This window comes from Lolium rigidum, chromosome 7 (assembly GCF_022539505.1).
Source record: "Lolium rigidum isolate FL_2022 chromosome 7, APGP_CSIRO_Lrig_0.1, whole genome shotgun sequence".
Lineage (NCBI taxonomy): Eukaryota > Viridiplantae > Streptophyta > Magnoliopsida > Poales > Poaceae > Lolium > Lolium rigidum.
Genome location: NC_061514.1, coordinates 110923609 through 110995697, shown reverse-complemented (window position 1 = coordinate 110995697; position 72089 = coordinate 110923609). Strand labels below are relative to the sequence as shown.

Below are 72089 nucleotides of genomic sequence, written 5' to 3'. Positions count from 1 at the left end.
GAAAATATTCTAACAGTGATGTGGTGCATTGGGCCACACCACTAGCTGCTGACCAACTAAGGAACGACCACGAAGAAACAATAACTCGTGAGTGTCGCGACCCCCATCCTCTGCGCCCCATCGATCTATTCCCCACACATCACGCCACCTCGCCCCTCGGCTCCACCACCCGTGTCTCCCCTCTTAGCTCCCCATGCGCCTACGCCGCCACTGGTATGTGCCATAGCCGCCACCATCTCCACTTTGTGTCCATGCCGCCGTCGCCACCCCATGTTCGTGCCGCCACCACCAACCGCGCACCTGTGTCGTCGTTGCCTCCTCCGCCACCCAACGTTTGTGCCGTCTCGGTGAGTCACGCCACCCGCACCCCCTACATTGAACTAATTTTGTCGCCGCCGATTCGAGGCCGCCTCCACTTGTTAGTCGTAAATTATTAATGGTAATTTTTTATTGTATAAACTATTAGTGTATATTATGAGATGCGAATTGTGCACAGTAGATTCTTAATTTGCAAAATGTTCTGTATAATGCAAATGTTCTAGTCTTAAATAATAAATTTTAGAAAATGTAGTGTATGTTAGTGATTGAAATGTTTAGTTTTTCATCTTAATAGACATGGCTTCGGCTTGCTATGTATACCGCACTAGATGCGCGTCGGGCGAGTCCTTTAGTGTTTATATTTTAGTAGTTTTGCAAATGAAGTGGTACATAACAAACTATTATGCATGTAGTTTCACACTTTCTACGGAGCACATGAAATGTGAATTATTCTTGCTTTATCTAAATTTTTTTCTAACTGGTGCTTAGATTGTTTCGTGCAATGTAAGGTCACCTTCAATGATCTTGTTGGAGGGAGTGTGTCCTTCCAGGATCATGGAGGCACATACAACATCACAGTGAAGAAAGAGTCGGTAAAAACCCTTCTGCGTGGCCAAGGATGGATGTCAGGACGTGGTTCATTAAATAGAAGAATCTCAATGGACGAGAGATGATACACTTAAACTTGTAAGCTCAAGTGACAAAGATAACAATTATCTATCTCAACTTTGGTGTGTATATGGTTCTTGCTTTATCTAATGTTTGTTTTGTTTTTCTGATTGGTGCATAGATAGTTCCATGCAATGTACGGTCCTAGTTCAGTGATCTTGTTGGAGGGAGTGTGTCCTTTCAGGATCATGGAGACACATATTACATCATAGTGAAGAAAGAGTCGGCAAAGATCCGTATGCGTGACCAAGGATGGAGACAGTCATTAGAGAGAAGAATCTAACTGGATGAGAGATGATACACTTTAACTTGGCAGCTCAAGTTCCAAAGATAACCGTTATATATCTCAACTTTTGTGATATACTAGATGAGCATAAGCAAGAGGAGGAGGATGACGAGGAGGAGGAGGAGGTGGTGGAGGATGCAATGGAAGTTACCATGTTAAGATGCAACCTTACCGAGCATGAGGAAAAACATCTCTTGGAAATTTTACCACCACTCAATACATGCATCGGAGTGCCATTTATGACCTGGGTGTCAAGCACAAATGTCAATATAAACACTATGGTATGTTTCTTTCAACTTATATGTTTTTCTTCTTTTTGTTGTTGTGTCCATGCATAAATATCTTGTGGTGCCGGTACTCGTTTGACATTGCTTTTTTTGTTGGTATACTAGAAATTATCCCCACTGTGAGTATCCTCCCTTGGTATCCCGGCTAAAGACGTAGTTGGAGTACATGTTGGAGCATCTGGTGCCATCACCAACATTGGTATAAAACGTAGCAAAATGGCCGTTTAATGTTCCACATCGACAGATGGAGGGACTTTATGAGGAGCGTACATCTACAAACAACTGGACAAGCTCTTCTCTTGACTGCTAGACCAACAACGCGTAGGAACCTCAATGTGGTGTTTGTCATCGACGCCATCAACGAATATTAGTTGTTCAAGTGGCGATCACAATGTTATGAATGCTCTATGCATGTGAACTACTATTGAGATTTAGATGGGTGGTGAACTATATGTTAGGGCCTCTATATGTGAACTTTGTGAGATTTTTAAATTATATTTTACTATCAATTTCAATATTAGCGATGTAATTTTTTTATTCCAGATAATTACAGTAATGGCGTGGCTTACTAACCCACACGCATAAACTACTTGGTACTTATGGTATGAAATACCACTCACGGGATAGCACTAGGGTGTCAAATCGACGCCACCAAGGGTGGTGTTGTCATGCCTCTACCAGGCTTTTCTCTACTATAGTCTATCAAGATTGCTACTATGAAGTCGCCGAATAATCCCTAATAACCATACTCCATTTGTCCTGAATTATTTGTTATAGATTTGTCTAGATATACATATATGTCGACAAATTTTAATGTATAAATATATACTAATCTAGATAAATATATGTCATCACTGGCCTGTAGCTTATTTTAATGAAAAATTGATAATTTTTTTGAAAAAAGATGACCGGTCTTACAATATGCCCAGGCTTCGTAAAAATCTTGAATCCGCTAATGTAATACTAACATCTAATTTGCAACATAGGTACACCTTCTTGTTGTCTGATTCGACAGTGAACTCCTTGTTTCCAAGCTAATGACATCTTGCAATCTTGCTGCCAGGTTTTGTAGTAGCTGGCGAGATGACGAAAGTTAAACATAACTCTGAGGGCGACATGAACGAGGCACACGGTTAAGTTTTGCTTGTCATGTCAAGTGGCAGCGGGTCGACATTCGCAATTTCACGCAATACAGAGGTGATGGATGCACAAAAGGCGGGAGGTCGCGCATTGAAGAGAAAGGAAACAAAAAGCCTATCGAGCTTTGTGATATCTCTCGTCCTGCAAGGCTGCAACACACCACCCTCCGCCGTGGAGCCAACCACGCAGAAACGCCATCACCCCTGCAGCAGGCCCGAGGCAGAACCCAGCTCAGTGTCCCACACCACACCCATGGCTACGGACACCATCACAGTCACCACTGCGACGGACCGTTTCTTTAACCTGAGCTTTTCTTACCCACGTGACCATGCTCTCACTCTCTCTCACTCTCAGCTGAGCCAAAGCGATTGTACGCGCAGTCCACCAGAGGAGCTCACTCACTCACTCAACCCGCATCGATTCTTCTTCAACTTGCCGTGCGGGCGCGGTCACCGCCGCCGCCGCCGCTCTCCGTGTCCGTGATCTCATTTCCGGCCGTGCATGCCACCCCGTGGTGAGAAGCCATTACCACCCCCTTTCCTTTTCTTGCTCTGGCCAGCCTCCCAGCTCCTTGCTTGTTGCCTCCCTTCCCTTTCTTCTTCCGTCTCCTTCTGGATCTCGTGCTTCTTCTCGCAATGTGGCTATGGGGGAAACGCAATACATGTCTGTCGTGGTCTTGAGCTCGGCCTGTATACATCTTGCGCGGTTTCTTCTTAAGAGGTGATGATTCGGACGATGTACTTCTACTTGGTTGTATTTATGCGACGCCAAATAAATCAGGTGTTTGTTGGGTGGGGAATGGGTCCTATGGGACCAAGATTTGGCCCATTTTTGTACTCCCAGATGGCTCCATTTGGTTCTCGGATAGGGGTTTTGGATTGATTTTGGAGCTATTTTTGATTGAGATATCCTCTGCTGATTGATGACTGGTGCTCGCACAGACAGCTGGGTGTCGAACTCGGCCAAGATTTGACTTTTTTTTTGGTTTCTTGTCACACTTTCTGCGGGGTCGCGTCTGTTAGAAAAGCAGAGAATGTGTGGATTATTCATACTGTTTTCTCTTTACTTTATGTTGTTTCAGTGGAAAGGAGAAGTGACTGCTGATTCTTCGGCTCCATTTTACTTCTTCCTGTGAATGCTCTTCTTTGACCATCATAATATCTTATCTTTCATCCTCAGTAATTTTTACATCGATTTCAAATTGGGGCAAGGAGCCCAGGATTTAGTTTTGCCATGTTTTTGTTCTTGTGTATGTAAATGCTCCTGGATTTAACTATATGGCGTTGTAAATGTCTCCGAGTCTACCTGAAACGAAAAGGATGACCCGTTTGAAGCTGTGTTTCTGATGTGTATTCTTGAGCTATGATTAAGGCATCTCATCATTTGCTATGCACTAATTTCAGCGTTTTGATGGTTGTTATTTCTGATTTATTTCAGGTTCCAGTGATTTGGATACAGTGGGAGCAGCCATGTTCAAGGAAATAGGCAGTGTTGAATCATAATCATCTACTCTTTGTTGCTGCATAAGGCAGACCCAAAATGACGGACACGAGGCGCCACTCTGTGGATGTGCCACTGTCAAGAACCTTGGTGCAGCTGAAGCGGGTGAGGTCGTTGCGCGATCCATCAACAAATTCTTTGACCAAGTATGCGTCTCCTTCTGACAATATGATCTGGGAGACTGCTTCAAGCAACGGAGCCACAATGGAGCTAAGCAGGTCAGCACACCATCACTTAATCGAAGAAGACGTAGATTTGGAAGCTGAAGCTACTATGGGGTCAGAGCGAAGCTTTCGGGCACCCAATGCAAGAACTGCATCTTACAGGAAATCTTCCGTTGTCAAGATCAGAGGCTTGAACCCGCCGAGAAACAAGCAAGGTCATCGTGTCCGTGTGGATGGTCACCGCAAATCGGTGGATTCTAACCACTCTAATCATAGCTCTCTCCGACAGTTAGCAAACAATATAGTAACAAACGTGCCGGAGGAGAAGGAAGAGGAGGAGGTGAATTCTTATGAACAGGCAGATCTTGCTTTGCCGGAGAAGACTGACGAAGAAGTAGAAATGCATTCCAAATTCAGGAACAGGTCTTCTGCAGCAATGAGCCGTGTCGGCAGCCCTTGTATGTCTGCCAGTGAAGCGCGCTCAGTTGGGTCGAGAAGAAGCACGTTAGGGCATGGAACCGAAGACACACGAATGAGGTCGAATGATGTTGTTGGATCAAATTTTAGTGGATGTGGTATAAGCTACTGCTGGTCAGGAGCATCGAAGTACCGCGATCTTTACTCCGATAGTGATGGTCCAGAGCAACCTCTCTTATCCCCGGAGGGGACTGAAGCAGCATTCCAAGACAGTGTGCCATACACTGAGACACCGAGGTGTTTAAGCCAAAAGTTCCGCCCTCGATCCTTCAGTGAACTGATTGGCCTCAATGCAGTTGCTCAGTCTCTCTTATATTCCTCTTGCAAAGGAAAAGTTGCTCCAATGTACTTGTTTCATGGCCCCCGTGGTACAGGCAAGACATCGACCGCACGGATTTTTGCTGCTGCTCTAAATTGCCTCTCCCTCGAAGAGCAAAGGCCATGTGGGTTCTGTAAAGAGTGTGTCATTCTCTTCTCTGGGAGGAGTAGAGATGTAAAAGAACTTGATGCGGCAAAAATGGACCGTTTGGGTCGAGTAAAGGCACTACTCAAGAGCGCATCTCTTGTCCCATACTCCTCACGCTTCAAGGTTTTCATAGTTGATGAATGCCATCTGTTGCAAGAAGATGCCTGGTCTGCAATAGTGAAGAGTCTTGATGACCCATACCGGCATACTGTGTACATTATGATTACTTCTGATTTAGATAGCTTGCCTCGCACTTCCGTAACACATTGCCAGAAGTTCCATTTTCCAAAGATAAAGGTTGCAGATATTGTATACAGGTTGGAGAAAATATGCATAGATGAAGGATTAGAATTTGACCATGATGGGTTGTACTTCATTGCTGCAAAGTCTAATGGTTCTCTTAGAGATGCTGAGATAATGCTGGATCAGCTTAGTTTGCTCGGGAAGAGGGTCACGATTTCTCTTGTGCATGAACTTGTGAGTAGTGTACCATGATTTTCAATAGGAAATAATAGGCAGTCACACAGTATAATCATGTTTCCACCTTTGTTATTTGCAGGTAGGATTGGTGTCTGATGATGAGTTGATTGAGTTGCTTGATCTAGCATTGTCATCGGACACCACCAATACTGTCAGGCGAGCTCGGGAACTTATGGCGTCGTCAATTGACCCTCTGCAGCTGGTCTCTCAGTTGGCAAACCTTATTATGGACATCCTCTCGGGACGATGTCAATCTGCAGTCACTGAAGTCAGCAAAAGTTTCTTAGGAAGATATGCGTGTATGTATGCTTTCCTATAATGAGTTTCTATGTTTCCACATGTATATTATGCACTAGAACTTCATTGTATCAATGATAAAACAAAAAAAATTGTGCTCTCAATTTTTGAAGTCTAGTCAAATCACTAATATGTATGGTCTGTTCTGATAACAGGTGCATTTTGAACTATGAAAGTTTGCTATCCACAATCCCACATACCTTTTTGGTTCCACCAATTCTTTTACCCTTACTATTTTCTGATGATCTTGCAGTGACAGAAGTTGGTATAAGGAAACTCAGACATGCACTGAAAGTACTGTCAGAAACTGAAAAGCAATTGAGGACATCAAGAAATAAGGCTACCTGGGTTACTGTTGCGCTTTTGCAGTTTGGCACCAATGAATCTGATCTAGTGGCAGAAACAAATGACATCCATGCACATTCAGCAACAGGATATACAGGTAAATACAATCAAATATATTATTTGTACTGGTACCCAACAGAATGATATAACATTTATGATATTATGTGCAGATGACTGGGTTTCCAAGGTAAATTCAAGCTCCAATTTCTGTGATGCGTGTAACAGCAACAAGTCTAACTGTTCCGAAAGACACTGTAGACGGCTTAAGCTTGAAAACATCTGGAGGAGAGCCATTGGGAAATGTCAATCCAGGTCAGCCAAAAGTTTTCTCAAAAAAGAAGGAATCCTATTATCAGTCCATGTTACTGAAGGTAAATCATGTCTACCATGTTTTATTGATTTTATTTTTAGCCTTCTTATAGGTTTATGCTGATTATGACGCAACAAATGTAAAATTCTCAGAGGTGGCTATAGCAGAAGTTGGATTCAGTCACCCGGATCATCTATCAAGGGCAGAGAAAATGCAAAGCCTGATAGAAGGAGTATTACAGCATGTTCTTGGGTTCAATGTGGAGATCAGATTCAAACTTGTACCATGCACAGCGAGGAAAGATCCAAGGCTGAAGAGAAATTCATTCAGCCTACTCGGCTGCTCAGGACGAAAGCAAGAGCTGTCAGATTCATCTGTGACTGAAGAAGACGAAGCTGTGAGGCATGGAGCAAGGGAAACACCGCTCAAAGGCTACTCCTCTAGTCAGCAGCGATCACCATTCATTGTGCAACGCGTTGATTCTAAACCAAAAGTTCATGGCAGTGAGGATGATGCCCGAAGCACCTTGACGTCAAACAGATCGATGACCGATGACCTAACAAGGACATGTAGGTCTGAGACTAACTGCTCCAAGGGTGCTAGTGAGCAGGGTCGTTTTGATAGCATCCAGGAGCCTGACCTTCAGCCAAATTGCTTCTCACGAACATTGAAGCTTCAAAAGAGGTTCTTCTCATCAGATGCAGCTCACACAATCTGTTTCAGGATCCAGCCACACAACAAAATGAGTTTCCTACCTAAGAAAGAATTTGATACTTATTTCTGCGCATACGAGCCCTACGAGCAGTGTCCAAGATCAAATTCACGAGCTACTTACGGTTCAAGAGATGAGGACTTGTAAGTGATCTGAATGCCATTGATATTACTTAACAATGTTTTGACTTATTCTTCATTTTTACATTACTGTCTGCAAATTTTTGTAGGCAGTGCCATACTCATTGTTTCTCCTGCAGGTCCATCAAAACTTCGCTATTTGGTTCTAATCTGCTCTGCTGGAGGGGGCCTAAACAGTCAATCTAACAGGTACATTACCCTATATTTACGCATCATTTCATCAGGCAGCCTTGCGAACACTGCTCTTGCTGTTCTGTTGCTAGTGATCGTCTCTTGACCCCATTAGCTGGTGCTTTGTTGCATACAATCACTGCAATGCAACGGCCAGCACAAACATTACTTCTTGGAAATGTGAAGGATCATATCATTGGAGGAAATTGTGCCACAAGAATAAATAAAATTGAAAAAAAAAACTTACATTGTCAAAATGTAATAACGTAGAATATAAACCATGTATTACATGTTTTAGTATTATGTTTTTGAGTTCACTTATTTGATTGTCTTGCTTTTGGACTGCAGAAATGGATGCTCAAATTAGATGGACCAAAATCACATAAATTTTGCAAAGCCTAATTTTTGCCTGAAGCTGGAGATATGGTCACCCTTTGGCAGCAGTTATTAGGGAAGTTAGCGAACAGGATTAAATCTAGATAACTGCGGCATTTGCACCAAGCGGGGTTCTTATTTGTAAAACAACCGACGAAAACCGTTGTTCGTACGCTAGATTTAGTCAGATGTTTTAGCTATGCAGATTTGACAAGAGACCTGAAGCGGTGGTTTCCAGTTCTTCCAAGAAAGAATCAAATAATGCCAGTAAGCGTTTGTGTTTGTACAGCATGCCGATGATAAATCCAAGTGAATAGTCCTGCTATCCTGCTATTTCTAAATTTTGAAACCTTCTGTGGCAGAACCGGAAAATCTATTTCTCAAATGCCTTGCGTATTATTGTCCCTCCTCGCCAAGCGACTACAACTAGTTTAGGAAGTGCCTCAAACACCAAGCGACACAACAAGGTGGAGAGTGCCTCTGTAACAATAAAGGGCTTCGCCTAGTGTGGCCTCTAGCCATGAATGGTGAGGCAACAGGGCCGCGCCACAGCTAATGCCAGATGCCTCCAAGGACAAATGCAGCTGCAGCACTGCCTAGGCCAACGTACTCGCACCCATGTGTCTAGGGAGTCGGCTGTTGGAAGACACGGCTCGGCTGGGACTAGTGTAGCAGTTGGGGAGGTGTCATCGATGGTGTAATGTGCCACCTTGGAGGTCAGCGCCTAGTGTGGCAGTCGCGTAGTGCGCCCTGGTGACCAGCGCCACCATCTCTTGCTACTCCACCTGCAACCCAAGCAACGCCTTCAAGAAGGGAACGGTGCGAGGATTGCCACGCCACGTACTACATGTGCAACCCAAGTAGCGCCTTCAAGAAGGAAACGAGCGAAGACGTTGTCCCTACCTAGTTCGGCAAGCCGAACCTAGGGTTTCCCCTAGTACTCGGGGAGGATGTCTAGTCAGAGTTATGTCAACACAGGGAGAACGCCAACACAGGGAGAGAAGCCGAGTAGTGTTGTCGTCGAAGTAGGGAGGCACCGACCAGCCAATAGTGACTGGCGGGCAAAGGGACCAACCATCTACATAAGACCGTCATAGACCATGGCCATCTTCCGCGTCGGCCCATATCCTCCGCTGCCAGGAACCTTCATGTCACAACAGCCTCCACCGATAGAGGCTAGGAGGGGTGGGAGGAGGGAGAGGGGTTGGATGGAGGGCGGAGGAGAGCCGCGGGTTAGGCAGGCCCAAGCGGTCCAGATGCCATTACCACGCAAGCCACATTTCAACCCTATCCTTAGGAACATTTCATGAAGAATAAAGCACTGGCATTTGAACAAGCAGCCATTCCGATTTAGGTTCAGTTTAAAAACCATAAGTCATGGCATCATCTGTCCACTACTCAAAGGAACCAAGAAGTCCAAAGTTCAAACTCTAGAATGACCTAAATGTTCTTTTACAGCTTAAAGATAGGTTTCTTTTCTCCCTGTACAGTATGAAGGTGCTTTCCCACAGTCAGAATTAACCATGGGAAGAGACATTATTCGCAGATGCTGGAGAACTAGATGAGATTAACGGCAACTTGGAACGGGGGCATGGCTTCTTTGCCCTCGGCAAGCTTGACACCAAGCTGACCCTGGCTACCTCCTCCAAAGGCGTACATCTTACCGGAGTTGGTGAGAGCAACTGTATGAGCATAGACTAGTTTGTCGTCGATCCAATCCCCGGCATTTGTTGAGCTAATCTGCACAAAACTTTCCTCTAGCCCGGCGAGTGAGGTGACTAGTTTGGGAGCCAGGATATCTCCACTCTCATTGTCTTCACCATCCTGAAACCCAGAGCGGCCAAATTCATTAATTTGAGAAAATTAGCAGTTGACTACTCCCTCCGTTCCATATTAGTTGCCGCAGACTAATATGAAACGCAGGGAGTACAAGTTTATCCAGTTTGGTCAAGATTCTAAGCATTTTAAGATCAAACCTGGAGGCCTACTCCCTTCTGCCCAAAGGTGTAGACTTCACCATTATCGGTGATGACAAATGTGGTGTAGTAGCCAGCTGAAACGTGGACGGCCTTCAAGGTTTCCACCGCCGTTGGGAGGGTCATGTATTCTTCGGCTCCACGTCCCAGACAGCCATGGACACCCCAACCCCAGGTGAAAATGCGCCCGTCACTGCTCAGGACCGCGACGTGAAAAGCACCAGCTGAAATTGACATTGGCCTTATGTTGAATGTCTGAAAATGTTCGATCTGCAGAGGGGTGCCCTCGTTGCGCGTGTTCCCATGCCCAAGCTTGCCTCCTAAACCACAACCCACAGAGTACACTGACCTGCATATTCACAAATAAAATCAAGGGAGAGAACAATTTATGCAATTAAGCGTGAATTCAATGATCCTGGATTCTTTCAGTTAAAGGTTGTTTTCAGTTATGTGAATGGAAATGGAAATGCTATTGGATAGCAAAGCAAAGAAGGCAGTCATGAATAATGCACATAAGGGAGAAATGCTTACATTCCATTGGGATGATATGCTAACATAAGGAGGTAACAGTTTCCAGCAGCAATCTGCACGACTAGAACATCCTCAAGGGGTCCGGAGAGAAGACGAGGCTCGAGATCAGCGATTTCTGTACCATGACCAACCCTTTGAGCATGGCCCCAAGAGAAAGTATAAACCCGACCCTCTCTAGACAGAACCGCGGAGAAGAATCCTCCTATAGATGCTTGCACTACAAAGATGCCCTTCAGTGATTCCACTAACTGCGGATTGGGACAGCTAATTTCGTTAGTAGGAGCTGTTCCATAGTAATCAAACGGCCCAAAGGCACTGTGTCCAAATTTGTACACGCTTCCCGTGTCGCTCACAAGCATGGTTCGCCTCGATCCAACTGCGACTTGGGTGATTCTGATGCCTTGGAGAGACCTACAATGAGAAAACAGTTTGTGACATTGGCACACTGTTGTAAATTCGTTCATATCAACATACTACCTGATAAGGCATGGCTTGAACTTGTGTTCCGTATCCCCAAGGCCAAGCTGGCCCCAGGAATTCGCGCCAAATGAGTACACGTCTCCCTTTGCTGTCACAACAATGCTGTAGCCTGGTCCAGCAATAACTTGAGATTTCCCACGGCGGTAATTCTTCTCACCGACTAAAATGTATCCAAGAACAAGCTTCCAAGAGCCCCCACACCGTTGCTTCAGCCACTCCTTCTCTTCTGCCCCCATTAGCTTAAACATGGCCCTATGCTGGCACATATCAAATGCGGCAAGTTCCGGAAGTGATAGTTCCAAGTCAGGTGGGAACTTTGCTGGATTCCTGAAGAATGTACACGTAGCCTGAAACAACAGACGGATCTCCACATCATTTGGTCATCATCATAATTCATAACCAGCATTTCAAAATTCATGCACCAACTGAAAGCATAACTATGGTAACTGTACAACTTGCCTCCAAAGCGGCAAGATCTTTAGGATCCAGCTCACAGGATGAGAGCAAATGCAGGAGAATGGATGGGTTAGCAGCCAGGGGAAACTGCCCTATGGCTTCTTCTCCGGAGAAATGGCGTTTTGTGTGCTCGTCTTCCGGATCCCGCTGGGGAGACTGTGAGGTGGCATCATGCACTATGTTGTGGAACTGTATAACCAGTGAGGGTTCGCTTGCTGTGGCATCCATTGGACACTCCATGCTCTAGCAGCTATTGAGAAAAATGATCATTCAGTAAATTATAAACCTATGAACTCAGGAGCTTAAGAAGGCAGCTGCATTTTTTATGTAGGGAAAGTAACTTGTCAAATCATGCATTGTATTTATTTATTTATTAATGCAAAACAGCAGCTAATTAGTCAAATCATGCATTGTACTACTATTCAAGGAAACAAAACAGCAACCAGTTATGTGGTTATGCAACTCATATGGCACTTCCCTGTTGAATATATAAATACATAATGAGCATACACCATCGTAGAGTAAGATTTGTTCCCAAGTTCAGCAATCTGAAGATGACAATTTGTTTTACAGCAAACCCACACCCTTAATCATTAAATAGTCCTAACTACTATAATCTGAAGATGACATTAGTTCCCAAGTACATTAGGTGTATAGTCGAAGCATGTCATACTAGCACCATTATCCAATGTACAAGAAAGAAACTGCAAGCAAATATTACAACTCCTGCAAGCAAATATTACAACTCCTATACACAGTCCTAAGGATCCCCAGAAATTTTAACAAGATGAACTGATTAGACAGAATTCCCCGTACATGATCATCGCCGGTCAGTCAACATCAACACAGTAGACTAGACACTCAGCCAAAGAAATAAAAAAAGTACAGGAAAGAGACGGTCCGGTCGCCAAGAGAGAAAGAAACCACTGCTATCCGATCAAGGTCCAGGATCATGAAGTCAAGGCATCAGCCCAGCATCGCAAGTTCCGATTCGATTTCCATCACCTAAAAGGCTAAAACCCTTACTACTCCCAGCCTCCCTAGTTCTACTACACACTGCGCAGCCACCAGAAGGAGAAGAAACTAGTAGAGGATTTCGTGGAGAAGAAGAGCGAAAGATCCTCCCTTCTTCCTCAGAGAAGAAACCGGAACAGATCAGATATCCAACCGCCCCCTATCATCTATGCTAACTATCGATCAGCCTACGAGACCATCCCCATCGATCCCACGAATTCTACACCGGAACACCACCAGCAGAGACGGGGAGGAAGAAGAAGAACCTGAGTAGATTAGGGTGCCAGTGATGCTGGATCACATGGAATCGCGGTCGGCGGGGCGGTGATCGAACTGCCGCAGTCTATCTATCTGATCCTGGCAATGTCGCGGGGTGAGTTTGGGGGTAGGGATGGCAATGGGTACCCATGACCCGCGTACCCGTCGGGTAAAAACCCAATAGAAGCACGGGTATGGGACAAAATATTACCCATGGGTTTGTAAATGGAAAAATATCATACCCATCGGGTAGGACGGGTACGGGTATGGGATTGTAGAACCCATACCCATGTACCCATCTACCCATCTAAATTTGACAAGTAGACCGCTGTAATATTCTAAACTACTTAATTTCCCCCTAATTATGCCTTCACATAGCTACGTTGAACCTCACGCTTTCTGGTCTCACAATTACTCGGTAGGTTGGTGAGGATTAGTCCCCTATTTAGGATTGCTTCAGCTCATGTCATATTTTTTGATCGATTTGATGTGTTATAAGCGCGGGTATTTTTACCCGCGGGTACTCATTACCCTGCCGGGTGACGGGTATGGGAAAAACTTGTACCCGTTGACGGGTATGGGTATGGGTGATGGGTAAGATTGAAGGTGACGGGTACGGGTATGGGATGGCTCTACCCGCACCCATACCCTGCGGGTGCCATCCCTATTTGGGGGGTGTGAGAGAGAGAAACCACCCTCAGCCCTATATATATGGAGGCAACTGGACGCCACATCAGCATTGCGGGCCTCCTCGTCGCCACGGATTCTATGGGGTAGTTGGCCTCGATCCTAACGAACCAACCTCTTTTGTCTTGCGATGGAGAGCAGTAGATAAAACCTTGCTCGCACGGTACCGCATTGCTTCGGAAATGGTTAGACGCAAAGCGAAACACCAATGCTCGGAAGCGATTCTATCGCGTCACCATGGCCATGGAGATACATTCGTGTTCATCTGCTATACATGCCTGATGTTGCTATTTTATGTAAGCTTTGATCCGAGTTAAGGAGTTGCTACCAGCCATTTATGTCATGTCATGCGTACTGACGCAGTCTGTCATCTTCCACGTAATCAAAGGCAGATAGCGCCTGTCACCATCTTTGATGGTATCCTACGCGAAGGTGGAGAGAAAACATATGCAACACAGGGGTATACAGAAACTGCATTTATCTCGAAGACATTACTGCTAATGATACCGCACAACAGTGCACTAACGGTGTTATTTCTCAGCTCTCCAAGTCTCACCTCCAAACCGATAATACAATGTCTAAACAGATACCAACACGGCCATCCTATCAAACTCCGGTATACGATAACATATCAGCTTAACAAAGGCTGGAACAGGAAAATTTTGGTATGGTGGTAAAGACAGTACGGGTGTTTGTAAGATATACAAGAGAAACATGTTCAAGTTTAGCCAGCCGCCCAGGAAAAGAAGCTCAAGGCGCGGAGGCGAAGGATGGCAGCAGCCAGCCACGTTCCGTCGCAAGCTCCACGTAGGCTCCAAACTTCTCCTGCGCGTTCGGGATGTCGAGGACCAGGTCGTCGAGGCCTTCCTTGACGCGGGCGAAGCCTTTGGTCATCTGGTTGATGGTTATCAGGCCCTCGCCGAAGCACTCCTGGAGCAGGGCCAGGATGCTGGCCTCATTCTGCTTGTCCATCGCCATCACCAGCGCCTTCTTCACCACCTCATGGTTGAAGAAGGGCATCCCAAGGTCGCGGATGCACTGGCAGGCTTCACCCAGGTCACCGCCGGTGTTGTATTCCTCGAGGAGCTTTGAGATCTTGTCCTTTGCGTCTTCCACTGCCCAGCCTGTACCCCCGCCCCAGCAGCGCAGTATCCTCTCGCCGGAGTGGCGCGCAGCAAGCAAAGAGCTGGCCATCTGGACGGTCTGACTACCGCTGCTATTCGGGCGTAGCTTGCTGTTGATATCATCCAAATTCAGTGGCACCAAGACCTCGTCGATCACTGCCCTAGCCAGGAAGAGGGCGAGTTCACTGGGAGCATCCACAATGTCAAGAGCAGTGTCCTCCGCTGACTGCAGGAGCATTATGAACCCCTTCATAATGTCATCTGTGGAAAACAGTTCCAAACTGAGTGAAGAAAGGAGCACAGAAGCCATCTCCTTCTCCCTGTTCTTTCTATCCATAGCAACAGTAATAAGCTTCTTGAGGAAAATGGCGTTGTATTCAGGGGCAGAGAGCTCTTGAAGGCTTCTTAAGAGTTCCGGGACATCATCTGACAGAAAATACTCCTGAATTATGTGACCAGATTCTTCTTTAAAACGCTTCACCTTTTCACCACTTGCATTCACATGATCTTCATCAGAGGCAGCAGATTTACTGAATGAAGCATCAAGCCACCCTTCGGATATAGCTGCTGAAAGCAGCTTGTCAAAAAGTGTTTTGGCCGAAGGAACATCAAGGCTCAGGTCATCAACACTCTCAGCTACCCGAGAGAAACCCTTTGACACCTGATTAGAACTGATGAAACAACCCGCTGTTGATTCCTTTAGCAACTTCAGGACTAATGGTTGTGATGATGGATTCTCTATGCCAAGGATGAGAGCACGTTTAACAACCTCATGATGGAAGAATGGAAGGCCCAGCTCCCTTATGCACCTAAAGGCTTCATCAGTGTCTCCACTCTCAATATACTCCCTCAGAATACTTTGGATCCTCTTTTTCGCCTCTTCTACAGTAAAGTAAGTGCTCCCGCCCCACTTGCTTTCAACTAATTCTGCATGGTGAGGAGCTGACAAGTAACTCTTCTCAGCAATTTGCAGAACTTGAACACCTTTTGAAGATTCTGGAAGCAATGCCCTGCCTCGAGTGAGAAAAACAGGAGGCAATATTTCATCAACAACGGCGCGTGCAACGAAAACAGCCAAAACATCAACAGCATCTGGTATATCCACAGATAGATCTTCTGTTGACTCAAGTAGCATCATAAAACCTTCACTCATCTTGAAGGTGCCCAATAGATCAGCATACAAGGCAGACAGCAGAACCGACGCCATTTCTTTTTCTTTATCATGGCGGTCCATCGCCATGGATATGAGTTTCTTCACAAAGTAATAGTGAAACTGATCTGATCCAAGATTCCTTAGCTCGGAAGCTGCCAGTTCCACGTCTCCTGTACTAAAATACTCCTCAATTACTGGAACTACAAGCTTTCTATAGTCATCTAATGTAGCAGGAACCTGCATATTGCAGTGGAGGCTAGATTAGAATAATGTCGTACCAACGGAGAAAAAATATTGGTAATATCGTAGACAATAGACAGGTCAAACCTTGTTGTTCCCATTAACTAATTTGTTCAACTCTTGGGATGGTGAAAAATCTGCATCTCCATGGTTGTTTTCTTCACTTTTCGCACCAACACCTTCTGAAATCAGCATTCATAGAGTTACATCAATGCACATAGGAACTATTAGCAATAACAAAGATAAACCAATGTAAATCCACACATGAATAACACTAGAAGAAAACTACATATTGCCTTCTCCTTTTGACAATTTAATCTAATTTCAACAAGGCCAGCATGTCACAGTTAATATAACAACAACAGTTTTAGTCGCATGGGATCGTAATGCACAGAAATGGCAAATGATACACGTGCTAATGGAAGGACGGTCATGCCTTGCCACAAATGAATTTATTGCACATAAAAATAATTTGGAGGAACAGGCCAAACATACTGCATTTGCACACACTCTAATAGGTACCTTCTGGGATCTAAGGGTTCAGATTATGCACAACATCCATAACTCTACAAAGTAGGGATGGTCTAGCTTGAGCTTCCCAATATACGGCAGTTGACATTTATGGAAAATAGCAATCAGATCCCTTAATTGGAGATTATGCTTTGATCAGCAATAAGCACAAGCTTAAAAGCACATAGCCAGAATTATGAATCAATAATGGAAACAAAGGGCATTAATGGCACTGGATTGTGTCGAAACTGACAAATATTTTTCTGTTGAAGTCATGAGGAATTTGCACACACAAGAATTAGAGCCTTTTGGTCAAGAACAGGCAACCAAAAACCACCAGAAACTGTCCGTGGACTTCTTACAGGATTTGTAATCGCAAGCTCATAACCCTCCAAACACGTAATCATACTACCGAACAGCCATGGAACGCAATGACAATACTGGGAGGAACATATTGAAACCGAAAAATGCGCTACCAATTGTATGACCAAACTGGGCAGCAAACACTGTAGTCCAATATAAACAAGTGGCGCCAGTATAGTTGATGTCTACGTTTTGGACGTTTCAGCTTTGTCGGTGACCCCTAATGACGTATCCTGAATTGAAATCCTAGGTTTGAAGGACAAGAAAGAACCACCTAGAACAACATGAAACACAAAGACAATACTCAGAGCAACATATCGAAATCGACAAATCCGCTACCAATTGCATAAACAAACTAGGCAGCAACTAAAGAAGTCCAACATAAACCGACAAATCCTTTTTTTGTCGAATCCACAAGAATGTTGCACGCCGACGCACCGAAAACTAACAGAAACCGTCACAAACTTCTTTTAGGATTTGCAAGTGCAAGCTCATAACCATCCAAACATGTAGCCATACTACCAACCAACCATGGAACGCAATGACAATACTCAGAGAAGCATATCGAAATCGACAAATCCACTACCAATTGGATGACCAAACTAGGCAGCAAGCACTGAAGTCCAATAAGAACAAGCGGCGCCGTGTATTGTCGCTGTCTATGTTTTGGACGCTTCAACTCTGTTGGCGACCCCCTAACGACAAATCTTTAGTCAAAACCCTAATTTTTGTATTTTTAACGACAAATCTTTTAACTCCTTTTGCGACTTGTATTGTCGCTGTCTATGTTTTGGACGCTTCAACTCTGTTGGCGACCCCCTAACGACAAATCTTTAGTCAAAACCCTAGGTTTGTATGTTTAACGACAAATCTTTTAACTCCTTTCAGCGCCGTGTATTGTTGCTGTCTATGTTTCGGACGCTTCAACTCCGCGGGCGACCCCTAACGACAAATCTTTAGTCAAAACCCTAGGTGTGTACTTTTAAATCCTTCCGAACAAGGAAAAAAAACAACCTGGAATTACCAAAAACCGTCGATCTCCGTACTAAATCAGGAGTTGAGGACCCCAAGACATCCAACCAAAGGAGAATCAAACGGCGTTTATTTCTCCCGCCACTTTGAAACTACAACGTAGAGCCAGTACCGTATTAAACAGAGCAAGCTCGATCCCGGTCCTCTTATCTCTTATGACCCACTGATGATACTCCGCCCGCCCGCACTGATCGAACCATAACCATGTGGTTCCGAAAGCCATGCTGCTCCATCAGGCACGCATAGCAACAGGCAGGACATCTCCTAGTTGGAGGTATGCGTGCCTAAGAAGAGCTAAATCTACCGCATCTCGTACGCACCTTCGCTCGAATCACCCTCCAGAGTTAGATGCCACAGCTCCCAGCAAAGCTGAACACTCCCACTGCCTAGGACTATAGACTATAGTCGCCTCTCTCCTTATTCCCAGACCGATTCTCAGAACTTAACATAATTCAGCTCTATATAGGAAGCATAGATGGGTACATAGCATGGATAGCCAATAGAGATGGACAGTCACCTTTCTTAGCGGTGTGGTGGTGGTGTGGGAGGTGGCGGACGGCGATCCCGCCGTCAGCCGGCGCGCCCCCGCCCGTAGCGACCCGCAGATGGCCCTCGGCCAGCATCCTGGTGGGCGACCTCGCCCCGTCCTCCGCCGCCATCTCCCTCCGCCTCCTCCGCGCGCGCTCCCTCCCTACAGCACACAGACACACACGCGCGCGCGCGCGCGCAATCGAATCAGCGCCCAGATCGATCGAGCGCAGGGGGGCCGAATCTGAGCTGCGGCCGCGGCCGATCGGGGTGGGTTACCTGTGGAGATCGAGGGCGGCGGGGCGGATCAGGATCACGGGCGCGGCGCGGTGAGTTGGAGCGAGACGGGGACGCTAGCGCAAGGGGGACGGCGTACGCGTATTTTTATTTATCGGGGTACTACTACTACTACCCCGGTCTGACACCTATGCTTTATCATGGGCCGCCCGCTAAGTTAATTTCTCGAGCTTAATTAATCGGCATTTTTAATTAGTTAATGCTAACAGCTTTATTACGTACTTTTCTTACTTACTTGCCAAGTAGTAGCACCGCCACCGCGAGACCGATGGGAAAAATGTGTTGGTCGGCGAGAGGTGTCCGCCGCTGCAGGCAGGAGACACGTAGATCGTGTGACCACTCGCAGTGCCATTAAGGCGGACCACCTGTCAGCTACCTCGCGGTGCGTTGTTGTCGTGGTGTGGGGTGGCTTGGCTCCGTGGAACGGGCGTATGGGATGGTGGGTGCTGCGGCGTCCGGGACGAATGGTGGTGCATGGACGGGGTCCACCCAGGAGCAGCGGATGGGGATGCACGTGTGTGGTGGTTTGGGGCTGCCACGTCAGGGAGACGTGGGTGCCCCTCGCTTTCCAGCCACCCCGGTGGCGGCTACCTTCACCTTGAACTTGAAGCTAGCGGTGCTTGCTTGCTGCGATGATATTGGGCAATTTCGACAAATCCAACTTCTTTTTCCGACAGTTTATCAAAAAAAAAATACTTTAATCTATTTTTATATTTTGTGCCATATCTAAAACTGCTCGTAATGATAATAACATAGGTACTAATATCACACACTTCAAGATATTTTAGTGACATGGTATAACAATCGTCTACACTTGCACACTACGTCAACTCTTTCGTGATCCACCGTCCTTTGTCGCGCATTACTCCTGCCCAAATGGGCCAAGCCCAACAAATTTCTAATACCGCATTGCTCCTCCTTTATCCGAAATTTCCCCCTTCTCTCTCACGTGCTCCGTCTCCAGGGCAACGATGACGGCCCATATTCCTCTATGTCTAGTGTCGTTCTCCTCCCCTTGGCCTCGTCCAACCATGGCACACTGCCGCCCAACTTCTCCACCAATCCATCCGAATGGCTATGGGGGTGCCGGCGACCTTTCTTGATTTTAGCCGAGCGCCCTGAAGTTCTTTTTGGGCGGGCAGAAGGCGTTTTAGCTGCCGGCGTCCCAGCCCACTCCTAACCCAAAGGAGGGAAAGCGGGGGCACCGGCAGAATGGGTGTCTTCGGTGGGACCCGCCTGACAGAGGCACATCGCAGCGTCAAAGCCTCGCCTCCCGTGCCCGCAACTTTCCCAGCAGCGGCGGGAAGCGAATAGGCTACCGACGCTTCAATGGCGATGGGCGGTGTAAATGTCGTGCCACCCGTCCCGACATAGCCCCCTCCCCCGCCTATTTGTACCCACTCCGTCGCACATAAAACCCTAGATCTCGTCACTTCTCTCCCACCACCGCACAAGAAACCCAAGCAGCACCACAACCATCCATGGCCGCGCGATTTGAGGGAGACGGTGCCGCTGCCAACGGCTTCGGCCGTCGTACCCTCTACAAGGAGGAAGCCCGGGCGATGTACGAGGCGGGGCACATGGCCCCGCTCGACATGCGTGTTCTCAGTGATTAGAGGCTGAGTGTGGGCGAGATCCCCATCCCGTCGGAGCCATGCGGCAATGCGTGCGAGGCGCCGATGATCACACACTACTACTGCGTCCTCACGCTGGAGCAGCGGGCGGAGCCGCAGTGGAACCTAGACAACCTCGGCGCGTGGGACTCCTTCTTCCGCCAGCGCCGCCTCTTCGAGTTGTCCCACTACGACGGGAACGGCCCGCTGCCACCGAACAAGGACTCCCTGGCGCGCCCGATCTGGTAGGGCGCGCCCGAAAGCACGCTCGCCGCTGATGGCGTGTATTTCACACGTTCGTTGGGCAACCCCAAGAGGAAGGTATGATGCGCACAGCAGCAAGTTTTCCCTCAGAAAGAAACTAAGGTTTATCGAACCAGGAGGAGCCAAGAAGCACGTTGAAGGTTGATGGCGGCGGGATGTAGTGCGGCGCAACACCAGGGATTCCGGCGCCAACGTGGAACCTGCACAACACAACCAAAGTACTTTGCCCCAACGAAACAATGAGGTTGTCAATCTCACCGGCTTGTCTGTAACAAAGGATTAACCGTATTGTATGGAAGATGATTGTTTGCAGAGAAAATAGTAAAAACAAGTATTGCGAGCAGATTTGTATTTCGAGTATTAAAGAATGGACCGGGATCCACGAGTTCACTAGAGGTGTCTCTCCCATAAGATAAAATCATGTTGGGTGAACAAATTACAGTCGGGCAATTGACAAATAGAGAGGGCATAACAATGCACATACATGACATGATAAGTATAGTGAGATTTAATTGGGCATTACGACAAAGTACATAGACCGCCATCCAACTCGCATCTATGCCTAAAAAGTCCACCTTCAGAGTTATCGTCCGAATCCCTTCTAGTATTAAGTTGCAAAGCAACAGACAATTGCATTAAGTATGGTGCGTAATGTAATCAACAACTACATCCTCGGACATAGCGCCAATGTTTTATCCCTAGTGGCAACAAGCACAACACAACCTTAGAACTTTACGTCACCGTCCCGTGTGTCAATGCGGGCATGAACCCACTATCGAGCATAAATACTCCCTCTTGGAGTTAAAAGCAAAAACTTGGCCAGAGCCTCTACTAGTAACGGAGAGCATGCAAGATCATAAACAACACATATGTAATAACTTGATAATTAACATGACATGGTATTCTCTATCCATCGGATCCCGACAAACACAACATATAGAATTACGGATAGATGATCTTGATCATGTTAGGCAGCTCACAAGATCCAACAATGAAGCACAATGAGGAGAAGACAACCATCTAGCTACCGCTATGGACCCATAGTCCGTGGGTGAACTACTCACTCATCACTCCGGAGGCGACCATGGCGGTGTAGAGTCCTCCGGGAGATGAATCGCCTCTCCGGCAGGGTGCCGGAGGAGATCTCCGAAATCCCCCGAGATGGGATCGGCGGCGGCGGCGTCTCGATAAGGTTTTCCGTATCGTGGTTTTTCGCCTCGGGGTTTCGCGACGAAGGCTTTAAGTAGGCGGAAGGGCAAAGTCGGGGGCCTGACGAGGGGCCCACACCACAGGGTGGCGCGGGCCCCCCCTTTGCCGCGCCGCCATGTGGTTTGGCCACCTCGTGGCCCCACTTCGTATGCTCTTCGGTCTTCTGGAAGGTTCGTGGCGAAATAGGCACCTGGGTCTTCGTTTCGTCCAATTCCGAGAATATTTCGTACTAGGATTTCTGAAACCAAAAATAGCAGAAAATAGGAACTGACACTTCGGCATCTTGTTAATAGGTTAGTTCCAGAAAATGCACGGATATGACATAAAGTGTGCATAAAACATGTAGGTATCATCAATAATATGGCATAGAACATAAGAAATTATCGATACGTCAGAGACGTATCAAGCATCCCCAAGCTTAGTTCTCGCTCGTCCCGAGCAGGTAAAACGATAACAAAGATAATTTCTGAAGTGATATGCCATCATAACCTTGATCATACTATTTGTAAACATATGTAGTGGATGCAGCGATCAAAACAATGGTAATGACATGAGTAAACAAGTGAATCATAAAGCAAAGACTTTTCATGAATAGTACTTCAAGACAAGTATTAATAAGTCTTGCATAAGAGTTAACTCATAAAGCAATAAATCAAAGTAAAGGTATTGAAGCAACATAAAGGAAGATTAAGTTTCAGCGGTTGCTTTCAACTTGTAACATGTATATCTCATGGATAATTGTCAACATAGAGTAATATAACAAGTACAATATGCAAGTATGTAGGAATCAATGCATAGTTCACACAAGTGTTTGCTTCTTGAGGTGGAGAGAAATAGGTGAACTCGACTCAACATAAAAGTAAAGAGAAAGGTCCTTCAAAGAGGAAAGCATCGATTGCTATATTTGTGCTAGAGCTTTTATTTTGAAAACATGAAACAATTTTGTCAACGGTAGTAGTAAAGCATATGAGTTATGTACATTATATCTTACAAGTTGCAAGCCTCATGCATAGTATACTAATAGTGCCCGCACCTTGTCCTAATTAACTTGGACTACCGGATCTTTGCAATGCACATGTTTTAACCAAGTGTCACAATGGGGTACCTCCATGCCGCCTGTACAAAGGTCTAAGGAGAAAGCTCGCATTTTGGATTTCTCGCTTTTGATTATTCTCAACTTAGACATCCATACCGGGACAATATGGAAAACAGATAATGGACTCCTCTTTAATGCATAAGCATGTGACAACAATTATTATTCTCATATGAGATTGAGGATATATGTCCAAAACTGAAACTTCCACCATGAATCATGGCTTTAGTTAGCGGCCCAAAGTTCTTCTCTAACAATATGCATGCTCCAATCATAAAGGTGGTAGATCTCTCTTACTTCAGACAAGACGAACATGCATAGCAACTCACATGATATTCAACAAAGAATAGTTGATGGCGTCCCCAGAAGCATGGTTATCGCACAACAAGCAACTTAATAAGAGATAAAATGCATAAGTACATATTCAATACCACAATAGTTTTTAAGCTATTTGTCCCATGAGCTATATATTGCAAAGGTGAATGATGGAATTTTAAAGGTAGCACTCAAGCAATTTACTTTGGAATGGCGGAGAAATACCATGTAGTAGGTAGGTATGGTGGACATAAATGGCATAGTGGTTGGCTCAAGTATTTGGATGCATGAGAAGTATTCCCTCTCGATACAAGGTTTAGGCTAGCAAGGTTATTTGAAACAAACACAAGGATGAACGGTACAGCAAAACTCACATAAAAGACATATGGTAAACATTATAAGACTCTACACCGTCTTCCTTGTTGTTCAAAACTCAATACTAGATGTTATCTAGACTCTAGAGAAACCAAATATGCAAACCAAATTAGCAAGCTCTAAGTATTTCTTCATTAATGGGTGCAAAGTATATGATGCAAGAGCTTAAACATGAGCACAACAATTGCCAAGTATCAAATTATCCAAGACATTTTAGAATTACTACATGTAGTATTTTCCAATTCCAACCATATAACAATTTAACGAAGATGAAACTTCGCCATGAATACTATGAGTAGAGCCTAAGGACATACTTGTCCATATGCTACAGCGGAGCGTGTCTCTCTCCCACAAAGTGAATGCTAGGATCCATTTTATTCAAACAAAACAAAAACAAAAACAAACTGACGCTCCAATCAAAGTACATAAGATGTGACGGAATAAAAATATAGTTTCGGGGAGGAACCCGATAATGTTGTCGATGAAGAAGGGGATGCCTTGGGCATCCCCAAGCTTAGACGCTTGAGTCTTCTTATAATATGCAGGGGTGAACCACCGGGGCATCCCCAAGCTTAGAGCTTTCACTCTCCTTGATCATATTGCATCATACTCCTCTCTTGATCCTTGAAAACTTCCTCCACACCAAACTCGAAACAACTCATTAGAGGGTTAGTGCATAATAAAAATTCACATGTTCAGAGGTGACACAATCATTCTTAACACTTCTGGACATTGCATAAAGCTACTGGACATTAATGGATCAAAGAAATTCATCCAACATAGCAAAAGAGGCAATGCGAAATAAAAGACAGAATCTGTCAAAACGGAACAGATCCGTAAAGATGGATTTTATTAGGCCACCAGACTTGCTCAAACGAAAATGCTCAAATTGAGTGAAAGTTGCGTACATATCTGAGGATCATGCTCGTAAATTGGTTTAATTTTCTGAGCTACCTACGTGGAGATAGACCCAGATTCGTGACAGCAAAGAAATCCGGAACTGCGCAGTAATCCAAATCTAGTACTTACTTTACTATCAAAGACTTTACTTGGCACAACAAAACTCAAAACTAAGATAAGTAGAGGTTGCTACAGTAGTAAACAACTTCCAAGACTCAAATATAAAACAAAAATACTGTAGTAAAAACATGGGTTGTCTCCCATAAGCGCTTTTCTTTAACGCCTTTCAGCTAGGCGCAGAAAGTGTATATCAAGTAACATCAAGAGATGGTGTGTCAAACTTATCTTGGGCTTTACCCTTACCTTTCTTATTGTTTTTCTTTCCCTTTGGTTTAGGAAATATATGATTTCCCCCTGGTATAGAGGTGAATTTCAGAGTGCCTTCTCCCACATCAATGATCGCTCCCAATAGTTTCAACAGGGATCTCCCGAGTATGATTTTTCCTGTTCCAATAACAAGATAATCATTGGATATTGTTCTTCCAAGAATGGTTGTATGCACACCTGCGGCTATTCCCTTAGGAATTATAATAGAGTTATCAATGAGAGTTATTTCTTCTCCTCCTTCATCGACTCCCCAAAGTTTCAAAGATTTATAAATGCTTTCAGGCATAAGGAAAAATTCATACATAATATCACAGTAGACATGAAGAGTTCGATCACCGATAACAATTTTAACAGTAGGATCCCACAATGAAAGTTTGGAGTTCACTAAAACTTGTTCAAGACGATTACGAACGTGGCAATAGTTATCATCCAAGCGAGATGTACTTATCTCGAGATTGTTTAATCTACTATATATGCTAGTGAGGGCTGAATCGAAGTTATTAGCCGAATCATGTGATGCAACCAACTTCTTTATGGCATTAAAAGCTTGATCCCCATTGCAATGAAGGAAATCTCCTCCCACTAAAGTATCCAAAGCATATCTATAGCGAACCATAAGACCAAAATAAAAATTACTAAGGAGCAAACTTAGAGTCATTTGAGGTTCAGCTTTACGATAAGAAGTAAAAATTCTAGACCAAGCATCCTTAAAACTCTCCTCATCCCCTTGCTTAAAAGTGAAGACTAATTCTTCAGGTGAAGAAGTAACAAGTTCAGAGCTAGACATGGTAACAAGAGTAACTAATTTTTTTTGTATTTTTAATATAGAGTGCAAGACAGTAAATAAAGCAAACTAGATAAAGTAAATGCAAGTAAACTAATTTTTTTTTGTGTTTTTAATATAGCAAACAAGATAGCAAATAAAGTAAAACTAGCAACTAATTTTTTTGTGTTTTGATATAAGTGCAGCAAACAAAGTAGTAAATAAAATAAAGCAAGACAAAAACAAAGTAAAGAGATTGAGAAGTGGAGACTCCCTTGCAGCGTGTCTTGATCTCCCCGGCAACGGCGCCGTGAAAATATGCTTGATGGCGTGTATTTCACACGTTCGTTGGGCAACCCCAAGAGGAAGGTATGATGCGCACAGCAGCAAGTTTTCCCTCGTAAAAGAAACCAAGGTTTATCGAACCAGGAGGAGCCAAGAAGCACGTTGAAGGTTGATGGCGGCGGGATGTAGTGCGGCGCAACACCGGGGATTCCGGCGCCAACGTGGAACCCGCACAACACAACCAAAGTACTTTGCCCCAACGAAACGGTGAGGTTGTCAATCTCACCGGCTTGCTGTAACAAAGGATTAACCGTATTGTGTGGAAGATGATTGTTTGCGAGAGAAAATAGTAAAAACAAGTATTGCAGCAGATTTGTATTTCAAGTATTAAAGAATGGACCGGGGTCCACGAGCTCACTAGAGGTGTCTCTCCCATAAGATAAAATCATGTTGGGTGAACAAATTACGATCGGGCAATTGACAAATAGAGAGGGCATAACAATGCACATACATGGCATGATAAGTATAGTGAGATTTAATTGGGCATTACGACAAAGTACATAGACCGCCATCCAACCGCATCTATGCCTAAAAAGTCCACCTTCGAAGTTATCGTCCGAACCCCTTCCAGTATTAAGTTGCAAAGCAACGGACAATTGCAGTAAGTATGGTGCGTAATGTAATCAACAACTACATCCTCGGACATAGCGCCAATGTTTTATCCCTAGTGGCAACAAGCACAACACAACCTTAGAACTTTCTGTCACTGTCCCGAGTGTCAATGCAGGCATGAACCCACTATCGAGCATAAATACTCCCTCTTGGAGTTAAAAGCAAAAACTTGGCCAGAGCCTCTACTAGTAACGAGAGAGCATGCAAGATCATAAACAACACATATGTAATAACTTGATAATTAACATGACATGGTATTCTCTATCCATCGGATCCCGACAAACACAACATATAGAATTACGGATAGATGATCTTGATCATGTTAGGCAGCTCACAAGATCCAACAATGAAGCACAATGAGGAGAAGACAACCATCTAGATACTGCTATGGACCCATAGTCCAGGGGTGAACTACTCACTCATCACTCCGGAGGCGACCATGGCGGTGTAGAGTCCTCCGGGAGATGAATCCCCTCTCCGGCAGGGTACCGGAGGAGATCTCCGAATCCCCCGAGATGGGATCGGCGGCGGCGGCGTCTCGCAAGGTTTTCCGTATCGTGGTTTTTCGCCTCGGGGGTTTCGCGACGAAGGCTTTAAGTAGGCGGAAGGGCAGAGTCGGGGGCCCGACGAGGGCCCACACCACAGGGCGGCGCGGGCCCCCCCTTGGCCGCGCCGCCATGTGGTTTGGCCACCTCGTGGCACCACTTCGTATGCTCTTCGGTCTTCTGGAAGGTTCGTGGCGAAATAGGCACCTGGGTCTTCGTTTCGTCCAATTCCGAGAATATTTCGTTACTAGGATTTCTGAAACCAAAAACAGCAGAAAACAGAAACTGGCACTTCGGCATCTTGTTAATAGGTTAGTTCTAGGAAATGCACGGATATGACATAAAGTGTGCATAAAACATGTAGGTATCATCAATAATATGGCATAGAACATAAGAAATTATCGATACGTCGGGGACGTATCAGCCGCCATCCTCGAGCACATTGTGGATGACAACGAGCCGCCACTGGAGTTCCCGTCGCTCCAACAGCGGTGGGCGCCTCGGAGGATGGCTTCAAGGGTCCTCCTCCTCCTCGTCGTTTTCGAGGTCCTCGTTGAGGGCCTCCGCATCAGCGGCCCGCAGTTGTTCGGGACCCGCCGCCCCAAAAGGGAGGTCGACGACGACTCCACCTCTAGGCTCAAGAAGCCGAAAGCAGAGGTGGAGGAGGCATTGATGCATCCGCCTAAGTAACGGGCGCGGCAGCTCCGTTTCGCCGCCACTGATGACCCGAAGGATTTCACGGGCCAGCGGGAGACGATTCTTGTGTCGTTCAACGATGTGTTGTCGGCCTCGGACGACTTCGCGGAGGCATGGTCGAGATCCGAGCCGAAGAAGGAGGCGGTGGAGCGCGCGCCGCCTCGGCATCGTCGTCGACGTGGAGGACTCTCCACCGCGCCGCCTGGCGACCCCGACCAAGGCTGCACCTCCGCTGTGCCGCCGCCAAAGGTGGAGCCCAAGAACGAGATCTCCGCCAAGGCTACATCATCTTCTACAGGCGCCTCGGCCTTTAACTAGTTTTTTGTTCCTGTTTTAATTTCATGTTCCTATGTATGAACTGCGTCATGATCACCGAGTCGGCGTGAACAGAGTTCGCACCATATATATGTATCTATTTTCTACATTCACGCCAAATTGGGGTGGGGTTAGGGGGCACGACTGGGAAAACCGCCCACATAGAAATTCTCGTTTCGCCTCACCCCCTATACAGCCACTCGCCTTTGCCAGACGCCGTATGGGGGGACTAGAGATACTCTAACATAGAGTAGTCAGTCCCCACTATAACTAGTCTAACCCATCTTCATACCTCCAAACTCTTCATAAAGTTCCACTCTAACGTACCCTATAAACATGACAAAACCGTAAACTTCCATCGAGTATTCAATTTCGCGAGCGGCTGCTCAAGCTAACGGAGCTTGTACTCTACGCCGCCCCATGAAAATGTTTATGGTGGCCTGTGAAATCGGTCGGTACAAATACCGATCGGAGAGGAGGACACGGTTCGAAACCCGCATTTCGTACCCCACCGAACCCTAGCTCCGCCTCTTCGCCACAACCCGCACCAAAAGACCGGCGAGCAATTAGTGGCAGAGGAACACCAAATCCGTGCCATGGCAAGCCGTTGCGACAGTTTCAAGGTTGGGGGAGGCCGATGCGGAAGCGGGGCAACGATGACCGCCCCATCCCCCACACACACACCGATGCGACGACCACGCCGATGCGGAGGTGGAGCGCAAGCGCAAGTGCTCGGAGGTGGCGAAGAAGAGGGCGGCATACAAATGGACGAACTGCGACCTTTCGTTGCCGCCATCTCTCCGAGCCTACGCGCCGTCTTGGTGGCGCTCCTCGAGGTCGATGCCGCACCGCACGGCGTGGCTCCTGCCTCCGGGCGTCGTCATCGCCTACAGGGAGGGTTCCTCGCGTGGACCCGCTCCTCCATCTCCCCACTCCTCCGATGAGTGGAACACGCCGTCACCCCCGTGGGCGAGCGTCGTCATCGACGTAGACTATGCCAAGGAATCCGACGAGGAGCGCATGGCATTCGAGATGATGCTGCGCTAGTTCAAGCTCGCGCGCGAGGCGGAGATCATCCGCGAGCAGGCGGGGGTGATGTCGCGCTCGTCGAAGCACGCGTGGCCAGGGAGAGGGGGCTCACGCGTGTGGTGAAGCTCGAGCCGGCGGACCTCATCGACCTCTCTGAGAATTGAGGTCATCGCCGCCCCGGAGCCGTCGCGCCCCGAAGCTCCCGCCGACGAGGTAGCTCGATTTTGGTCTAGGTCGTGGCCGCGATCCTCCGTAGCTATTTATGTAATCGCAGCTTTTGGATTGCTGTTATGTGTGTAAATTATCTATGATCGAACTCGTGCTCTTCGTTGAATTTGCAAAATTTCGAAATTCAGTTTCAGTTTACGCGCCAGCCAACGAATTAGAACCTACAAATTTCGTTTTCAGTCCCATGTACCAAGCGTTCACATGTTTACAACACATGATATCTCCTGATCGGTAGCGTTAGCCATAAACGTTGACCAACGGGGGAATGATCCCTCTCTTGGCTGCTAGGATGAGACTCTTCCAGCGCATGGACTCTAGGATAAAGTTTGCCCCTCCCTACAAAATTATCATGAGATGGAGATTCGAACCCGGATGAATTGGTTACGCACTCGCTTGCCTTGCCACTGAGATAAAACTAGCTATGATCCCGCCAATGTGACAGTAGTGGTACCAAGTTTATTGTCTAACCGCACCACCAAAGAGTTTGGCGGTTACAAAAATAGTGAGGTCTGACTATTTTTTTAAGAAACAATTCACATTTTTCATAAGGAGCATCAACTTGGTTGTAAAAAAAAGGAGCATGAACTTTTTTCAATGAAATTTGGTTTGTTTTAAAGTTAACAACAAGCTCTTGATTTTGAAACAAAAAGAAAACACCAACAAAGGAGGATAAATTCAACAGGTTTTTCATATGAATCCGTTTTTTGTTATCTTGGAGATAGTAATTACAAGCTCTAAGAGCATCTCCAGTCGCATCCACAAACCGTTTCCCAGAGAGATTTGAGATGTGTCAGACGTTTGATCGCCTCTGACCGCGCGACCCAAAGTCCTTTTCGATCCGGTGCGGCCCAATATGATGTACGATGCCCCGAGGCCCTCTCTGCTACACAAGGGATGTTGCGGGTGCACCGGACGGAACTGAAAGCGGGGCTGCAAGTGGAAAGCGAGCCGTGTCATCCACACAAAGAAATTCCATTTCTCGCATCACTTCCCTCCCTCCCGCCGCGACTACTCACTTCTTGCCCCAATGGGTGTATTCATTTGCCCCTCCCGCCGCTTCTTTCATTCTCCCACCTGTCGCTGATCGCTCCCACTCAGACAGCCGCCGCTACTCATAAACCGCCGCCGAAAAATGTTGACACGACATCGGCATCAACTCCAGCTCCTGAGGCAACGGCGGCATCAGCCAATACACCTGCGTTGGCATTGGCAAGTACACCGGCGACAACATTGGCATCGCGATAGAGCAGGACGAGGTCGTCGTGTTGGACGAGCCAACGTTGACTCAAGAGGCGCCTTCGGCGTCGACAAACCCATTCTTCTAGTTATGTTTAATCTACACCCCGGTTTGTAATGTTGATCCCGTCGACTATTGAGGATACTTTGATCGCGACGACTATGGCGTGATCAATTACTTTTGAATAGCGATGATTTTTACTTATTTTTGTTGTGAATTCTGTTTTGGGTGGCCTTTGGGGGGAATCGGGTGGGAACGAAAGCCCCCCCCCCCCCCAACACGGCAGCACGTTGCAAACGCATTTTGTCAGACGCGGTTTGGGGGACGTGACTCGAGATGCTCTAAAACCTCACATTGGAAAAATGAAAGTAAAAAAATCGAGGAAGATAATGGTATAAATGCAAATGTTTGAGCTCTCTAGGAATGATGTGATTATGATACTTGATAGCCCCCTTTGATAGTACGGCTCTCGAGCCTATAATCGGGTCTCCAAAAAATCACCATGAGATAAAATGGATAACCTATCAGTGTCACACCTTTTCATTGTGCACTCCACTCTAGCTAGATGATAATGATCATGCTCTGCCTCAAGTTGACAGGTCTCTCTTCACATAGCTTCACATGTCTATTCACTAGTAGAAAAACGGCCTTTGGTACCGGTTCTAGAGGGTCTTTGGTACTGGTTTGAGAACCGGTACCAATTAATCGGGACTAAAATCCCCTTTTGTACTTACGAATCGGTATTAAAAGTGTCTCCACGTGGGCACGAAGGAGCCCGCGGGGCTGGAAACCTTTGGTACCGGTTCGTGCCACGGTAGAGAATTTTTTTTCGAATTATTTTTCACTCCCTCATTTTTTCATTTTTTTTTCAGAATTTCTAATATATTTAGTTATTAGTCTCTAACTTCACTTATCTCTAGTCAAATTACTTACTCGTGGTCAAACTTCCTGCACGGTCACCTATCCTCTCACTACTCCAGCACTAGCACGCTTAACTTCCGAATTCCTTTCCGTCCCGTTTCCAAGTGCTTCGCGCGCATGTATGTGATACTAGTATCATATCAATCCTATTAACATGTTGGTCGATGTCGTATTTCTTTATTATTTGAATTTCAAATATTCTTTTAATAAACAAAAGTAATGATGTAATAATAATATTGAATAAATAAATAAACTTTAACTTTTTAATTTGTATTTTTTCCAAACGTAAAACTTGAAAATTTGAAAATCTAAAAATTTGCTAAAGTAATAGTAATCTTTATGCCGGATGCAATTATTAATTTTAATTTTAAAAAATAGAAAAAAATATAAAATCTTAAATTTCTAGAAAAATTAAAATCTTCCTACTTTCATATTTTCATTTGGAATATTGAGAATCTAAAAATTGGCTAGCTGGGTGAATTCGGATGTAACTTTTCCTCACGATCATTTTGATATACTATAAGCTTTTTTCCGTCGTATGCAAAAGTTAATGCCATTTTACCTTTTTCTAAACTTTTTATGCAAAAAAATTGAAATTCATTTTTTTTTAATTTTCTTTAATAGTAGGTTGTGTAAAATATATGAATCTCAAAAGATTTTATTTTTCAAATTTTCTATCATTTTCTTTTATATTTTGCAGAGCTAAAAAAGCCGATCCAGGGGGTGGAGGTGCGTGGGGAGCAGGAAACCCTTTAGTACCGATTCGTGACACGAACTGGTACTAAAGATCTACCCTTTAGTACCCGTTCGTGTCACAAACCGGTGCTAAAGGGTTCACTGCTGACGCCAACCCTTTAGCACCGATTCGTGACAAGAACCGGTACTAAAGGTCCCGCACGAATCGGTGCTAAAACTCTGGCCTCTCAAACCGGTGCAAATGCAACCTTTAGTCTGGGTTCATAGCACAACCGGTGCTAATGCTTTTTGGAGCCAAAAACCAAAGCCTCTTTTTCTACTAGTGATTATCATAAAAGGGACAACAATCTTCAAGCCTATGAATTCAGGATTCTCATTTTGAACTTGCACTTTGTCTTGATAAACCTCTCACACACACACACACACACACTCTCTCTCTCTCTCCATTATGATGTTGTCTTGAAGCTAGACTAGAATGACTGCTCGCTCAATCTTCTTCCTCGGGAGATAATCACTATAGGCTCTATTCTCTCATGACAATTATTTGTATCACACCTTGAATATCACCTTGGTTATCACTTTACATTATTCATACTCTATGGCAATTTCTTGAGACACAAAGTGAATTCTTCACTTAAGTACATGCTCCAAGCAATGGTCAAGCATGGTTCACACATGAGTCCATCATGACCTTGACTTAGATCCATATCTTGAAGTCTTCTCTTGTGTTCATCTTCTCAAATCTCAACCCTCCATGGTGTAACTCAAAAGCTATAGCATGGCTTAATTCCTTTAAGTTCCAAAAAGGAACTCAATCTTCTTTCACCTTCTTGAATCCAACACGTGGACGGTCTGACGCATTGACTATAGAAAACCTTTCAAGTATAACTCAATGAAAACACTAGTCCATATAGATTTCTACTAATTACCAAAGCCACACATGGAGGCTTCATGCACTTTTAATCTTTCATGTACAAATGGACGAATTATATATGGATCTCATATAGAAGACCTAGATGAATTCACTTTTGACTATGAAAGAAAAACTGAGCGAGATGTGCTACGAGGACATAAAATAATATGATGTTTTCTTTATCAAAAGTTATGAAACACCTCTATCTAAATGTATTGATTGTCTTTAGTATGGACAAAACAAATTAAGCTGGCGTGGTCAACTTTCCACAAGAGACACCTAATAGAGCCCCGATTTTGGCCAGAGACACCTAATAGAGCCCCGATTTTGGAAATTGGACCCCGATTGTGAATCAAACACAAATGCTAGTAAGTCCGGCAAACGACCATAAGATTTTACATTTGCATTTCGAATGACCTTGTTGCTAATCGCAGTCACACAATCTAATATATTACACTCTAACTTAGTTGTTCCTCACACTTAAAATTGTTTTCTTAACACCAATATTTTCATACCAATATTTTTTTACATTTTTATGACTCATTTTGTTGACATATGATCTTAATTATGTGTCACCTATCGGCCTCCTACCCTTTACCTCATGGTTATACTCCTAGTGGTAATATGCAACATTAATTCATATAATATTTGCATTTATAAGTTTACATATATTTATAACTAAAACTAGTTCACGGTGAAAGTTAGCATGATAATTTCTTCTTAAAGAAAACTTGTGTTTGAGATTATAAATATATGTAAACTTATAAAACTAGTTCACGGTGAAAGTTAGCATGATAACTAAAACTAGTTCACGGTGAAAGTTAGCATGATAATATTTGCATTTTTTCAATTATGTTCAAAAAAAGAGAGATGATAAACGAGACAAAAACAACCCGTATGCATGTATTAATTTGTGATTTTTAGACATTTTTTAGTTCATTCATACATTTTCACATGCATTTTTTGGTACCCTTAAATGTATCGGTGCAATTGTGCAAAGCTCTAGAGCATGCATATATATATATATATATATTGATAACGTCTATAATGTACGGTTATCTATCTTAGGTGCAAACAAAATACATAACTCACGTACATATGGTAACTTCAAGCTTCTGCATTGCTTGTTTCTAGGATATTATTTACTTGCTTCGGTCGTAGCATTTTGTTCATATTAATTCTTTATGATCTACAACAAGCTAATTGTTCACTATACATTCCCCCGGCCAGACGGAGCTATGCACTCGTCTGGCCGGCTACATCGCCAGCGATAGATCCATCTCAGATTTGCACTGGCTACATCTGTCGCTTCAGTTCGTTTCTGACACGGAAAAACTCGTCGCTGTAGGTTTATTGGGTCGCCATCACATGGCCTCATGGAATCAGCATAATAATGCGACATCCAGTTCCATCTTTACACCCTGTATGATGTTTTCTCCTATCCTGATGGCCATTTTTTGTGTGTGTTTGCGGGTGATGTACTTATCTTGATGACTGGATGTGTGTCCTCATCTACGCAAGTCTGACAGTGGCGTGTCGATAATACACCAGGACAAAGGCGAATCAGGCGTAATATAGCGTCGCCGTCGCAAAAAAATTGCAGACTCCTGGCTCGAGTGAATGTCTGTATGCAGTATACATGCGCCGGTGCACGGCTTTACAATGAGCACTGAACTTTAGACTAGATAACTTGATATTTGTTCAGCTATGTGTATAGTCTGGAATGCTGGATGATATACTTTCAGATCAGCATCAAGTCGAGTCTATGGTCACTAGTGGAGAAGAGGCCTTTGGTCCCAAGTAAATGATCCAGTGCTGAACCAAACCGGGTCCAATGGTGGCATTGGTCCCGGTTCGTTTCTGCCCAGGACGACCCCACCCGCTGGAGCTTGTCCGGTAGTGGCCTTTGGACCCGGTTTGTATTACAAACCGGGACTAAAGGGTCCACCGCAGGCGCGGCAGGCCGTGTCGGTCGGGGGGACCCCTTTGGCCCCGGTTTGTAATACAACCCGGGTCCAAAGGCCCGCCTCTGGCTATATAACCTTGCCCCTGCCCAAGTGTGAGCCACACTTAGCCATTTTTCACTTTCTTCACAAGAGGGGTGTATTGCTCTCCTCTCTTCTTCACATGCACAAGAGGTGTTCGATGAAATGCTTAAGAGGATTTGCCACTTGAGTTTACACAAATCAAACCACACTTAACTTGCTTTTTTCTTCTTCATCGAGGTTAACAACTTTATCCTTTTCATCCGCAATTGATAAAATGCATGTGTATATATACATCGTGATGTTCCGTAATGGTTTTGATCAGCTTAATTATATCATGCGGATGAATCGGCAATGGATGTACATTGACCGACGGTTTGACGAGTTCATCTGCGGGCCTGGATAATTTTATGGCCGTGGCGAAGGCAAACAAACATGGTGGCTTCATGTATTGTCCATGTGTGGACTGCAAGAATACCGTAAATTACGCTCACTCGAGTCTCATTCACAGCCACCTTCGCGATCCGGTTTCATGCCCAGTTACTATTGTTGGACCAAGCACGGAGAAAGAGGGGTTATGATGGAAGACAATGAAGAAGAGGAAGAGGATGATGACGGTTATCCCAATTTTCCTGAATACGATGATACTGCAGAAGGCAATGAAGACAATGAAGTAGAAGATCAAGAGGCACCAGATGAGCCTGCTGATGATGATCTTGGTCGGGCCATTGCTGATGCAAGGAGAGAATGTGAAACTGAAAAGGAAAGGTTGGCCTTCGACAAGATGATAGAAGATCACAACAAATTGTTATACCCAACTTGCGAAGATGGCCATAAAAAGCTAGGCAGCACGCTGGAATTGTTGCAATGGAAGGCGGAGAACGGTGTCACCGACTCGGGATTTGGAAAGTTGCTCGACAATAATTAAGAGGAAGCTTCCAAGGGGTAACGAATTGCCCGCCGATGCGTACGAAGCGAAGAAGATTGTCTGCCCTCTAGGATTAGATGTGCAAAAGATACATGCATGCATTAATGATCGCATCCTCTACCGCGGTGAGTACGAGAATTTGGATGCATGTCCGGTGTGCACCTGCATTGCGGTATAAGATCGGACGAGATGACCCTGGTGATGTTGAGGGCGAGCGCCCCAAGAAGAGGGTACCTGCCAAGGTTATGTGGTATGCTCATATAATACCACGGCTGAAACGCTTGTTCGGGAATAAAGAGCACGCTAGGTTGTTGCGATGGCACAAAGAAGACCGTAAGAAAGACGTGATGTTGAGGCACCCTGCTGATGGATCCCAATGGAGAAAAATCGATAGAGAGTTCCCAAACTTTGCACGAGGATGCAAGGAACTTAAGGTTTGGTCTAAGTACGGATGGCATGAATCCTTTTGGAGAGCAGAAGCTGCAGCCATAGCACCTGGCTCGTGACTCTTTGTATATATAACCTTCCTCCTTGGTTGTGCATGAAGCGGAAGTTTATTATGATGCCGGTGCTCATACAAGGCCCGAAGCAACCCGGGAACGACATTGATGTGTACCGAAGCCATTAGTCGAAGAACTTCTACAGCTGTGGTCCCTAGCGGGTGTACGTGTGTGGGACGAGCACAAGCAGGAGGAATTTGACCTAAGAGCGATGCTTTTCGTAACCATCAATGACCGGCCTGCTCTTGGTAACATTTCGGGACAGTCAAACAAGGGATACAATGCATGCACACACTGTTTACATGAGCTCGAAGGTGATTGTTTGGAAAAAGGTCGGAAGGTCGTGTACCGGGGCATCGTCGATTTCTTAGGATTACCCATCCCGTAAGAAAGAAAGGCAAGCATTACGACGGTGAGGCTGATCACCGGAGGAAGCCTCCCATCGTGATGGTGTTGATATATTTGGTATGGTCAAGGATCTAGATGTAATATTTGGAAAGGGTCCTCGCGGACGGTCTGTTCCGAATGACGCTGCCGGACACGCGCCCATGTGGAAGAAGAAATCTATTTTTTGGGAGCTAGAATATTGGAAAGTCTTAGAAGTCCGCTCTTCAATCGATGTGATGCACGTGACGAAGAATCTTTGCGTGAACCTGCTAGGCTTTACGGGCGTGTACGGGAAGACAAAAGATACACCGAAGCACGGGAGGACCAGCAACGTTGGAAAGACCCCAAAAATCTGCATGAGAGAGTTAAAGGACGTCATTTATCCAGCTACGCTCTTACAAAAGCAGAGAAGGAAATATTTTTTGAATGTCTTAGCAGTATCAAGGTCCCGTCTGGCTTCTCCTCCAATATAAAGGGAATAATAAATATGGAGAAGAAAACATTCCAGAACCTGAAGTCTCATGACTGTCACGTGATAATGACACAGTTGCTTCCGATTGCATTGAGGGGGCTTCTACCGGAAAATGTTCGACTCCCCATTGTGAAGCTATGTGCATTCCTCAATGCAATTTCTCAGAAGGTAATAAACCCAGAAATTCTACCGAGGTTGCAGAATGATGTGGTCCAATGTCTCGTTAGTTTTGAGCTGGTGTTCCCACCATCCTTCTTCAATATTATGACACATCTCCTCGTTCACCCGGTCGATGAGATTTCCATTCTCGGTCCTGTGTTTCTACACAATATGTTCCCCTTCGAGAGGTTCATGGGAGTCTTGAAGAAATATGTTCATAACCGTGCTAGGCCGAAGGAAGCATCTCCAAGGGCTATGGAACAGAGGAGGTCATTGAATTCCGTGTTGACTTTATTCCCGACCTTAAGCCGATTGGTGTTCCTGAATCGCGGCATGAAGGGAGACTAAGTGGAAAAGGCACGCTAGGAAGGAAATCAATGATATGTAGGGACAGGATTTCTTTGACTCAAGCACACTACACAGTTCTACAAAGTTCCACCATGGTGGCTCCGTATATCGGTGAGCACAAGAACTTTCTACGCTCCCAGAACCCGGGGCAATCGAACGATTGGATTAGACGTGAACACATGTCGACTTTCGGCGGTTGGTTGCAAAAACATCTCTTGAATAACGAAGATATTGAAGATCAGCTGTACTTGCTGGCCCAGACACCATCTTCGACTGTAGTGACTTTCCAAGGGTACGAGATAAATGGGAATACATTTTACACGATCGCCCAAGATAAAAAGAGCACCAACCAAAACAGTGGTGTCCGCTTTGATGCAATAATGAATGAAGGCCCAAATGACACATATTATGGTTACATAGAGGATATCTCGGGAACTTGAGTATGGACCTTCTTTTAAGGTCCCTTTGTTTAGGTGCAAATGGGTCAACAAAACAGGAGGCGGGGTTCGGGTAGACAAGTTGTATGGAATGACAACGAGTGGATCTCAACAATCTTGGGTATAGAGACGAACCATTCGTCCTAGCCAAGGATGTGGCCCAGGTTTTCTATGTGAAGGATATGTCTAGCAAACCAAGAAAAAGGAAACATAAGGAAACAAATACATCAAACGATGAGCCAAAGCGCCACATAGTTCTTTCTAGAAAAAGAAACATCGTGGGAGTGGAGGACAAGACATACATGTCAGAAGATTATAATAAGTTTGATGAAATTCCACCCTTCGAGTGAACATTGATCCAAGCATCAAGTTAAATGATGAAGATGCTCCATGGTTAAGGCCGAAGAAGATTAAATGATGAAGATGCTCCATGGCACAAATGAGTATCTCAACATGGCAATCAATTTCCCATTTATTTTTGTGTAATCATTTAACTGTATGTAAGATATGAAAAGTGGAGATGTGCACGGTTGGCTTTTTGTACCATATATATATAGGAGATGTAGTCGTTCGCGGGTTTGCAGGGAAAAATTCCGAGGCGCAGCTTCCGAAGATGTCGTAGGGCATGTGCACCAACAACATCTTCGAGAAACTGCGCCACGGGAGATTTCCCAACCCTTTCCCCAACACTATTAGAGGAGATGTAGTCGTTCAGGGGCTTGCAGGAAAAAATTCCGAGGAGAAACTTCCGAAGATGCCGTAGGGCGTGTGCACCAACGACATCTTCGAGAAGTTGCGCCACGGGAGATTTCCCAACCCTTTCCCCAACACTGTTAGAGGAGATGTAGTCGTTCACGGGCTTGCGGGGAAAAATTCCGAGGCGCAGTTTCCGAAGATGCCGTAGGGCATGTGCACCAACAACATCTTCGAGAAACTGCGCCACGGGAGATTTCCCAACCCTTTCCCTAACACTATTAGAGGAGATGTAGTCGTTCGGGGGCTTGCGGAGAAAAATTCGAGGCGCAGCTTCCGAAGATGCCGTAGGGCGTGTGCACCAACAACATCTTCGAGAAGCTGTGCCACGGGAGATTTTCCAATACATGGGAATGAATCTCTGCTTGGCTTGTTGATCTGCTTGGCAAGCCGTATCGATGCTTCTTTTATAGGCACAACACCGCTTCTACTCGACAGGGCGTCGTGCGCTACATGCTTTATCTCATCGAGCAGTGCGTCCACCCATGCGTTCTTATCCTGCCGACATCTTTAGTCCCGGTTGTACCCACCAGCCGGGACTAAAGGTTACCCACACGTCCTTATCCCACCGATAGTTTTGTTAGATGACAAAAAAAGGATCTTTCGTCCCGGTTGTACCCACCAGCCGGGACTAAAGGTTACCCACACGTCTTTATCCCACCGACAGTTTTGTTAGATATGACAAAAAATGATCTTTCGTCCCGGTTGTACCCACCAGCCGGGACTAAAGGTTACCCACACGTCTTTATCCCACCGACACTTTTGTTAGATATGACAAAAAATTGATCTTTACTCCCGGTTGTACCCACCAGCCGGGACTAATGTTTTCGGTGCCACTGCGTTCCCGCCTATTTTTCTTCCCGCGCTTTCCACTGCTTCCCGCCTATTTTTCTTCCCGCGCTTTCCACTGCGTTCCCGCCTATTTTTCTTCCCGCGCTTTCCACTGCTTCCCGCCTCTGTCCTCCCGCCAATTTTTTCACTATATATATATGTAGGCTTGGCCTCCATTTACATATCACATCTAGACTCATATCTGCAAACCTCATCACTATGTCCCATGGCTTCCATCGTATATCTAACCCTCCGGGAGGCGGAGGCGCTTTGCGCGTCGAACTACCCCTGCCCGCCGGGCTACCGTGTCCCGACCGGCTGGTTGCTGAGCGTCGGAGGCGTACCGGTCCCTCCTCGTCCCTCTAGGTGTGGCGCGCGAGATGGCCATCACGAACCACTACTACTTCGAGCTCACGCCGGAGCAGCGGAGGAATCCCCGGTGGCATCCCGACTACTTCCCGACTTGGGAAAGCTTCTTCATCAATCGGCGTGAGAGGGCGCTTGCCAGGCACGAGGAGGGCGGCCCGCCTCCTTCGGACTTCAAGGAGGCCGGCCGTCGGCTGTGGTGGTGCGGCCAGACTCTCCAGGGCGTCATGGCCTACCGTGGCCCCCGCCTGCGCTACCCTCAGTCCCAGCCCACGCGTGCTCTCCCGTCGAGGTTCGACTACCGCGACCCCGATGCCAGCGACGATGATGACGGCGACTACGACGACTACAGTGGCGAGTACTATAGGGCTAGGCACGAGTATGACTGAATGACTATAGCTCTGTACTTTAATTCCATGTATGTGGCGGGAAACTTTTCTCCGAGGAGCTCTGTACTTTAATTTCAGTTCAATCGTAATAAATTTCGTGTCAACCACTTTATTGAACAAAACCAACCGGCATCGACTTTATAAACTAAATTTAAACTAAATTTAAACTAATAGAACCGACAACGACTTTATTGAAATTACAATAAAATAGATAAATTACTAGTCTAGTCTCTACTCGTCGTCGGAGGTTGTCTCCGTCCAAATGTCCTCCCACCGAGGGTCGTTTTCGGTCCAAGTTGTATTCGGGTTCTCGAGCTCGAAGGCGGCGACGGCCCGACGGTGGCGCCTGTCGGACCTGCGTTGTGCCCTAAGGTTAGCAAAGAATGCGTCGGTGTTGTCGGCATCGTTGGGGAACTGCGCCCTCCACTGGCGCATCAACTGCTCGTCGCGCTCGGCGATGGCGATCCTGCGCTGCACTCGGCGGTGCCGGCGGCGGTCCTCGTCGTCGACGAGGCACGGCGGCGGCGCGAGGAACTCCGCCTCCTCTAGCGATTCAACATCCGGGAAGTTCATGTCTCGCCCTGGCCGCCGAAAGTGCCACACCGCCGCGTCGTAAGCGCGCGCCGCCAGCTCCGGCGTGTTGTACGTGCCGAGGGTGAGGCGGAAGCCACCGGCGCGTATCTCGGCGGTGAACCTACCGCTCGGACGCACTCGAACGCCACGGAAACCGGACGCCCCTCGACGACGTGGAGGCATCCTGGAGATGAATGAGCGGAAGTGTTGGCGACGTGTGGTTGCGCCCGCACTCGTCGCTCTATATAGCGCACGCGGGGCATGGCACGTGTAAGCCACGGCTACACACGTCACACGCCGGCGTCGGCAGGGCGAGGCACGTGGAAGCGGTGGCTACACGTCGCACGACGGCGTCGACGGGTAAGCGACACGTGTGGCACGGCGGAGGGACACGTGGCACGGGGAAGGGACACGTGTGGCACGGCGGCGGTGGCCGTACATGGCGGTGACGGTGGTGGCCGATACACGGCGGTGGCGGTGGCGGTGGTGGCCAGTACACGGCGGTGGCGGCGGTGGCGGTGGCCAGCTACACGGCGGTGGCGGTGGCGGCGGTGGCCGATACACGCAGTGGCGGTGGCGGCGGTGGCCGATACACGGCGGTGGCGGTGGCCAGTACATGGCGGCGGCGGCGGTGGCGGTGGCCAGTACACGGCGGTGGCCAGTACACGGCGGTGGCGGCGGTGGCCAGTACATGGCGGCGGCGGCGGTGGACACGTGTGGCATGGCGGTGGCAAGTACGTGTTTTTTTTGATTTGAAATAAGGCGGGAATGAAATTTTTTAAAAAAATTGGCTTTTGGTCCCGGTTTGTAATACAAACCGGGCCTAAAGGCCATTTTTGCGCGCGCAGCGAAAACCGCAGCAAAAATGGCCTTTAGGCCCGGTTCCGCAGCAAAAATGGCCTTTTGGCCCGGTTTGTATTACAAACCGGGACCAAAGGGGGGCCTTTGGACCCGGTTTGTAATACAAACCGGGACCAAAGGTGGAGGGACTATATAACTGGTCCTTCGTCTCCGCGCGGAGATCAATCCCACGGAGACGAACGAACAGACGCCGCCCGGGCTGCCGCGCGCGCTGCCGTTCGCCGCCACCGCCCACCGCGCCGCTTCGCCGCCGTCGACGTCGTCCTCCGCCGCCGCCGTCTCCGCCGTCGGCTCCGCCACCGCCGGCCCCTCCTGCCGTCGCCCCCGTCCGCCGCCGCCCCCGTCGTCCGCGCGCCGGCCACATCTCCCGCGCGCGCGCCGGCCACCGCGCCTCCTCCGCCGCCGCGTGCGCCACCGGCTGCGCCCCCGCCACCGCGCCTCCTCCGCCGCGCCCCCGCCACCGCGCCTCGTCCGCCGGTAAGAGCCGCCGGCCGCCCCTTCTCCTTAATTTTTTCTTGTTTTTTAGTCATTTGTTAGATTAGTTTGTTAGGCCGGTTAATTAGTTAGCAAAATAGTTAGTAAAATTAGTTAGTAAAATTAGATAGTAAAATTAGAAACAATAGTTACATAAAAAGTTAGATAAAAAGTTAGTAAAATTAGTTAGTAAAATTAGAAACAATAGTTACATAAAAAGTTAGTAAAATTAGTTAGTAAAATTAGAAATAATAGTTACATAAAAAGTTAGATAAAAAGTTAGTAAAATTAGTTAGTAAAATTGGAAACAATAGTTACATTAAAAGTTAGATAAAAAGTTAGAAAAATTAGTTAAAACAATAGTTAGAAAATTTAGTCAGTAAAATACGGTACTGCCGACGCCGTTATGAGGGCCGCCGCGCCGGTAACCACCACGCTCGCGATGGCGCCCCTAAAATACGGTAGTGCCGACGCCCCTGCCGGCGCCCCCAAAATAGAGTATATAGTGCCGGCGCCCCCCCAAATGGTAGTGGCGGCGCCGACTAACATAAAAGTAGTGAAGTTATTTTTTAATTTATGTTAACGTTGGTACATATATATATGATTTGTTTTCGTAGCTACGATGCCGCGACAGCCGCCGCGCCGTGGTCTGACTCTTCTAGAGGAGTTGCAGCAGGCTGGGGAGGTCCGGGACTGGGCTCCGCCGGGGTGGCACTGGGAGGTCTTAGCTTCCGGGTCGCGCACCTTGGTGCGGAATCCGGGTCCCGTCGTCGACCCAGATATTCTATGGTGGAGGTCTTATGGACCACGGTCGTTTCAGAGGGAGCCGGCCCCGCCAGAGGAGGTAGCTCAGCGCATTGCGGCGGAGGACGAGCACGTTCGCCGTTACATGTATGCGTTAGACAACATGTATAGGACCGGATGGAGCGTTATGCAGGGATCTCATGTTAGCTATGCTCCTGTGACTGTTCCGTGGCTTTGGGGGTTCACCGGCGCGGCTCGGGACCCGGTCGGCGCGTTATAGGACCCGGTCGGCGCGGTTGAGAGGTTGTAGTAGTGATTGATGTATTAGGGTTAAATAAACATGAACCCGATCTATGTATGCATGTAATCGCACTATCTCGCTTTTAGCACTATATTATCGATCCTTAGTTAAGAACTACATATGTAACTCCATTTTCAGTTTTCTGCATTATCCTTAATTTGATCATATGATGGTTCCTATATATAGCTTGCAGGTCGTTGTAGAAAGCATGGACGAGAGATGAAATTCAAGAAAATTTCATGGAGAACCTCATAGCCCACGGTACTCTGGATGATCGCGACGACGACGTTATTCCAGATGATGGCGGTGACGATGTCACCGCAACTTATTTGAATGACTCCGGTGAGGGAGCGGAGAACATTGAGGAAGAAGATCCTAGTGGCGCCGGTGAGGAACAAGATCATCATAATGGCTCCCGAACTGTAGTTATCACCGAGGTATATAAACTAATTAAGCCGCTGTTGATCGACTAGATGCATTAACTAATTAAATTGTACTGACTATGAATTATTTCTTTTTTAGCCCTCCGGATCGAGCACTTCTTCTGTAAAGTCGAGGAAGCGAGACCCGGCCAAAAAGTTGGATGATGGTGTTAGGCACGACATCACCCACATCGAAAAGGATGGTAAGCCGATTGCTCCAGAGAAAGGTGCAAAGGCATTTATAGCTCAATGCGGAGTGCTTGTTAGGGACCACGTCCCGATCACCGTTCGAGAATGGCACAAGCCGAAGGGACTAGTGCTGTCTGCGCAGAGGAAGAAGGTCAAGGTCTTTATATCGATGATGTAGCCAAAAACAGCATTATGGACAAGCTCATGTCACATTTCAACATAGTACCCGAAGAGGGGGTGACGCTGAAAAGGCCAAGATGGAGCAGGCCCTCCGTGAGTTTGGCAAGAAGAAGATGGCCGAACTATTCAAGAGCCACAAGAAAAGATTGCGCCGCCTTATCAAGATAAAGAAGACTCAGGACAATGAGAAGGTAAAAACTCACTTGGGAAGAATTCGCGAAGTACAACACGGAGTCGGAAGAATTTAAGAGAAGGTCGAAATAAATAAGGCAAATGCTGCGTTGAAGCTATATCACCAAATTCCGGGTCCAGGTGGATACGGGGCTAACCGTCCTAAGTGGCAAGCGGCTGAGGCGGAACTGACCAGTAAAGGGATCAGATTAGGGACACACGGTTGGATCGAACGGTGCAAGGAGTGGTTCTACGGGATTGGGGGAACGTTGGATCCAGAAGCAGGGAAGTGCATCTATAAGAAAGCTCATCTGAAGGTTCCCATTGATGCCCTGGAAAGAGCACATAGGGACGTGGAGGCGGGGTTGTTCCAGCCCGAAAGAGAGAACGATGAGCTGACACGCGTCCTTGGGAACAAAGAACACGGCGGACGAACACGAGGCACATAAGGCTCCGTTCCGTGGAAGTATGGCTTTCCTGCGGAAAGGAAGAGATTTCCAGATAAAAGCCATGAGAGGAGGAAGGCAAGGGAAACAGACCGCCTGGCTAACTTAGAGGAGGGTATGAGCACCATGAAAGCCCAATTAACCATGGTAACCCAAGTACTTACATCTCGGATGGCTCGGGGGCAGGCGTCAGATCCTGCATTGCTCAATGCCATCGCCCCGGCGCAATCTCAACCACACCGGAAAAGCGGCGTGGCTTCCTCTCGGCAGGTGGATGATGATGATGATGACCAGGTGGTCGAGCCTCCTCGCTACCCCCGTGCATGATCTCACCGAGAGCCGTCCTTGTGAGCTGCATGTTAAAGTTTTCAACCTATCCTTCAAGGCGGCGGTCGGCATCCTCTTACCTACAAGGTCTTACCATTGCCGTTCGGTCCAAGACGACTTTGCTTGTTGTGATGGTGGATGAAGTGATGAGAGATTATGAGGGGTTGGTGCTTGAGCACCCTGGAGGTGAAGATGGGGAAATCAAAGAACTGGGAGAAGCCCGTAGAACCACCGTGCAATGGCGGAAGGAGAACATTGTGTTTCCAGGTGAGAAGCCAACAAGCAGGCCACCTCCGCCTCCTCCGCCACCCGAGTCTCCTTCGCGTGATGATTCTCCTGTGCGCGATGATGATTCCCCTATCCATGACCAGTCTGCTCCGCGTGAAAATACTCCGCCGCCTCCTCCTCCTCCTCGTCAGGAGACTCCGCCGCCTCCACTTAAGCAAAAGAGGAAGCGGTCCGCGGCACCTCCTACAGCTCCGAAGAGATCATCAACTCCAATGAGGGCACAGACTCCAGAGTTGTTACCACATGAGCAGACTGAAGAGCAAAAGGCGTTTCTTGCGCCGAAGAAGATGTTTATTCCACCGCGGACAGTGAAGCACTTTGCCGAGACGAGAATGAAGAGACCTGAGCTGAGAGCTGATTATGACCGCTCTCTTGGACAGTACTCTAGAGCGAGCAAAGAAGCAAAAAAAGTCGCCCAGCTTGGACAGCAGGACATTCAGGCCGCACCCCACTTCATCGTGGAGCCATATCATGATCCAGAGATGGCATCGATGATCGAACGGGCGGCTAGAGCTCAGGGAGCATCAGTTGAGTACGAAGATTACTATCCAACGGCTCAAGTGGTAAACACGTATAGATACGGAAAAGATCTCGTCAAACCTGGCGAGCTCGCGCGTCTAGGGACTCGGATGCGAAGGTTGCATGAATGGTACCTGAAAGCCTGTCGAAGAAGTGAAAGCTACCTCACGGTGTATCTTAGAGATGAGCATTACTTCCGGGGGAAGACGAGATAAACTTTGAGTTAGAAGAACTGCTTTCAGTTATTCAATCAAGACGCCCTCGACAAAGCTGTTATCGGTTGCTACTGCTCGTAAGTGATTTATTTGTGTAATTAAGTTTGTAGCTCATTCATTTGCACTAACAATTATCCTTATTATATTCTTTGTGTACGCTATACATTTAATTATGCGGAATGAAGAAGCTGGAATACAAAAGAGGCAAGCTCCTACCGCTGGGGTTCATAGACCCAAACACAGTTCATGAAGTTACGGTTCGACAGTACCCCAAGGACAGAGAGGACAACATCGTAATGTTTTTAGAGAAGCAAGCAGACAAAGAGGATATATTCTTTCCCTACAACTTCAAGTGAGTGTTATATATAACATACATTATGCTTGTGCACCTTCCACTTTATTCTCGTAATCATTGAGCTATGCTTGTGCAGATTCCACTTTATTCTCCTAATCATTGATCTTACCCTTGGAGTTGTAAAAGTCATGGACTCGAAACGTAAAGAATATGCGGAATGGGCGGACATGGCTGCCATCCTCCAGAGGTAGTTTCAATCAATTTCGTATTGGCATCTTCATCTGTTCTAATTCGAAGATATCATCAACTAATCAATTACACATTTACTCATTATTTTTTGCCGGGCAGGGCTTGGAAACGGTTCATCAATACTGTTCCGGGTAAATGGAAACCGGAGCTTACATTTCAAGATTACCCTGTAAGTAGTACTATATATATAGCTATGTCCGTGAAACTTTATATATGATATTTACTTTCAATACGATGCTTGATTATTAGTTTGATCGAACTATTTTTTCGTAAAGTGTATGAGGCGGGAACAAGGGAATAACTTATGTGGATACTACGTCCGCACCTTCATGCGTGACATGGCCTGTCCCAAGGGTGGGGATGCCCGTATACACCACACTCGTGTACGGTAACAAAATTTCACAATTAATCTTAATTAGTACCATCTATTGTATTGAGTTCCATTCATATATTGATCTCCCTTTTTAAATATAGATGACACGTCTGCGGAACACTCTCATAACGGAGGATCAAATAAAAGCAATTCAAGAGGAAATCGCGGGATTCTTTATTACCGAGACCCTTACCCCAGGTGGAGAGCACTATCGGCGGATCGTGACGGGGGACGAAATCCGTCGAGGCCATGTTGTATTGTAAATATGCATGCATTACGTGTACTGTTGACGATGTCGTGTACTCGTTGACGATGTCTATATATATTCATGACGATTTTTTGTGGTTTCTTTAATGATATATATGCATTGCTGAAACTCGCCGCAGCAGTAGAAACGCCTGTTTCTCGCCGCGGCAGAGAAACGCTGGTACAGCCTAAACCTGTGCCGCGGCGAGAAATAGCAATTCTCCGCCGCGGCAGGAACCTAGGCCCGGTTCGTCCCACGAACCGGGACCAAAGGCCTTCCACCGCGAGCTCCCTGGCCGCACCACGTGTCGAGGCCTTTAGGCCCGGTTTATCTTTACACCGGGACTAAAGAGTACCCCCTTTAGTCCCGCCTAGTTGGACCCGGTTCGGGAACCGGGTCTAAAGGCCCAAATGGACCGGGCCTACTGCCCCTTTTTCTACTAGTGGGTCCAGGAGACAAAAGCGTCGGACCAGCCAGCGGATCGCTCGATCATGCGTGCGTGCGACTGGCCTTTACAGAGCTCAACGCGTATATATGTAAGAGCAAGTCCAGCAGTTCCCAGCACTACTATAGTTAAGCTTTTCGATCTTATCACAAACGGTGCTTACAGGTAGTGGCATTGCAGCGGCTGAGTTTCTGTTGCTAACTGATTTATTAGCTGAGTAAATGATCAGGGAGAGCTATGACTTGTCGAGGAGGTTGTCGAGGTAGAGGTTGAGGATGTATCTTCCGGTGGAGAGGACGTCGAGGCGCTTCTCGCTGGGCTCGTACCGCCCCTTGCGCAGCTGGTACCTGTGCGTCACCGCCGACACCGTGTACGCCTGCCCTTCGATCGTCACGCTCTCCCCGCAGTGGATGTTCTGCACCACGCGTCCAACAGCACACAGCGTATCGATCAGTCGGGTGAGCACACCCATGCAGAAACATAAACAGGAGAGGAACACATGGGCACACATACAACAAGTAGAGTATATTCATTCTAGTAGCGGAATATAGAGTGGCAGGTGTTAGCTACACATAATTTCAGAAATTGTTTTGAATTGTTCGGAACAGTAGTAACACAATAAAGTACCCCTCTTCTTATAAAGTGTTTTAGTTTTAAAAGTCAAACGTGACTGTCCTTGACCAAGTTATTTTTTTTACATTTACAACATCAAATCAGTATCATTCGATTTTTCGTGAAATACGTTTTCATACTTCAGATCTTTATATATTTTTTCCAAAAGGTTGATCAAAGATAGTCAAGTTTGCCTTCAAAAAAACCTTACGCGAAGCACTAGTATAGAAAATGATGCATCACAAACAAGGCAAACAAGAGAATGTGTTGTAATTGTTCTACAATTTTGAAACTATTCCTTCCATTATAAAGCATGGCATATGAATTAGGATAAGTGGTACTCAAACATCAAAAGATAATGTTTTCTAAGTTTAATCAATTTTATAGAAGAAAATACAAACATGCACAACACCAAATTAAAATAAATAGATCCATCATAAAATGATTTTTTAATGAAAAGTTGGCACAAAATGAGTCGAAAATAGGCAGGTTTCTATAGGGGAAACGTCGATCTAGATGTATGTAAATTTGCCCTGTACAAAGTGTTAGAGAATTAGACTTGGCTTAAATACAGTGCACATAAATTTCGACTAAACCACAACTTCTGGGCGTGCCATTTAGACCACCGAAATTAATATGCCACCTATATATAACCATCCAATATTGATGGTACGGGCTAAATGTTAGTTGTACTATGGCACACTGATATCCGTCATTTGGGCTTGTTCTGTGGGTGTGGGTGTCACAGACATGTAAGTATAAATTATGATAAGATAAACTAAAGTGGAGCCGGTGTCCTTTAGGTTTTGTTCTCTGTCCCGCCTCTAAAGGTTCACATCTTAAAAATGAAATTTAACAATATTATTCTTAATCTTCTCTTTGCCACCTGCATGGACTTGAGATAATGTCAATTTTTTTAATCAATGAATCATGTCGATATATGTGTGTCTTGGTAGGAACCCATAACAATGTGACTTTATTTGTTTTGGAATAATATCGAGTAAGAGTTTTCGTGATGTATAGCAAAAGAATAACGGAGATAATGTGAATGTGTGTAATTCTACATTGATCTTTGCTAAGTCGACAAATAAGGGGATTATCATTCATAACTTACGAGCTCATGCTACATACCTCTTTCTTTACGGCTCCATATCTTTAAAGAAGTCATTAACAAAAGCAAACATTGGCAGATGTAGTTGGACCTTGCATGTTTTGGACTTCTTATTTTATTTACACTATGTAGTCCAAATAGCCCATAAAGGTGATAATAGTTGCGTCATTGCATGAAATTAGCATTGTATTACCATTGTAAGTTGCACAAGTAATGAAAATGTATCGCTCTACCATAAATCTAGATCTTATTAAGAATTATATTCCTCAACTATTCATTGTAAAGAAAAAAAACACACCTCTAGATGTTTGGAAGCGTTTTGTTGGGCAACCTTGAGTGTTGTTGTAAAGTTGTGCGTTTGCCAGTTATATGAGTAGGTTGTGGTCAGCAGTAGGCAAGGAGATGAGACGTTTTTGCACCCGGCCAGGATGCTCCCGGTTTTTGAAATGAATTTTAAAAGCAGTTCAAAATTTTAAAAATTCCAAACAAAATATTGACGTGCAAGTATTGACATATTATATGCTCGTAAAGTCGTTTCACAAAAAACCTACATTTTATATGTCGTCTGCAAAAAAATAAATTTTGGTGCTTAAAAAAACTTTTCACGATACTTTTCTTTATCTTTTTTAAACAGGCACACATATAATATTGACATATACGTGACAAATTTTTATTCTATTTTTAAAGTATTTTTTGTGGTAGTAGGTGCCTATATATGCTCCCAAGTTTAGACATAAATTTCTGTAGGCAATACCCTTTCTTTCTGGACAAGACGTTTTACCATCCGGGGGCACATTTTTGAAATGTTTTTTTAAGCGCAGTCGGAAATGTCAAAATATTTTGAATAAAAAATTGGTGTGTACACATCATATATCCTTAGAAAGTCGTTTCGTGGAGAAACGACATTTTGGGTGTCGTGTGCAAAAAAGACAAGCTTTGGTGCTTTAAAAAAATCTTTTCACGGGATATTTCTTTGTCGTTTTTACACAGGACATAAAAATGTCAATTTTCCGCGAAACTTGTCATGCGCACATATAGTATCGACATATAAGATCCAAATTTTTGCTAAGACTTTTTTCACATTTTAAAATACATTTCCTGTTTAGCAGGAGCATATGCTTTCTTTCTTTGTTTCTTTCTTTATGTTTTGCATCTGTATGCTGGATTGGGAGTTTTGTGTTCTGTTATGGTGATGATATTGAAACTCCTCTGATAGGTTATATGTGAAAATACATCTGGGATGTGGATTAGAGTATACTTATGCAATTTTGGTGAAACAAATATGGCTGATTGTGACTTGTAATATAAAAGAAATATTTTTTTCACAGTTGTTGATACTCATGTTTTTAACAAAAAAAATGCATGTATATACTTAATCCGCACCATCAATGACATTTCAGATATATGAAAAACTTCTAGGCATGATCTTGTGGGTGGCTTAGATGAGAAAAATAGATCAAGGCCAATGACCCAATTGAATAGTTTAGGGGATAATAGCGGATATTCTTGTTATGATGCCAAATATGATGAATAAGGTGCACATGGCAAGCCTCCTACAAAGGAGCAACGATATGAGACAAAACATCTTGAAGATACCCAATACGGCTGTGGGTTTTGGAATTATTTGCACAAAGATAGATAATCCTACATTCTATTAAACACCCATCAATAAAACTTCTATACACATGCATGCTCTAGAGCTCTCTACCAAAATATTTAAGGCTAATAAAACACTGGTGAGCATATAATAACAATACAATATATGTAAATAGCACAAAATCATCTATGGAGGCAATCGTTGTCTCTTTTCCAACTTCAAAAAAAACTTTGTTGAAGGGAAATTATCATTCTAAATATCAAGTGAAAACAAACATAACTTTCGTTGTAAATTAGATTTATTTCAAAGAAAATAGATATTCTATTATAAGTGTACAAAATGTCACAAAAATACTAATATATCATATGTATGGAGCATAATTATGCAGTTAAGGGTTCTAAGTAAAATACAGAACGTATAGTCAAGGTCATATCTTGACAAAATAAATAATAAAAGCTAAAAAAGTTTGGTACAAAAACCAGGACATCAAAGACATGAATGATCAGAGGCAATGCCATGTGGGCAAGGGCCTATAATCTTCCAAGAGCTCTAAGCTCACGGTACTGGGAGAGCTTCAAAGCGATCCGCGCGTCGTTATTATTGGACCCACTTGATAGGAAATAGTGTTGGGCTGCTGATCGAATCAAACTATCTGCTTCATCGCACAACGCTTGCGTGGCATTGCGGTGCGTCAGGCGCATGCAGTTGACCTGGAAGCGGCGCGAGGTCCTGGGGTCGGTTTATTCCTCGCACTGTTATTGGCCACGGAAGTTGGTTTGACTGTATATCTATTCCGTGTGTCACTCGCGCCGCCGCTACCCCGCAGATGGTCAGATGCCCGCCGCGGCGGAGACTGATGTCGAGCTCTAGATTGATGTCATGGAAAAGCTGGCGGAGTATGCCCACACCGAGGAGGCTAGGGGGCAGATCAATTTCTGAGTGTAGCCCCGACCAGCGGGCACCCCTTGCACCGACGGGCCTTGGAGGGGCTCAGCTAGGAGCGTCCCGGAGGATCAAATTGAGGCATGTGGACGCGCACGCGCGGTCCATGCTTGTGGTGCATAGGGTGATTCTTCCAGAATGTTACAACCTAAGTAAGTCAAGGTCTGGAGATAAATCCTACTATGAGAAGAGCAAGCAGTTAAGGCGGTCCTGCAGAAAAAAGTGCAAGTACTACTATCCAACTAGCTAAATGTGCCCAGGTTCAGATCTCCTCGCATTCCCAAGTGTTAGTTCTTAGTTTCTCTTAAGATTTCTTAATTTCTCTCAAGAAAGTAGTAATAAGTAATGCAGGATTGGCTAGAGCTACTTTTTGTTCGGCTACATATCCTTTTCGTGACAAAGAAATGTTCCCTCTGCTGCATCTGCATTCTACAATACTAACACACCACACATTCTAGAAAAAACACATCACAATTGAAATTTATAAAACATATCCAGTCCTTTTCGCTTGACCGGTTAGTTTCTCTGTTTTGCTGATCAGTTTCCTTGTGTCTATGGTTCATTCTTCGTCCATGGTTGCAGTATCCAGTTTGGATTTCATCCGCCAATTCAGGTTCTGAAGGAGATGGGATGGCTGTTCTGAGTGGGTGCGCTGCAAATCTTTCACACAAGGTGAAGATTTAAACAACCGGCTAGAGGTGACATGAGACAAGGGCTTGCATGAGGTGACCTGCAACAAAGCGCGTCTTTTGTTTGTTATCTGTTTTTTCCTGTCAAGTTTGGAACACCTTCATGTCCTGATCATGCGAATAAGTATCCTATCGAATGCACTACTAAAATTGGTTATCATTGGGTACTTTCTTTCCATGAATTTACTATTAATTGTTATATGTTCTAAACTTTAAAGCTTTTTCTTAAGCCCCATATAATCTGATGGAAGCTTTTAAACTTTTAAGTATACAAAATATGCTCTTAATTGAATTCTTCTAGACATGAAAATTAGACTTTGAAAGTTGATTCATAAGTAACGAAGATGTAGAACATATTCTTAATTTTGTCCTTTTAGATTTCCTTTGTTCCGTTAAAGAGGTGGATTACACTTGGAGAGTTACTAGGTGACTCCAGTCACAAGGTTGTTTGTACTTTCAGATTGTTTTCTGAAATGGGAATAAGTCAACCACTTGATGGGAAGAAAATGATTATGTGATAGATTTCTTAAGCTTCAGTGAGTCTTTTTTGCTACTTTTCACCTAGCATTTGTCTCCAATGTTGTATTACTATATGCAGGCATAGTTAGCTTTGCGCTTTTGGTAGGATACTAAGGTTGCATATAAAGGATACTTATTCCAGTAATGTAGACTGCTTCGTCGTTCATCCAACTGATGAAAAAATCTGACAGTGCCTAATTGGCCCTGGGGATTGGAATTAAAATACTTTAACTTCTCTTCAAGAATATTTGCTCTAGCAGTTTTTATTAATGTTTGTTTCGTGTGTAGAAAAAATGGATAATGTTCGTTTCCCATTTTGCTATCTCTGAAATCAAGTTCCCAAATCAATGTGTGGTCTATCTTGGTTACCTCATGTTGAGTTTCTTTCTGCTTTACTATTTCATCCTTCTTGCTAGATCTGTTGCCTGATGGGGCGGTCAAAATATATAATTTAGTTGATGGTTTGGACCAATAATAAGGGTGTGTTGGTGCAGGTCACCTGGGTTAGATCGTAGTTAGCAACTTAGCATGGGAAATAATTTGTTGAGTAGGTTGGATTTAAATTGTAGGTAGTGTGAGAAAACATTTATTGAGTCGTTTCATTTGTGTGCTCATTTATTTTAATACCCACTGATGTTTGTGGAGTTGTATGTATCACAAGGTAAGTTGTTGTTATACTCTCAAAGGCGTCCTGAATAGCATTTAGAACCCTTGCAGAAGTTTTCATCTTCTATTTCTATTGAACTCCAGGCATTCACTTATTTCTGTTGTATTGCTTAACAGAGAAATTTTTCATTGTATAGTCTCGAATTTAGATGGAGGAAAGCATCAAGATCTACAGTCTGAAAAGCTAGCAATGAACGCCCAGTTTAGCTATACCTGCCTACATTGCAAGGGTACTTCCGTATCTTGAACATGCACATGTAAAAGATGCACGTGTTTTTTTTTTCTGAAGCTAACATGCTTTTTTATAGGGTACAATGCTAGCACTCAGACACAAATGGTATTAAGGAAACATGCAAATAATGGATATTTCCGAGTTAATGAGATTACTGGCAGGATAGGTTTTTTGTTCTAATGTGGTCCAAAACTTCTTTATTTTATTGCAGCATTATGATTTGAGTTAATGGACGAAAGAATCCTTATCAGTTCATCAATATCTCTGATTATCCATACTTTAGGTCAACTAGCATATTAGGCTATAGAATGATGAATGTAGGATATAAGCGTGATCAGTTGCTTGGTATTTTCCCTTTTTATGTATCACTTATGAGCAAATAAAGTTTATGGCATCCGTTAGACTATTTTTTCTTATTATGAAAATGAAGGTTTGAAAGATCAGTTAGGCTATTTTCCTGTGGAAGTCATGGAATAGTTATTATCTAATTTCCTCTCTTATCCTAGAAACTTTACTATTTTTTGAGCATTTGTTGACGCCCCAGGAGTGTAAAGGCTATATAAATTTGGGATTCTTTCTTTAAACGTGCGGAAAGGGGCAACATTTTAGTTATACATCGATATTATCCAAATCCTACCTTATGGATATTGTTGTACAAAATCGATACTATTTGATTCAGCAATGATTAGTAACAATATGACACATTAGCACTAGACATCACATCCCCACTACACATGATTGAGGGATAATTAGGAGGGTGTAATAAACTTTCAACAGGTTAGATCACGCTAAAATCATTATTTTGCAGCTAGATATCCTTGCTTTGGCTGGTTTCAGTTGGACATAGTCTTACTCATGTGACGGTTTGCCATTCTGGAATGATGTAGTGATTCAATTGGTCAATAGAAGCAACCACTGTATTCTTTTTCTTTTCTTCCTTTGGTGGTAGAATGCATGGTTATATTTCTCCCTTACTGAGGGATAATGCACAAGTATTCCTGACATGTGCTTATTTCTGGTTTTTGTTTAAATGATGACAAATGATCTACTCTTATCTTATATAGTTTTCCTATATAGGCAAGATTGGATGATCCCATGCTACCTCCTTTACCAAGTATTGACATTAACTTTGTCAAGCAATGGATTGCTATAAATTTGACCTTCCCATTATGGTGTTTGTTTCCATATGCAGAAATAGATTGTATCATGCTCTCTTCTAGATTTCAGAGGCTTGCTTCCTACCAAGGAATGCATGGAGACCTTGGCATTGCTATGTGCGTGTGTGCTTCAGTAATCCGCTGGACATTAATCTCGACCACATATTCTGGTCTGCTGCCGTACTATGGGTTCTTAAACTAGATTTGTAGAAGTATCTATCGCTGCGTGACGTGTAGGTTGCCTATAAGGTTCTGCGTTTTTTTTTCGATAAAGGGAATATATTAATATCGAAAGATACCAATTACACCCGGCCTCTGCAACAACGCCCTACCCTAATGGCAGTACGGATGCACACAGCCAAAAAAGAGTAAAGAAAACTAAGAAATAAAAGTCCCGCTACAACCTTCTAGACCTAGCAATAGCAATACAACCACCACCGTGACAACACCTGAAGTACAGACTCTCCAAAAGCGACGCCTCCAAGAAGGAAACAGTGCAGCAGCGCCGCCGTCGCCGACCAAAGGTCTTAGGTTTTCACCCTGAAGATAGTCCACACTCTCAAAACAATGCCTCCAACAAGAACATTGCCAGACACAACCAACTAAGGCCAGACCTTGGGTTTTCACCCTGAGAGGTAAGACTCTGAACTTCCCCTGTGCTGCCGCCCCCACATGCATACCACTGCTGCAAGCCCGGAACGCCAAGCAGATCTCTCAGCATCACGTTGACTCGAACCTCCTTTAGCCAGTCCACCAATCCGGCCTTCATGATATTCCTTCTTCTGACTTCACCATGGACCAAAAAGTCACCTGATGTCAACACAGAATATAGCTTCGCGGCGCTCCCTCCGGAACCAAACGGTCGGAATAAAAACATGGGTGCGCGACGACCGAATACCACCCGATCCAGCAAACTGCAGGCAAAATATGCACTGTTCCATTCGCCAGCGGAGCTTTCCGGAACTCATCTCTCTAGCCAGATCAGCAAACCGACCTCCGGTAGATCTTCATCTTCGCTTGTGAGAAACCCGAGGACCGCCACCAAAAACAAAGCAAGACCAGCAGCCCCCACGCCGCCGCCCTCCTGCCGGATCACCAGGGAAGAGGACGGCGGCGCGGATCATGCGTACCACCGCCGAACCGTCACCGGGGCCGGAGGCCGCCACCGCTCCACCGAATCCTCCATGGCTACCGACGGAGAGTATCATGTCCCGGCCAAGTAGCCGTGCCACCCGGCTTCCTCCACCGGCGCTTCATCATCTCCCATGGAACGCCACGGCGGAAACCCTCTCCTCCCCCTCGTTGTTCGACGGAAGGGGCGCCGCCACCGCCGCCGTGGCCGAGGCCGGGGCCGGGGCAGTGGCCGAGGCCGGGGCCAGAGCCGGGGCCAAGGCCAGGGCCGGGGCCAAGGCCGGAAGCAGCGGCGGCTGAGGTGGGGCGGTCCGGGGGCGGCTGCTCGGAGCGGGGCGGGCAGATCCTCCGCCGCCGCCCGGGAGGGGGGCGGGAGAGGAGGAGGCGGCAGCTAGGTTAGGGAGAGGAGGATGGCCCTAGTTCTGCGTCTGGCTGTAAACGTTAGTAACTTTATAATTTGCCAGTCCTATTTTGCATTTTGAGTCCCTGAAGGAGATGATTCCAGTGTTGAACATGTAGATGAAATAAAGAGCATTTTTTACCAATCACCTCGGGACAAGCTGATAGTTTGCTAAAATAATTAGTGTTGAACAGTATTTTTATTTTTTCCAATTTTTTCAGATGCAAGTCATTAGCTCCAACAATAATTACCCGACCCTAATTATCCAACACTAACAGTATTTTCCACCTGTAGTTATTCAACGGTAAGACCAATCTCCTCGCGACACGCCAATAGTTTGCTACAATAATTAGTGTTGAACAATAATTTTATTTTTCCTCAAAAGTTTCCAGACACGAATCATTAGAGGCAAACAATAATTACCCGAATGTAGTTATCCAACACTAACAATATTTTCCACCTGCAGTTATTTAATGGTAATTTTTCGACAACATTTAATTTTTCAACGGTAACTTCTCATAGGCTTGCCTCGCAATGTACAATAATTGCCCATTTGAATTATTTTGTCAGAATTTTTTTGGATGAAAATCTGTAACTCCAACATGAATTACCTGACGTAATTCCAGCAGTAACTCTACAACGATTTGTAAGTTTTTGACGGTATTTTCTCAGCAATACTCGGCACGCTTCGATGATATTTTTTTGAAGAAAACATTAAACCTCAGCAGTAATTTTCCACCAGTAATTATTCACCCCTAATTTCCCAACATCTCATAATTCTCCGGTGGTAATTTCTTAGCAGCACTCCCTTACCTCGCTTACCATTAATTTTCCGTTTGTATTTATTTTCCTAGTAATTTTTACTGATGCAAATCTTTAACTGCAACACGCCGCGTCAACCTTCCTAGTAGGAGACAAAGATTCATAGGAGATGCGGGTCTAGGGACAATCCGATTGGTTAGGTAGGGACTTTCTACGAATCGATTTTGCAGTTTATACTACACTCAGGTTTGTACTTAGAAATGGAATGGTTTGACCTAAACAAAGTTCGTCATGTTCTATCTAGTGTTACGAAATGTCTTAATTATTTCTATTACGGATCTTGATTTAAATACACTATTTTATATTGCCGGATTTTTTCAATAAAGGGAATATATTAATATCAAGAGATACCAATTATACCCAGCCTCTGCAACAACGCACCACCCTAATGGCACTACGGATGCACACAACCAAAAAAAGGAAAAGAAAACTAAGAAACAAAAGTCCCGCTACAGTATCCCGGGCCTAACAACAACAATACATCCACCGTCATGACAACACCTGAATTACAGTCTCTTCAAAAAACGACGCCTCCAAGAAGGGAACAGTGCTCAAACACCGTCATCGCACGATCAAAGATCTTGGGTTTTCACCCTGAAGATAGTCCCCGCTCTCAAAACAATGCTTCCACCAAGGTCATTGGCAGGCACAACCAGTTAAGACCAGACCTTGGGTTTTCACCCTGAAAGTTAGGACTCTCCATTTCACCTGTGTTGTCGCCCCTACTTTCATACCGCTGCTGTGAAGCCCGGAACACCAAGCAAGCCCCTCAACAGCGCGGAGACTTGAACCTCCCTTAGCTAGTCCTCCCCTTCGGCCTTCATGAAATTCTCTTCTTCCGACTTTCATCATGGATCCATAGTCACTTGATGTCAACACAAAAAAAGAGCTTCACGCTGCTCCCTCCAGAACCAATCGGTCGGAATAAAAGCATGGGTGCGCACGACCGAGTACCTCCGATCCAGCAAACTCCAGGCAAAGCACTGTTACATTCGCCGGCGGAGCCTTCCGGAACTCAACGCCCCGGCCAGATCACGAGTCCAGGCCTCAGGTAGGTCCTCCTCTTCACGCAAGAGAGGCCCTAGGACCGCCGCCTTTATTCAGGTCGGACCCCCACGTCGGCGACCATCCCGGGCTGGCCAATCCAACCCTCCACCGGCGACACCATCGCCGGCTTCCATGCTCCTCCATCTCGCCGCCGGATCACGGTGATAGATCAAGGATCCACCACCACCAACCGCAGTCGACCCTATTAGGCGAAGAAGAGGGCCACCTCCTCCGTCGAACCCAAGGCTGCTGCCCCGAGCGCCCTCGTGTCGCGGAAGAATCCCGAGATCGCCTTCACGCACCGACGAGAGGCGGGGGAGGGCATGGCGCAGACCGAGGGCCTGGCCGCCGCCCACCCAGCCCCTGCCGGAGTGTTGCGTGGGAGAGCCCACGGAAGGAGGGAGACAGGCCGCCACCGCCCAACCCACCCGCGCCGGCCGGTCCGCCAGGGGACAGCCGCCGGGAGGAGGGGCCGCAGCGCACGTCGCCCATCCCATCCGATATGCGCCTGCTCCGCCATGCGGTGAGGAGGTGGGATCCGGCCGCCGTTCATCACGCAGCGACGAGGAAGGGCCCCCGCCTTGTGAGCCTCTCTTGCTGCCATGGAACAATGAGGTTTCATGTCTCGTCCTCCCATGTGTATATGAAAGGAAGATGAGTTCACAAAGCATTTGGAAAAACATACGATAGTACCATTTCGTGATGACAATGCAAGATGTCTAATTTTGCATTGTCTTGCGTCCGACCTGAGTTCCCTAGTGCGGAGTGAATGGCATGAGTGGGTGAGGTGTAGAACTATAGGTAGAACGCCGGGAGAGTGACCTGATCGAATCGGCTGCAGCTCCTTCGATCAAGGGCGGCGGCCGCCAGGTGGGCTGATCGGTTTCTTAGGGTTTTGGGTCGAAGCGACCTTTGTTGTATTCCCAAACCTGTGTTTCCTTTCTTTCACTTAATACAATGACTCGCAGATCTCCTGCGAGTTCTCGAAAAATATGTCTAATTTTTATTTTTATTTCCCGTGATCTAGTTTAGACATTCCTTAGACAGTAAGGTGCAAATCAGTTATAACTCTTATAAATTGTTATCTTCCGTACTAGCCAAATTCATTGTCTAAAATAAGCCCTACCTTAGATAGTTCGGAAAAATCCACAAGAAAATTTTGGGATGGAAAACCATCATTGTTGTGCCTTTGATGCTAGACAAGGACTCTTTAGATAGGGCACAATATGCCGAGCTCTCCTTCTATCCGTATGCAATACATATACGCATGGCTTATCAAGCAGGACCCGCCAGAAATGTCTTCGCTCCACCCGGTCATTCTCACCTCTAAAAAAGTTAACCCTGAGGTCCGGCTTGGCCGTACACCTCGCCATATTCTCATCCAAAACTACGGCTACGATTGACGCACTTATACAAATCTGCATTGCGTGCCAGGGAACAAGAGTTCCCTTGCTCCATGGATGGACATAGAAGGTATGATTGGTTGCATTAAATCTGGCATGCCGCATTGTCAAAGTTGCCTAGGGGCAAACTTGTACTCCCTCCATTCCACAATTCTTATTGTAACACTGAGGCTGTTTTTGGACTGCAGGAATTTCATAGGAAGATGGTGCTCCAAATTTCAATGAACTGGATTTCTATGCCCGAGTTTCATTTGTCTTAGACTCAATTATTTTACGTGTGTTCCATTAAGACGACTATTTGGAGAGTTTTCCCATGTTTATAATTTTCTGTATTGCACAAAAAAACCTAGTACTCCGTATCATATTGCTGTGTTTTCCTATTCATGTGTTATTCAATAGTGCCATCCAAAGAGGCCACGAGTTCGGAAATAATCCGAAAATTTGCTTTGTCGCGGCAAAAATTGTTTGAGACTTTGCGGGTTTGTGATGGGCAGCATCTAAGGCTCTAATAGGCTGTCAAATAGAATGAATTCAGCATCTCGTCTAGCTTAACATGTTCTGTTTGCCTGGTGCACGCCACACGCACTAGCTGCAGCCTCAGGATTCGGAAGAGAACAGAGGCACCGGAATTCAGAAAAAGAGCCGGGGCATCGCGTAGTTACCGTGGGAAAGCAGCGGACGCCGAGGCATCTCGGCGGCGGCGTGATCTCGACTACCTTGAACGGGTACTTGTGCTCCTTCTTCTCCCGGTCCAGCTCCCTGTCCGGCCGATCCTTCTTTCTGCACACCACCGACAGACGCGGCTGCAAATCGAACAAAGCAAATATTAGCTCACACAAGATCGATGGTGCCATGTGCGTGCACGTACGACCTTCGCCAACCTTGTGGTAGACGATGGAGGTGGTAGCGACCATGGCCATGGCGATTGATCTCGCTGCTTTGCTTGCTGCTGCTGATCGAATGCAATCCGCAGAGTTCCTGCGAACGAAGGAGGCGTGGCGCGGAAGGGGCTGGGTGAACGGGCAGAAGAACGTCCACAGATTTTCTTGCTGATGGATGGTGGTTGATTGGTTTGAGGATTCTTCAGCTTCAGGCGGGAGGTGTGGAAAGAAGCTGCACCACGCGTCTCGACCGGTCCGATCAAGTCGTTGTCAAAGTTAATGATTCCCCCCTCCCCGTTTCTCATTTCCTGAATTTGTTGGGTTAAGATGTTTGAACTTTTGCTCAATCCTAGCAAGTCCTTCTTAGAGCATCTACAGGTCGCGTCCCGCGTCCGGCAACAACGTTGGACTGGATGTTGGGTGACCTTGGCCCCACTAATCTTGTATGGTGCATCTCTTTCTAGCCACGCTTCTAATACAACTCTCTCAGCAGTTTTTGACCAAATTTTCTTTTTTCATATTTAACCATGTTTTGAAGTAGTTTTGCAAAATTTCAACACGCAAATAATTAAAAATTATTTCTATAATAATTAAAATAGAAATAAAATTATTTATATAATTCAAATAAAATAATGTTTAACTAGAGCAAGACTCACGTGGTGTCTCCTTTAATCATTCACGAGTGCTACCAGATCATTTTACATCTCGTGATGAACAATTTGGTCATGGATTTCTTGGTACATGGCGGGAATATCATCAACTCCACAGGTAGCTGGCAGGGGCGGAGCCAGGATTCGGGCATAGGGGGGTGGCGAAGCGACAACGACCAAAAGAAAAATATAGCATATCAAGATATCAAGCCGGGAAAAATAACATGTTAACATGTACTTGGTAATAACATTAACTAGATGTACTATATTATTTCAAATATTAATTAAGATAATTATTTACCATGATAGAGGAATGCTCTTAGTTATTATAAGTCTATAACTCTCCAACAATCAGATTTAATATGAGACAAGATTCGACAAGAACAATTGATGTGAAAAAGCAATCTACGGTACTTTCTGAGGGAAAAGAGTAATCTACATATTATATGCGTTCGCTTGGTCTGTTACTAACGAAGGATTATCGAAATTGAAAATGGGCTAAATCAGAGTACATCCACTGTATAGTTTAGTAGCTTACTGTGCATACCTGTATAAACAATCCAGTCATGAGCTAACAGGACGACGTTGCGGAGGTCCGGCAAACTCGCTGCGGTCGCCGTATTTGGTACTGCTTGGCTGCCTTTGATGTACAAGATGTCCAAGATCAGAGGCTTGCAAGCGGGAGCAGCCAGAGGCGGCAGGAACCCTAAGAACTTTCGCAGCAGCAAGATTGATCAATCGTTCGGCGAGAAGAGACGGCGCAAACCGGCCGCACGATCACTGGCGTGAACAGGGGTAGTCAGCTAGATGGGCCGCTGCCTATTGGGCTTAAGTGAGTACGTAGCTAGATGATTTTCTACCAGCGATGGGCCCAGGAGCTAGCGATTCCGTCTAGGGATGGCAATGGGTACCATGACCCGCGTACCCGCCGGGTAAAAACCCAATAGGAGTACGGGTATGGGACAAAATATTACCCATGGGTTTGTAAATGGAAAAAATATCATACCCATCGGGTAGAGTGGGTACTGGTATGGGATCGTATAACCCATACCCGCATAGCCATGTACCCATCTAAATTTAACAAGTGGATCGTCATAATATTCTAAACTACCCAATTCCCCCCTAATCATGCCGTCGTGTTGCTAGGCTAAACCCCACGCTTTCCGGTCTCACAATCGCTGGTAGGTTAGTGAGGATTAGACCCCTATTTATGAGCGCTTCACCTCTTATAATATTTTTTTAGATCAATTTAATGTGTTGTATGCGCGGGTATTTTTACCCGCGGGTACCCATTTACCCTGTCGGGTAACGGGTATGAGAAAAACTTGTACCCGTTGACGGGTATGGGTACGAGTGATGGGTAAGAATGAAAGTGACGGGTACGGGTACGGGATGGCTCTACCCGTACCCATACCCTGCGGGTGCCATCCCTAATTCCGTCTGCAGTTATCGTGATTGATCAATCGATCTTCAGTTACTACGTGTATATACAGTATACTATACATATTACTTGGTGTAATACATTGGGGGGGGGGGACGAACCATTGGGGGGGTCTAGCCCCTGCTCGCCCCCTCCCTCCGCCCCTGGTAGCTGGAGATCAGTGGTGGCAATAGGACCCTAGTGATCATAGGGATGATAATCCATTGTTGTAGGATCTCCGCGCCTGCCCTCGATCATCATGTTGTGCATAATTAGGTAAGCATGCATCACCTCTGTCATCTTTTCTTGAGACAATGTAAGAGCAAGATACCACACAATAGCAAACAAGATTGGAGCACAACAAATGTCCACTCGCTTTCAGCAATATTCAAGCTTTCTGATCTTAAGATTCAAAGATTGTTTTCACAAATATCAATCACCTTGGATAGATTTCATCGGGTAGGTAGTACCCTTTAGTATATTGGTGCCTATTTATCTTGTAGTTGCACTCTAGAGCATGACCTTCAACAAGTCTCGGAAACACCGGCGAGAACTTTAGCACGTTGATGTTATTATGAGATTCCATCATGCCAAAAGAGCCTACCAAAGTACCAAATCTAGAGGTCATAATCTGTCTTAACTTTAAATACAACACTCCAATATCCACCATATCCTTTGTACAAACTTTGCCAAGCAAATAGATAATTCTTCCACGAGCAATGCATGCAACTGTTGCTTCCAACATCGCAAGGAGTTATCTTGTAATGTTTTGTGTCATGATACGAGTTGTTTCTGCTTCACTCGGTCATCTTAAATGGTGTGGTCCAAACACTGCCATCACTGCCTTGCAAAACTGTGTATCGGCAGGGGCTCATAGCAGCAGTGCACTTCTGCATTGATGAGAAACTGAGCACTCGAACAACATATTTCTTCATCACGGAGTAGGTATCGTGTACTCCCTCACACTGTGCAAAAACTTCATAGACACTCTCTGTTCATCCTTAAACGACGCCAAAATTCCTTTTTACTACATATTGGGTGGTTGGCAAAATAGTAGGCATATATGATGGCATGACTATCCATCATCTGCCTTCCTTGTTCCATAATTCAAACCTTCACGACAGAGAGCGGCATTGTTCCATACTTCAAACCTTCACTTTTCATTGTAGAAGCTAAGCGAGGATTGTCAAGTGCTCATCTTCTTCAATGACGACATTGGCTCCTTTTCCATGAAATGATGGATAATCATATCATCGTCGCTAGCCATAATCTATGAATCAAATGAAAAAGAAATCAATCAACCGAGCGGCGCTGAGAGCAACAAAAATATAGAAATGAAAAGCCTACCGAAGCAAATTTCCAAACGCCTTGCATGCGAGCCGGTGTGAAACATCGCCGCGAGTCGAGATGGGCGGCGAGAGAGTCAGCCGAGACGGTGGACGGCTAGAGCAAGCGCCGCTAAACTATCTTGACATCAAGAGGGGCGGCGGCAATGGCTATTTGGTCGGGGTGGTAGAGGCCTCGAGCTGGGGAGAGGCAAGATAGCTGAGGCATAATGGATGGCTTGCTGGCTAGTAGCACCCGTCTATCAGTCGAGCCAACAGGGTGGAAGGGTAGGGCCAGCCCCACCCTAAGATTTGGCCCAGCCCATATGTCTTATATAGAAAAAAAAAATACAAAAGCCCATCTAAGTAAGGTCTGCCCCACCCTAACAAAATGGGCTGGATTCGCCACAGCTATCAGTATCCTATATGGCACTGTTTCAGCTTCAGTCCGGTGCCCGAAGCGACCCCCTATGGGCCGAGGTCTGCCTATCGGCACTAGAAAGTTTTCTGTGCCGCGTCAGATCCAAGTCGGGAACAGAGATGTGTTGAGGTCTCCCATTTACCTTAAAACATACTTTCTACTCCCTTCGATCCATATTATTTAATGCTTAAATAGATGTATCTACAACTAAAATGTGTCTAGATCGATATTACCGTCAAATAGTATGAATCGGAGGGAGTACAATTTCTTGTGACGAATCTTTCTGAAGTCTGAATCAACTTTACCATGCCGCTCAACATTTAACCTTACTAGCACCTACATTACCAAAGCTATAAAAAACCGCACAATCCACATACTCTGCACCTGACCAAGTGCGCTAATCTTTTTCACAATCTTCTTCTTTAACCTGATCATGATCAGATATTCAGATGGGCATGTATCACATGGATCGACATGCCTGCGTGGCGCGACATCCTGAACACCGCCCGCGTGTCATGCATAATGCACTGCATCGGATCAACTGATCGAGCCAAGATTGCCGCCACATACGACGGGGGATCCTTTCCAATATCCAGCCAAATGCGCCGGCCGCGCCCATGTGGCTTCATAGCCTCCGTGTCATCGAGATGAGAGGTTTAGCTTGAGAATAATGCAGATTCCGAGGGACCAGGACGAGCAGAGCTCTTGGTTATCATGCACACGTTCGATCGCTCTGCAGATATGCCACATGCATGGCTGGTGAGCTCCTTGGAAGCTAGCTAGTGATAATCACTGAACCGCCCGGGCAGTAAACGTAAACTATGCACCGATGCGTGATGAACTGATGATGAGTTAGGTGCTAATCGCTTCTAGTTAGAGGATCGATGTCGGCTAGCTTAGCTATGCAATTGAGACTTTGCCATGTATCTACTGTGATTCTGTCCGGATTACTGTTCTTTTTCTCACATTGGTAATTTCAGTTTCGAACCTGCATTGCATCTGGAGTAGTTTGGACAAACCAGAGCCCCCAATCCTTGGCTTGAGGAGTGCAATGCTGATGACTCACCGGGGAGATCATTATTCTTGTTGGTTAGCCTAATTATCAACGAATCAGTTTGTATATCCTGCACACGTTGGTTCGACACGAATCAGTTTGTATATCCTGCACACGTTGGTTCGACTGCTCTGCAGACCACATACATGTAGCTGGTGAAGCCGATCGATCCTTTGGAAGCTAGCACCGGTAATAATAGTCGGAAAGATGCTAATCGTGATGATGAGTTAGGTGATTAGCGCCTCTAGAGGATCGATGTCGGCTAGCTAGGCGTCCAATTGGGAGTTTGCCATGCATTTCGTTTGATTCGGTCCGGAAGACTCTGTTTTCAGGTTCGTATTTTTTTGGGTTTCATACCTGACTGACCGGGGATAACTGAACATGCTGACTCGTCTCCATAATGAACTAATTGAACGTTTTTTTTTTAATTCGAAGTCATCTAAGTCCAGTCATTAATAACTTTTTTTTACGTGAGTCATTAATAACTTGATTATTTTTAGATAGTACTGTAGTAGATAGACAGAATGCTCGTAAGAAGTCCTACTAAAATCAAAAAATATAGACATGCTTGCCCAAAAGAATAGATAGAGTTTTCCCGAAAAGTGTATTTGGCACATGAGCACAAGTGCTCCTGATTTTTAAAAATCATATTTTTTAGATTTTAAAAAGTTGAAATTAAATATTCACATACATATAAACATTCCGAAGGTATGGTATAAATTTTGAAGAAAAATATGTTGTATTTTGAGTTATACAAAAAAGACAAATTTCTGACAAATATCTACCTCTATCTGTACCTCAAATACGGTGCAATTTCTAACGAAACTTCGCACGAATATTCAAGACATGTGCATGTATCCATGGAATAAATGTGACGACTTTTTGAAACACAAATGCAATAATTTTAAAATATTTTGAAAACTAGCTAGTGCTCATGTGCACCAAATCTGCTTCCGAGTTTTCTGAAGAAACCTGCTAGTGGAGGAAGGCCTCCTAGAGATAAGAGACATAGGACTAAAGAAAGAGAAAAAAAGAGGATCTTTCGTGTATAATCCTGCACAATCTCGAATGTTATCAGTTCCGGTATGTAAATCAAATAATATATTGCAAGCAAAAGTTTCTATATTCATCAAGATATAGAACATCATAAAAGTTATGATGCTTCCATATCCATCATTTGAGTCTTTCAAAAATTAGTCCAATAATTACGTATCCAATTTTCCCTAATGACCGATATGCAAGCATACGATTTCATGCTTGCTTGAGTAATAGCAAGATCCCCAAAATCATACTCAGAATAGTTAGGATTTTCTGAAGAAGATGCCATTCGTTTGATGAGAAATAAAAAAGAAATATCAAGAATTCGGCGTGGCTAAAGGATAAAAAATAAATATCAAAAATTCATGTGGCTAAAGGTGTGTGTGTGGGGGGGGGGGGTCTGTGGTGACCCTGCATACCACTGCATGTTGTAGTATGCCAGTCGTTGATATAACATTCACGAAGTACCATTCCGCAAATATTACATCCCTCAGAGTAGTACAACAGAACATAGCAGGGTCCATAACTCATTCATTTATTATTACAACTATCATACACATGTCATCTTGGAGCTCCTCTTGGGTCCTAAGAGGAATACTCCTGGGTTCGAGGCGAACCCAACTTAACTTACAATACCAGAGTCTCATTAAACTAAACATTTATTTCATCGAGCAGCTAAATACTAAGAGTTCGGGCTGCTCGGTTACTACTACTACTACCGGATATCTCTAGGCTTGATCTCCTCCGGAAGCCTCCCCGGATCCGTAGACTATGAGATAGTCTACGCCTTCAACTCCTCCTGAGAGGTCTGGTTCCTCGTAGCCGATGATCTCGGCTCCTTCATTGTTGTTGTAGTCCTCCTCCAGATGGTTCAGACAATCTAAGCATGGGATTTAAGAGTGGTATGAGTACAAGCGTACTCAACAAGTTCATTATAGATAAGAGGTGTTTAATGCACTAGCTACGATATTAGACCAGAAAGTCTAATACCAATGCAGGTTTTGATAAACATTTCTTCAAGAGATTGCTTTTATTTCAAAGAGCTATGTCCGTCGGCCTTCACCGGTTTACTAGAACTTCATGGAGCTCCTTTCCGGCCGCGTTCGCAGTTCCTCAATCCCGGAACAGGGAGTGACAGGTCACGGTTCTTTACACTCTGCAGAGGTGTGTTGCTTTACCCATAAGAGATCTTAACCTTGGTGCCAACCGGGCAGCTTTCCCGTCCACACTTCCTTCGGTGTGAGGCCCGGTATAAGGTCTAGCCAATCATGTTCCTCCGCTACCTCGAACACCCACCCTTTGTTGCATGCCCCGACCCTGGGTCCTCGCCGGTCCCATTATTCCCGTAATTTCGGGGTGGACCCCGACCACGACGACGGTCCGGGATTGAATCAAACTCCTTCGCCGGTAGGCTGCAACCCATCATAGACCACATTACCGTGGGGAATTAGAAGGGGATCCCCACCCACCAATTGTTCCGCAAGCGAGCAACCGTCTACGGTAAGCAACAGCTATACCGTGGGGAATTAGAAGGGGCTCCCCACCCACCAATTGCTCCGCAAGATACAACCGTCTACGGTAAGCGCATCCGTTGATGAACGAGAGGTGGAAACACTTTTGACTACTCCGTCCCACTCCGGATCTTATGGTTAACACGGGTATTACGGCACAAGAATCACTGGCGACATTTGTTGTTTAATCCTAGATGGATATAAACCCGTGCAATGGAACCTCCACCATATCAACACAATCCATGGTTCCATTGCCCACCACATAGTCATATTCATAGTTATGAAATAGTGGTTTTGATTTTTGTGCAATAGTGATAACCATAATACTTTGCAAGTAATTTGCTAAAAATACTCAAATGACATGAGCAAGTGATGAACTTGCCTGAACACTGCAAAGTTTTGCAGTTGGTAGGTGTGGACTGACCCTTGTCCTCTGGTTCTGAAAAATAGCATCATTGTCCGATAAGGGCAATGGTTAAAGAAGCAATTATGCATGATTCCAATTTTAGGGTTTGTTTCCCCCTTCCGATGTTGTTATTATTTCGTGTAAGAGGTTGATACTAAGAATAATTTAGGGATACTTGATTTATAGTAAAATACAACCTTGAAATGTTGTCAAGGTGTTTTTAAAGTCCAAATGCATTAATGGACTTATTTTCATTATTGAAAATAATATGTGTGATTTAAATCATTATTTAAATCATCAAATTATGACTTATTCTTCTTTGTCTTCAAAAATTCTCTTTGATATTTTATTGAGATAGAGAATTTTATGCTGATCCTTTTTCATATTTTTAATTTATTTTTAAGAGCTTTTATCAATTTTCTATTGAGTTTCAAAATTTCATGTTTTTATTGAATTGTGAAAAGTCATTTTTGCCCCTGGGCCCACCTGTCAGTGGAGCCCAGCGGGTTGGGTTAGACCAGCTCGGGTCCAACCGACCCGAGCGGTCGCTTGCTCACTCCCTCTCCCCGCGCCGCTCGACCTAACCCTAATCCCCTTCTCCTCTCTGGCGATTCCTCGTCGCCGCCCCTTCTCGGAATTTCTCCGGCCAACTCGGGCCGCCGCCGCCGGCGAGATCGGTGGATCCGATCCGCCTTTCGACGGCGGACACGGTGGTCCGCATCGATCTGGAATTCATCCACGCCACCATGCGGCCCCAACTCGTCTGCAACCCTGGCCGCATGGATTCATGGTGATGCGCCGCCTGCCGGCGCCCCGATGCTGCGGTGTTGCTCGTGCCCGGCCGTGGTGCCGTGGTGCTGCCATGGTCCGGCTTGGCACAGCGCCGCCGCGCTCCGGTGTGTGCCGCCGTGGCCGCCATGGCTGCGCTTGTTCTCCTCGACTCCGGGTAAGTGCGCCTCCTTTCCTCGCTCCCCTCCCGTGCCCGACCTTCTTCCTCCTCTAGTCCCGCTGCCGTGTCTCTGTGCTTGCACTGCGCAAGAGCTGTTGTATCCTTCGTTGCGCCATATTTGCCTCGCTCCTCGTCGTACTATGCCTGCTGCGCTATGCGTGTGCTACTCGCTGTGTTGCTTATCGTCGATGTGCTTGCTTGTGCTGTCGCGCAAGATTGCTAAGCTATGTGCCTGTGTAAGCTTGCTTTACTTGCAAGATTTCTTCCCTGTGCCTCAGTTCTTGCTTCTATGCTTGCCTGACATCAAATGTGTTCATATATACTGCTCTGGTTTGATTGCAGTGTGCAATTCTTGCTAATTTGCAAGAACCAGTGCACCAGGGTGCTCTTCAGTGTGCTATAATTCATGGACATGCTCCCTTGAGTATGCCTGTGGTCTAGATCACACCCTCTCTTGATGATATGTTACTGCATACAATTATATGTCATATATTTAATTGTCTGCTGCGCCATTGTTCCTGTTCTGTGGCCATTTAATTTATATGGTTAAGGTGTTGATGCTAGGCTTAGTTCTAGCATGCTTTGTCAAGCCCTGATGATCTTATGATCATCAGTTGCTTGGTGTATTGGCTGCTGTTTCATTCTTGTGTCTAGCTGAGGCTCTCCTGATGTCAGTGTAACACACTGGCTTGTGTCTGTATTACTTGGTGTTTGCTCAAGCCCTCGCTATCGTCCGCAATGATCCATTGGATCATCCGCATGGCCTGGTGCATAGCTTACTTCTCTGTTTCATTTATCTGTGTAGCTTTTGATTTATTAAGTAGATAAATGATGTGAACTGCTCTGCAGTGATGATCATATGAGTGGATTTGGTAAAGCTAGAGGGATGCCAATCATTTATTGGGAACCCTAGCTTCATTTGAACCCCTCTGGGTAATGATATAAATGCTGGGAATGTTGGCTGTGGTTTGAGGTAGCCTTGACAGCCCACTTGGTGTTGTCATGGTAGCTCCCACTTCTCGGAAGCTGGTCTGTGGTGGATTGTTGCTTCATCGGCCTTACCATTTCTGGTTGCCGGATGCTTTTGATGTTGATAATCTAGATAGACACATGATAGTCTATCATGTCCGATGGCTTAGCTAGCTCTGGTTGTCAAGTGAGCTCGGTATCCGGCCGGGGTTTTGAATCCATGATGGATTTCTCTGGTTGTGTCCATGTGTAGACACAACCAATGTTCCCTGGATGATCTCTACTGGCTGTTCTCTATGTTTGCTTGAACCAAATGACTAGTTAGCCATAGGATGACACAAACATAGGGTATCTACCCTCTTGCTTATGTGTGATTGGTGCATATGCTTATTTATGAACAAAACCATCTGGTTTGTTCATGATGATTGGTATACCTCACTCCAGCTCCTAGAAATATTGTTGGTGTAGAGGGTTTGCTTCTGTGCGGGTCTTTTGCTTGCCCTGCTCCTCCTAGCAAGCTTGTGGTCTTGGTTTAATTTCTGGTGATTGTGGAGTGGATGAAACAGCTTTAGCTGTTCATCTGTTCTTGGTGTTCTTGAGCTATTCTTGCTGTTCTTGGTGACTTACCACTGCTGCCTGTCGATGGCTGAAACAAGTGACTAGGGTTTTGGCTGTGAAAAGCCTTTATATGGCCAGCCATGGCTTCCCTGGTCGACAGCAGAGCCTGGCACCATTTTGGTGACTCCCCAGGCTTGTGTGTGCTGTTGTGCATGCACATAGCCTTGTGTGCTGCCTGGGTGTGTGTGTGTGCAAGTGCTGTGCACTTGGTCTTGAGAAGGATCAGCTCGACTGATCCCTGTGCATATCCTCCCTTTTCCATTTCTTTGCTAACCTTCCAAGTGGCAAAGCCACTTGGCTTAATGTTCTATTTGTTGTGTGTGTGTGTGCAGGGATCAAGAATTTGATCAAGATGATCCAGAAGATCATCAAGTCCAAGATCAAGTGAAGATGTTCTTGTAGT

The 72089-nt window shown here is 45.5% G+C and overlaps 3 protein-coding genes and 1 pseudogene across 4 annotated transcripts; 1 reads left to right on the top strand and 3 right to left on the bottom strand.

The window, feature by feature from the left end:
• Nucleotides 1-4239: 4239 nt before the first annotated feature.
• Nucleotides 4240-8304, top strand: LOC124669469 (protein STICHEL-like 2). Its single transcript, XM_047206084.1, has 7 exons — nt 4240-5784; nt 5867-6086; nt 6338-6526; nt 6600-6800; nt 6892-7594; nt 7711-7780; nt 8111-8304. Exons 1-6 carry the CDS (start codon nt 4240-4242, stop codon nt 7775-7777), a joined length of 2925 nt encoding a protein of 974 aa, XP_047062040.1. The 3' UTR covers nt 7778-7780; nt 8111-8304.
• A 1390-nt stretch (nt 8305-9694) lies between these two features.
• Nucleotides 9695-11820, bottom strand: LOC124671845 (ultraviolet-B receptor UVR8-like). The gene is made up of 5 exons (XM_047208165.1): nt 11584-11820; nt 11122-11471; nt 10645-11055; nt 10114-10462; nt 9695-9961 (listed from the first exon to the last, which is right to left on the bottom strand). The coding sequence occupies exons 1-5, from the start codon at nt 11818-11820 to the stop codon at nt 9695-9697; spliced, it is 1614 nt and encodes a 537-aa protein (XP_047064121.1).
• Nucleotides 11821-14037: 2217 nt separating this feature from the next.
• Nucleotides 14038-18635, bottom strand: LOC124670084 (MA3 DOMAIN-CONTAINING TRANSLATION REGULATORY FACTOR 1-like). 2 transcript variants are annotated; one of them, XM_047206592.1, is made up of 3 exons: nt 18479-18635; nt 16144-16238; nt 14038-16053 (listed from the first exon to the last, which is right to left on the bottom strand). In XM_047206592.1, exons 1-3 carry the CDS (start codon nt 18618-18620, stop codon nt 14290-14292), a joined length of 2001 nt encoding a protein of 666 aa, XP_047062548.1. In that variant the 5' UTR covers nt 18621-18635; the 3' UTR covers nt 14038-14289. The 2 variants fall into 2 exon arrangements, with proteins under 2 accessions (XP_047062548.1, XP_047062549.1); XM_047206593.1 differs by having other exon boundaries at nt 16144-16235.
• A 29507-nt stretch (nt 18636-48142) lies between these two features.
• LOC124677275 lies at nt 48143-61645 on the bottom strand (annotated as a pseudogene).
• Between the last annotated feature and the right edge of the window lie 10444 nt (nt 61646-72089).

Excerpts from the sequence above, each read along its gene's own strand:
- LOC124669469 (XM_047206084.1), top strand. The coding sequence starts at position 4,240 with ATGACGGACACGAGGCGCCACTCTGTGGATGTGCCACTGTCAAGAACC. Across the intron at positions 6,801-6,891 it reads ATCAGTCCATGTTACTGAAG|AGGTGGCTATAGCAGAAGTT; the intron begins GTAAATCATGTC and ends TAAAATTCTCAG. Across the intron at positions 7,595-7,710 it reads GGTTCAAGAGATGAGGACTT|GTCCATCAAAACTTCGCTAT; the intron begins GTAAGTGATCTG and ends TTTCTCCTGCAG.
- LOC124671845 (XM_047208165.1), bottom strand. The coding sequence starts at position 11,820 with ATGGAGTGTCCAATGGATGCCACAGCAAGCGAACCCTCACTGGTTATA. Across the intron at positions 11,472-11,583 it reads AAGATCTTGCCGCTTTGGAG|GCTACGTGTACATTCTTCAG; the intron begins GCAAGTTGTACA and ends CTGTTGTTTCAG. Across the intron at positions 10,463-10,644 it reads GCATATCATCCCAATGGAAT|GTCAGTGTACTCTGTGGGTT; the intron begins GTAAGCATTTCT and ends GTGAATATGCAG.
- LOC124670084 (XM_047206592.1), bottom strand. The coding sequence starts at position 18,620 with ATGGCGGCGGAGGACGGGGCGAGGTCGCCCACCAGGATGCTGGCCGAG. Across the intron at positions 16,239-18,478 it reads CCACCACACCGCTAAGAAAG|AAGGTGTTGGTGCGAAAAGT; the intron begins GTGACTGTCCAT and ends TGCTGATTTCAG. Across the intron at positions 16,054-16,143 it reads TAGTTAATGGGAACAACAAG|GTTCCTGCTACATTAGATGA; the intron begins GTTTGACCTGTC and ends TGCAATATGCAG.